Consider the following 72,089-nt stretch of genomic DNA (forward strand, 5'->3'; position numbering starts at 1 on the left):
GAAAGTAAACGGAAATAGTGTCTCTGCAAACACAACATAAGGTGGTTTGCATTTTAGTAGTTTCACAGCCTGCACTCAGCCTCAGACTCCCACTTTAATGTGCTTTGCCAAGGGTTTGTCTTCGCTGTTCCTGTAACCCTGGTTAGCACAGTGTAACTTGAGAGTGCACCTTTTCTACCGTGGAGATGCAGCCTAACTTGATGAGGATGAATGGAAATAAAAGATGACAGCAAGTAGTTTCTGATTTGGGCTTGAAGGAAGGAAATGTCTCAGTCCTTTGTGGCATTGCTGGCTCAGGAGTCACCCAGAAAAGAAAACGCAATATTGCTTTTAGTGATTCATTCATATTCTTTCCATTTTAACATTCTCCCAAATCTAAGTGTTTATTCCACATGCACAACAAGAGAATATTCTTTCTGTGATTTACATGGGACTGAGACATCTGCACTCTGGAAAGCTTGAATTGGTACCAGCTTTGCTTCGGCAAAGCAAGATATTTATCTTGTAAGTTCCCACCTCCCTGTCTACCCTTCTGTCCATCCCAAGGCATCAAGATTTACAAAAGTAAAGTTGCTCATCTATTGCAAATGCCTCCTTGGGTTCACAGACTTTATGTATGAAATAGGTAGAAAAGGCTTCGCATGGTGAAAGGGGACATTTTAAGTATATTCCCCTTTCCACATCTCAGCATAGAAAGCAGAGAACGCATGGTGTACAGCCACACCAACAGGAATGGTGTTCACCTTCCTCTCAAACACCAGGAACAAGCCACAAGGAACAAATAATTGAGTTGTGGAACCTCCTGCCACAGAAATTTGCAAATGCCAAATGTATTAAGGGAAGTGAAAAGCAATTTGGTACATTAATGGAAGTCAAACTTGTCGAGATCACTAAACACATTGCTGTGGGTGCAGTCTCTGGGACTGGAAGCACCTACCTGCAAGTTGAAATTCCCTAGGAAGGTACTGAGGGAATGAATTAGTGCTGTACTCATGTGTCTTTTAAGTGTTCCTTAAGCAGATGCCCCTGGATCCTACCAGCAAGTGAATGGTCTGGGACTGTGTGGCTGTTCTGTCTCTGCACTCATGCCCAGCAGGTAGAGCTGTGGTCTGAAATAAGCAAGTGAACCCAGGATTGATTTTTTTTTAAGCCACATCTAAATACTTCATAATTTAAGTCACCCATTCTATAATTCTCTTTTTGACAATTTCCACCTCTACGGTCTGGTGATGGAGACTTGCATTCTTCAGCAGGTTCACTGTTTATTTCTGACTTTTCTGATGCCCCTAGATGTTCTGTCCAGCTTCAGACTAAGTTCAGTGTTTCTCAGTTCTGACTGGGAAACTGGACCAAGAATGAAATTATACCTGCATCTCCCTCCCACCCTGAAACCAGGATCTGGACCCAGGTTTCATGAGTGGCCTTTATCCTTGTCAGGAGTTTAAGTCTCAAGATCAAATGTGCTGCTGTCATCAACCTCTGAAATGTGATTCTGAACCTTTTAGCTAAGGTAATTTTTAAGCTAAGGCACAGAAAAGGCAAATGGATGCAAATAAAGCTGTCTTGACTCACCTTTTGCTCCCTTCCTGGTACTGTGGCTTTAGGGCTTTCTCCACTTGGGTATGTGCCCAGCCAGCCAGTATATGAAGAGACAAGTTTGAGAGCGATGGGCCAGTCTGAGCCCAGATCTCATCAGTCCATGGCCATCTCAATCATTTGTCCCAGAAATATTCTCTCTTACAATTAAACCTGTTTCTTCCTGGCTTCCCATTCCATTGAGGGAAAAGTGTAACTCTTGTAAAGGCTGAAAATGCAAGTTATAGAAGTTCTGTTGGGAGTATGATAGCCAGTAGCTGTTTCTTGGTTTGATTGCATTTTGTTGTTGTTGTTGTTTTAATAAACCCAACCACATTAACTGCAACAGCAGAAAAAAACCCTCATGTTACAAAAAACCGAATTAACCTCCTGAGACACTGGCAGAAGGAGCTGCCTTTGCCCTCCCTTAAATTATATGTTGTGCTCCCCTGCTGCTACAATAAAATAAAATGAAAAAGAATCTTCTCAATTTTTCTTTCACCAGTGTGTTAAGATATTGCCAGGTCAGCCCTGGTGGTGGGGTAGCAGATGACTAAAAGCTGTGGGTTTTAATTAAATGTTATCAGAAGAGGATGATAGATTAGCACCACTACCCCCTGCATTTCCCAGAACATTTCAAAATTACTTTTTGAAAAATGAACTCAGAAAGAAGAAAGAGGGAAGGTGGGGGGGAAGCATGAAACAATGATGGGAATTCCTTGTCCTTCTTGCTGGACAAGAACAAAAGCTTTCTGTCTGTCAGAGAAGGAAAAGGTTATTTATTCATTACAATTCAGGGCCAACTTGTACCTGGTTGGGATTTCTGCAGCAGAGTTAGATCTCACCTTCATAGATCTCTGTTACTGAAGCATTTCTACTGTAAGGAGAGCTTTTCTTCTGTAAACTATTTCCCTGCAGCAAACACTGGTGTAAACTACTTCTGTTGGTGCAAATGGCTGTGGGCTCCCCTGGCCGAGAAAAGGGAAGGAGCTGGGCCAGACGTTTCATTCTGCCCTGCTTTGGGAGAGAACAGACATGTTAACTCAGGATGTCCAACAAAGGGTAGTGGAGTTGCACATTGCTTTCTGCTGCAGGTGAACACTGAGTGTTTCAAAGGCATGGTGGACAGGATTCATCCCAATAACCCTCATGTCTGCAATGCTGAATCCACACCTGGACCAATTGTCCAGACTATGAGCAATGGGGAGAAAAAGTTCATTCAGGAGCAGAAGAGCAACAAACAGAACACACCAGCTCCTCTTCCTGGCATTATTATGTAAATTTTTGTATCACTAGGAATAAGCACTTTGCCTGAGATGTTATCTGCATTGTAAGCTTCTCAACTTACAATCTAAAAAAAAAAAAAAAGAAAGAAAAAGGCTCTGTAGACATTCTATCTAAGCAGGAGATGTAGGCATTTGAGATGTTTAGAGCTCTAACACCTGAAAATGATAAAGCATGGAATACTGAGTGAGCCACACATTTATACAGCCTAGAGGTTTATTGAGAGTGGGTGGGGGAACATCTGAGCCTATGGAAAGGGAAAAAATACCCTTTTTATCCAGAAGTAGTTCATAATTGAAGGGTACAATTCTGCCCCTAAGTGAAATAGGAGTTCGGAGTCTGAAGTTGTTTTTCAGGCAGGCACTGAAATCAAAGTATCTCAGTGCAGCTGATCCCTATTTTCTGTGGAGAGACCTCTGGTCCTTTCTCCTATGCTCACCTTTTTAGTATGACTATTGATTAGAGCACTCAGGCAGTGAAGACAGAAGAACATAATCTCTAGATGCCCCTTCCCCTTGAACAAACAGCTTGAGAATATTTTCATCAGAAAATAAAGACTGTTAAAGTAACTAAAGCCTTTCAGAGGGTTGGTTTTGGATTGTTCTCCTCAAAATAGGAGCTTAAACTCTTCCTTAGCTTCATTTCAGGTCTCCGAGCACAATTCTGGATGCTGCCCAGAATGAACAAGTGGTGGGGAATAAGGATGCAATCTACAAATAAAATGAGCGCACCATTAACATTTTATAATCATTGTTATTTTTATTAGTCAAGGTTTTGGCCCCCAGAAGCCTGGGTATTTGTAATGAAAAAGACACAAATAGCTTGTAAGCCAAGCTATAAATATGAGGGACTGGAAAACTGGGCTAGTGCCCAGATAGATGATTTTTTTTTTAAAGAAATTTATTTATATTTCTCCCTTTCAACCAAAAAGGTGTGTCAGTGCTTAGAGACAGAAAACCCATCTTTATCTTTGTCTTTTTTTTCTGCTGCACATATATTTTTCCTGAGTTTCCTCCATCTTTGGATGTGGCATGTACATCCCATATAACACAGATACTATTTCAAAGCAATAACAACAGCTATTACTTCAAAGCAATAGCAATGGCTATTAATGTTAAAATGCTGACTTCCCAGATGCCTTGTTGCAACAAAGCATGAGCTGCAGCACACAGGCCAATAAAATCCTGCCTACATACAGTAGTGGGTGAAAATATGATAGAGGTTTCTTTCTTTGCCAGATATATAATCTCTGTCCAAGGAAACTCAAGTGAGGTGCAGTTCTCCTGTGGATGCTGATTAATTCCTAGGGCCATTTAGAGTGTGCTATTGCATGAAAACAGAAGAAACTGTGGGAGTTGGTATTTCCTTTAATTTTTTTTCTGCTGGCCCTGCACTGAACACATATTGAGTGCATCAAAATGCCACTTCAGGAGTGAAATAAAAGGAAAAAGCTGCTACATTGCTGGAAGAGAACCTGCGTCAGAGTTTACCTACTTTGCATTAAGGATGGTGACACAAACAGAGGGGCCTTGTACTCCTGTCAGGGTACCCTATGGCCAGTGACAGAAACACAGGCAGTTCTAAATTAAAAGAACATTTCTGTATTAATTTATCACTCTGGTGTACACAGGGCTAACTATTTTCCAGAAGCCGGCTACTGAGCCTCATAGAGCTGATGGAGCTTAAACCGTTATGAAAGAAATACAGTTGCTTTCCTGATGTGATGTATTTGGCCTCATGAAAGGGCATTTTGTTTAGGTAGTGCACAGAAATCTTAGAAAGTGCCTACAGACACAGATATGATCCCTGGGGGGAAGGCAGCAAACCTGAGTGGAGAAAGCATCATAAATCACAGGGCTTAAGGTGCAGCTCATAAATCCAGTGTTTGTAGGGAGCTCTGATAAGGCAGGATGATGTCTGAGCACTTTTACTTCACATAACATAGTATGTGGCATTTGCATCCATGCAGCAGTGAAATGAGCTGAGATTTGCATCTCATTTTTCACTCCTCCATGCTATGGGTAGGTCAGATTCTCATCGTGACTACAGGAGTGTAAATAAGAGAAGAGCCCTTGGTTTCACAAGAATGACACCAAATGAAAACTCCCATATTTGGGATGGGGATTAGACTCTGTTCCTATTCTGAATTACACTCATTTGACATGAGATAATAATATCAACCCATGAATTTGTAAGTCAAACATCTGTGCTTGTTGCCCACAGTAATTTGTATGTATACATATGAATACTTATTTCATATTTGCATATCAATTATTCACATATTTTGAAGGCAGAATGTGAGATACACCAATAAGATTTCATGTGCCTTAGTCTGTCTGAGCTGTTACTAAATGATGCCCGAACGCTGCTTAGTTAACAAGTCTGATAGCCAAATAAACCCAGGTTTTCCCAAGCAGTTTGTACATAACTCCTTGGGATTTAGGTGCCCTTCCAAATGGTAACATTTACAACACTTTCAGGTTTTAGGTCTTTCAGATGAAGTGAACATTCTGCTCTAATTTTTTGAATAAACCTTCCTAGATATCTTCTTTCCCTTAAAATTTTAACACCTGGAGAAAGGAAATGAAGGCAGAGACCATTATTATCCTATTTTGTGTGATTTAAGGAAAAATTTATTGAGAAATCTATCTGTTCTATCTGTTCAATTTAAGGTGCATCCACTTGAAGTGGATCCAATTTCAGAATGCACTGAAAGGAAAGGAAGTTGCTATATGCTCTCCCTAAGTGGCAAACCCCCATTTTTTTCTTGACTCCCAGCATTTCTGATGGTGACTCAGAGTGCTCTTTGGTGTCTATCATCCCTGTAGATGCCACAGGATCACAGCATGGTTTGGGTTGGAAGGGACCTTAAAGACCATCTAGTTCCAGTCCTCCTGCCATGGGCAGGGATGCCACCCACTAGATCAGGTTGATCAGAGCCCCATCCAACCTGACCTTGAATGCTTTCAGGAATGGGACATCACAAATTAGGAGAAAGTCCATGTACGTCTCAGACTTATTCTTACCTTGCATCAATGTATGTCAATAGGTTTTGTCCCCAGGGATGGACCTGGTAAAAATATTCTAGATGGCATGATGCAGGATAGACAAGTAATCAAATATCCTACCTTCTTCATTATTTCTTCCTGCTCAGACATTGGCAGAATTATTAAATAATCCCTCTAAATTAAATTTCTCTTTCATTTTGTGAACACAATATGGATATCTATGCTTTCAGAACACTGAAAGAGAGGCTACAAAGCTGATTCATTTTCCTTATCCATTTTAACTTGATAACCATGGAAAGCAGTAGATGCTTTCTCTTTTTCCAGTACAATTAGCAGTAGCATATGTTTGCTGCACAATAATTTATTCTAACAGAGGAAGACGATGTTTCCCTAATGATGCATGCTTCTGAGAAAAGATGAAGCGTGTCTCCCTTAACAAGCACAGACTTTTGGATGAGAAATCATTGCTTTCTTTAATCTGTCTCAGATGGATCCAACAAAGTTACTATAAAGGTTCCAACTCTCTGTGTTGTCAATAAGCATAGCAACGACCTCTTCTTCTTGTAGCATCCAACATTTCACTTGTACTTTTTTATTTATCTCCTGCAGCAAGCTGTTGTGTAAAGTTTTTTGATTTGGGTCTTAATCTACAGAGTTAGCTGTCTTTAAACAGAACTCAGTCCAAAATGTGGCTCTTGCTTCCACACTGTACTCCATAAATAAGTGGAAGCTTCTTTCCTAATTTTCAAAGTTTTGGTTGTTTGGGTTTTTTTAAGAAGAAAAAAATCTCTGATGCCCTGGGGCTCTCACTTGGCCCTGGTGGCTGAAAGGTCATGATGAAGTCATTGGAGGACCAATATACTGAAAAACGCTGTTATAGTCCTCATCAAAAAAGGAGAAATACTTGTTAGTATTTCTGAGTGGTAAAATTCTGATCAAATTCCTGGAGCTTTGTAGCTAATAATCTATGCTAGTAGAAAGCCACTACTTCATAAACACTCAGTGCCAGTTTGCAGCGAGTGGCAACATGTGGGATGTCAGCTGTCCTCTGGTGAGCTGAGCTTCATGAAATCGGAGACATTACAAATGAAAAAAAAAAAAAACTGAAAAGAGCCAAAAATTGAGGCCATTCTGCACCCCTAATGTAGGGAGAGGCCTCTTCGCTTTGAGAGGATTGACATCTCTGTGTCACGATTTTCATCCTGAGAAGAAGAGGCACCAGAGGAAGGACAGAAAGGGTCGTAAAGAGGAACTGGGAAACTACAGGCCCATCAGCCTGGCCTCAGTGCCTGGCAAGGCTATGGAGCAGATCATCCTCAGTGCAATCACACAGCACCTACAGGATGGATGGACAAGGGATCAGACCCAGCCAGCATGGCTTTAGGAAGGGCAGGTCCTGTCTGACCAACCTGGTCTCCTTTTATGACCAGGTGACCCGCCTGGTGGATAAGGGGAAGGCTGTGGATGTGTCTACCTGGACTTCAGCAAGGCCTTTGACACCATCTCCCACAGCATACTCCTGAAAAAGCTGCAGCCCACGGCTTGGACAGGGACACTCTGTGCTGGGTTAGGAACTGGCTGGAGGGCCGGGTCCAGAAAGTGGTGGTGAACAGGGCTGCATGCAGTTGGGATCTGGTCACTAGTGTCCCCCAGGGATCAGTGTTGGGCCCAGTTCTATTTAATATCTTTATCAATGATTTAGATGAGGGGATTGAGGCCACCATCAGCAAATTTGCAGATGACACTAAGTTGGGGGGGAGTGTCGATCAGCTGGAAGGCAGGAGGGCTCTGCAGAGGGACCTGGACAGGCTGGAGAGTTGGGCTGATTCCAATGGAATGAGGTTCAACAAGGCCAAGTGCCAGGTCCTGCACTTTGGCCACAACAACCCCCTGCAGAACTACAGTCTGGGGACAGAGTGGCTGGAGAGCAGCCAGGCAGAAAGGACCTGGGTGTTTGGATTGACAGGGAGCTGAACAGGAGACAGCAGTGTGCCCAGGTGGCCAAGAAGGCCAATGGTATCCTGGCCTGGATCAGGAACAGTGTGGTCAGCAGGACCAGGGAAGTGATTCTTCCATACTCAGAGCTGGTGAGGCCACACCTCGAGTGCTGTGTCCAGTTCTGGGACCCTCGGTTCAGGAAGGACATTGAGGGGCTGGAGCAGGTCCAGAGAAGAGCAACAAGGCTGGCGAAGGGACTCGAGCGCAAGTCCTATGAGGAGAGGCTGAGGGAGCTGAGGTTGTTCAGCCTGGAGAAGACAAGGCTCAGGGGAGACCTCATCACTCTCTACAACTCCCTGACAGGAGGTTGTAGCCAGGTGGGGGTCTCTGTTCCCAGGCAACTATCAGCAAGACAAGAGGGCATGGTCTTAAGCTGTGCCAGGGGATGTTTAGGTTGGATATTAGGAAGAAATTCTTTATAGAGAGGGTAATCAGGCATTGGAATGGGCTGCCCAGGGAAGTAGTGGATTCTCCATCCCTGGGGGTTTTTAAGATGAGACTGGATGCGGCACTTAGCGCCATGGTCTAGCAACCACAGCGGTAGTGGATCAAGGGTTGGACTCGATGATCTCAGAGGTCCCTTCCAACCTGTCTGATTCTATGATTCTATGACATGGACACAGCCTTGAGGCTGCAGGTACAGAGAGCCAGTCTGGGCCTCATGTCATTGTTTTTTATGGTGTTAGATCCTCAGCTGAGGGTACTGTATCTGCTGTCTGCTTTGCTCACTTCCTGCTTTTCCCACTTCCCTTTTCTCCCCATGTTGTTCCCAAGGCTGGGAGCAATGCCTTAACTTAGGCATAGTTTTTGGCCCAAGTTCTTTACACTGTTGCAGTCATAAACTTTAATCTCTCTGTGCTATGCTGTCTTTTTTTTTTTCTTCTGTTAGGAGAAATGCTTCTCCAACACAGTAAAACAACATCTGTAAAATAGAATTCGGTCTTCTCCAGGGTCTCTTTCATTTCTTTCCTCTTTTCTCCATTATGGTGTTCTTCCTTTTGGACTCCCCTTCTCCTGGGAATTATTTAGAGATACAGAGCCATCTCCTTTCTCTAACATGAGTTCGTAGAAGTTTAAATGATCGTTTGTTGCTGGGAAACAAGAAATGTTTTCTTTATCCAGTGATGGGCCAGAATCAACTCATGTTCAGGTTGTTGACATCTCAGAGTCTTAAAAATCATTGTGAAAGCCTTTTTGGCAGTGCCACATACAGAATGCACGTGATGGGGGCAAGGCTGGGTCCAACGGTGCCCTCAGCTCAAGGTGGTGGATCAAGCAATGCATCACACAGGCCAGAGCTATCCTTAAGTTTAAAATAAATCAGGGAAATGCCAAGAAATGCAACAGGAAGGAGAATGCCCCAGTGGAGAGCTCATGGTGGTTAGCTGAAAGAGCACAGAGGGAGGATGTCTTGCGTGGAATCTGTGTGACTCTTTTGAGGACTGGTGGCACTGAGTGACAACTCCTGGTCCACACAGCCCTTTCCAGTGGAAATGTCTATGATGGGGCCTGGATCCCTCTGAAGTTCTGAGCAGCTGTATTTTGAGTATCAGGCTTCATTTAGTTTTGGGTTTTTCTTCTCTTTCTCTCCCCTTGCTTGCAGAGGTGCTAAGTATTAAAATAACAGTGAGGAAGGGGAGAAATCCCATCTTGGCATTTCTCAGTGAAAGCCTGCCAGACATTTAATAAAGTGTTTTATGTTGAAAACATTTGAAGAATGACTCTGCAAACACTGATAATACTTGCTCGTTAAGCTTTCAAACGGCCTGGCCTGACAGCCTTAACCTTTGCACTGTGCAAGTGAAAACATAAGGCATAAGTAAACCCCCTTCCTGCATAACTCCAGTGGGTTGCATAGTGGATTACACCAGGTATGAATTTACCCCCTGGCATTTGGTTCATTTCTAACAGCAAGTCATCATGGCTTGGTTTGAACCCCAATGCCTGATATAAGACTCCCAATAGAGTTAATTACTCAGCTCTTTATAATAATCCATTGCCCAGTCAACCCACAAAACATTTTGTCACAGTAGCAGCCTGAATGTTCACTTAGGGGACCAATTAATCAAGATGGCATTAAAAAAATATAAAACTACATTTTATAGTAGCGTAAAACATCAATGCATTTATTATAGTTGCATTTGGCATATACAGACATGCACACACAATATCACTACAGCTTGATTTATTACCCTACAGCTTGATTTAAAACTGAATGGCTTTGGAAATCAATTTTATTAGAATTCATTATTTTAAAACATAAAATAAATTGAAAGCATTATTTAATAATGGCTTTTAAATTCTAGATAAAGATACCCAAAGGAAAAATACAGAAACCCTGATATGTTGTATAATGTTCGCCTTTTTTTTTACATGGACTAGCTCAGTGATTTGGAAAAAGAAATTATGTAAATTAATGACTGTACAAGGAGATGATGTTGTAGGTATTGCCACTTGTCCAGTGTATGTGGGAATGAATGGAAGTGATTCAATTGTCCCCAGCAAGCTTGGATCAGAAAACATAAATAGGTGTCATCTGTCTCACTTAACGACAGCACTAGCAATTAAAAGAGAAACTGCATGAGGAGTTGTCTTTTAAGAGACAAGAGCAAATCCCTTCTTTATTTGCAGCTGTTTCCCTACCCAGAGTTATACTGGGGAGGGGCAAGGGGGGAAAGGGTAGATTAGAAATTAATAGAAGAGAGACAAAGGTGTTGCACCACTGAGAAACTCAGCCACAAGCCGTTCCCAGAGGCATGTAACGGGATCCCTCTCCACCTGTGTAACCGGGAGGCCAAAAGATCGAGGTTTGTAGCAGGGAGTTGGGCAACACTTTCCTTCTGAGCAGCTGATAGGCAGGAGCAGCAACCAGTGGAGGTCACCGTGTCTGGACCAGCGTGTGACATTCACGGGCAAGGCTTGCCCAGACACTGAGCAAGGCTTGGGGATTGAGGTGCCAAGGTGATGTTAGCTTTAGACTGCAGCTCCTGCCTTTGATCCTTTGCTTTGTCATCTGCCTGCATTGGCTTCCCCTGATGGAAGGTGAGGAATCTGCTGTGGATGGGAACTGCTCATCAGTAGAGATGTTGTTCTGAGGAAGGACTTTCTCCAGAAAGGTTAATTGCTTTTTTCTGGGGTATTGATTAGAAACAAAAAGATGTAAAGCATTGTCAACATTTAAAAGTTTTGAATATACACACAGACATATACATGTGTGTATGTATAAATATATATTTGCCTAGCAAAACATCGTTATATAGAATGAAATAAAGTTTTATATGACCATTCTTCACCTCCAAACAAGACAAATGCTTCCACAGGAAAATTTTATCCACTTACAGGTGTTTTTAACCGCTTACACTTGGTTTTGAGTTGTGCAGCAGATAACTTACAACCAACACGGGGTGAATTATCTCAGGAGCAAAGTCAGAGGGAGGGAAGGACAGTTTGAGACAGTTTGGTACTGACAGAGACATTGCAGGCAGAGGCAGGTATACAGCCACAGAAAGATGAAAAATCAAAGGGTGATTATGGATTTGCTGGTGAAATTCGCATTACCAGCATCAATCTATCCTGGTAAGAAATCACTGCATATGAAGGATCTTGAAAGGCAGAAATGGGGAGTACTCTGAACCTTTTTTTTAAAAGCAGCGTTTGGAGAGGTTCGCCTGCTTTTGCCTCAGCGGGCTCCAAGTGCTGAGCTCTGCAGGAGAATCTGGACTTTTGGTCAACAACAATTCCTGCTTTATCATGTCTGTTGAGTCCTGTTGGCATTACTAGTGATTGCACCAAGGAACATGGTAGGGCTGTGGGTGCTGGCAAACCAGGACCTCAGTGAAACCCAAACTCTGCCTTTCTCCCAGTGTGTGTGAGGCAGATTCTCTGTGTGCCACCAACACTGTGTGATTTAACCCTGAGAAAGCTCTCTGTCTGCTTCCTTGATTTCCACTAAAATTTCTTCCTTTTGCCTCAGGTTCAGCTTCTCAAAATGTGGACTCTTTTTTTTCCCTGGGGTTTCTCTCTCTCATAGAAGACTCCTTCTTTGATTTTTTTTGTTTGTTTGTTTTGAGAGTTTTTTTGAGAAGGCCTAATCTCAGAATCTCCTCTGAATTCTCTTTTGCTAAGACATTAATCTGCATTGCATAATGTTTTGGAACAAACACTGCTGGGGTGAAAGCAAGATCTCCTCATCTGTATTTTACTCCCTTGGCTCCTCTCAGCAAACAGATGAAATTTTGTGCACAATAGGCAAACACAAGAAGTAGAGGGGTTCATTCTGGGAGGGTTTTTGTGTTTGCAAAGTTCTTCTACTGTTTTATAAAATGAAGACAAGTCCAGCTGCGCTTCAAATACCAAATAGCTCGTTAGTTAAGGGGCAGCATCAGTTCCTCTGGGATTGCGTGAGAGGATGGAGACAAAACGATTTAGGGAAAACTGGAGCAAATAAATTTTCCAGCTAGGATTTATTAAAATTATTCCTCAATGACATTAATCCTGGTGGTTTACTTTTATCCTAGCTCTCTTCCCAGTGTTTGTAGCTGCTACCTACTATGATGACTGGTGCTGCTTAAACTGCAGTGACAGCTGGCCAAAGTCATCTGATATTACAAATTATCTGATATTCATGGGCTCATAGTCCTGGGAACTGCCTTGCCAGGCCACTCCAGGTGTGGCTCTGGGTCACCTTACCCTAAGGAGGCACTCTTTCCCAGCTATGGTGACTCTTTTCCAAGAAAAAGGCTCATGGCATTCCGCAGCTAAGAAAGGGCCTCTTGGCACCGAGAGCAGCACAGGGCCATGAGGAGTCACAAAGCTGGCTGGGAAGAGAAGGGAAAGGGCAAGTCTGACGTCTGTGGGACAGTCACTCCTCCCAGATAGCATCCCTCCTGTGAAAGCAGGAGCATTGGGCTCAGCTCTGCAAGTCTCTTATTCCACTTTCATCCTTTTCTCTTTCTCACCTCCTTGTGAGAGGTTCACAAGAGAGTCTTGGCATCCATGATTTGACAACATTCGGCTTTGCATATACAGCTGAGAAATCTTCAGAATGTCCTGTTGAGCACAGGATCTTGGACCTGGCTTGGGCTTGTTGGGAGTGGCTCTGGGATTTGGACCCCTCACTTGTTGTTTAGCTTTGACTTGTCTTTGACTTGCAAAGCACCTGCTTTGCAAGCACAGCCATGCATTGTTCCTGCCCTCAAAGCTCCCATGAACAATTCCCTACGTAAATATGGAAAAAATGGAAAGCAATTCTGAAAAAAACTCAGTGTCTTTTGATTTGGATGTATGTGCCACGAGGATCTTAATCCAAACAAAATTTCCTATCCCACATTATTTAAAAACCCATTCCTCCTCTGAAAGACAGAATGATGGCAGAAGGAGAATCCATTTCTACTGTCTAAGGGGGTCAGAGCACACATGTGCCAAACATACCCAACCCAGGTCTACTTGAAACACTCCTATGGCCAGACATCAAACAGAAGGTACCATGTTCACAGCTGCTCTAGACACCATATTTTCAGAGTGAGGGTATGCTTATATTGCCAAAAAAAAAAAGAAAAAAAAAAAGAGGTGTGGATAACATAGCTTTTTGCCTTGTCTCTCCTCTGAACTCTAAGTGGTCCCATGCCATTGAGCTCCTTTCTCTGTGTTCCCAGCTCACAGTCTCCAAATAAATATGAGGGCTGAGCCAAGGCCACAACAGTAATATTTTTTACAGTGTAATACTGAGATACAGAGGTCCGAGCTCTGGAGTGTGACATGAGGGTGTATCTGAGAGTACAAAGCATCCTTGGAGGACTATGCCAGGATGTGGAGTCCAAACCTGGTGCTTCCAGACACCCGTACAGTGCTGTCTTCCCAGCATGGTCCAGGGAGGAAAGTGTCCTCAGAAGCAGGTTACTCTCGGTCCACACTGAGCTGGGGAGCCTGCTAACCATGAAGCCAAGTGGCTGCTCAGTTGTCCAACATGCAGTACCCAAGTTTGTCCCACAACACTGTGTGTATAGCCCTTGACCAATATGAGTTCATGTAGGAAACCCAGGACATAAGCCCAGCTCTCTGGAGCCATAAGAGAGTACACAAGTCCCTTCATCTTGTTTTATTTGCTCAATCACTGGCTTTTCAGTAACATGGAGACACATTTCTGTGGTCCTGGGATGGAAATAGTAATTGTCCCACTGTTGGGAGGAGGTACCAAAAACACAGTAGTGACCCAATACCTCCTGACAACTTGGGACTGTTCCAGAAGTGTATTCCTGGGAGGTGGAAAGTGGAGATCAGGCTGGTATGGGCCATGTTTGGCTGCTCTCTAGCCTGCATCCTGCCAAAGCTAGCCTTTGATAATGTTTTGGCAGCACAGCCCATGGAAAGGTTGTTCAGGTGATGGTCATGCGTGGCTGGGTGCAAGTAGAAGAGGGTGTTCATGGGATTGCAGGTGGCTCTGCATAAACTGTTGGCCACCGGCTCCCTTGGAAAAAAATCCTTGTCCTCTTTGAGAGCTCCCCTCTGCCTGCATAACCCCGAAAACTGAAATTCACTCCTCCTGAATCCTGCAAAAGCCCAAGCCCATGCGATGAGTTAAAATTAGGCCCTGGCTGAAAAACACAGCCCCAGACATGAATTCTCTCAAAGTTTGGTGTATTCAATGCTGGGAATTTGCTTCGACTCATGCCAGAGGTAAAAGGATTAGCTGTGAAGCCCTGATCCCTCTCCCTACTCTTCCCAGATCTCAGGGTAGCCTGGGCTCCTGGTCTGAGGTTCAGGCCTCAGCCTGCAGCTGAAAGTGTTTAAATAGGAATGTCCATCACTCTGTGTGAATAAAAGTGAAAGTGGCTCTTTTAAAAGAGAGCGATGACTTGATCAAAATGCTGCTTTGTCATATCTGTTTCATAAAAATTTGCCCCCTCCAGGCCAATCCGGCTTGATGTCAATGGTGAACGCCAACCACAGCCTTGTCTCGGTGAGCACTGCACAAAGCCTTAATTTCACAGCCTTCAAACAACAGTGAAAAATCACCAGGAACTTTCTCCTCGGATCTGGGATCTCCCTAGCAACCGCAGGCCAAGCATACTGTAATTCAATTTATGCCTTGAACTCCTTCAGGAGTCTCTTCTTTAAAATCTGTCACAGTCAACGTGCCTTGGGAAACTATTATAAGCGCCTGAACCTTTGACCAGCAGAGAAAGTAAGCGTTGGTATAAATCTCGTAAGCATGTTTGGTCTGTTTTTATGTTGGGTGTATGGTACATTTAACATTCATCCCGCAGCCTCCTTCTCTTTTCTGCTTGGGAAATGCACCCCGCATCTGTCATACTGTCTGCGCTGAAACCGGGCGACCATCCCTGAAAAGAGGAGCGGGGGAAATGCCTCCGCTCAGCCAGAAGAATTGCTTTATGTGGAAATGCACTGACATGGCCCTCGGCTCGTTGGGAGGGGGGGGGGTGTCATGGGAAAGATAAGCAGGAGTGACCTGGCAGGTTTGTGAATGTCTCAATCCGGACTGAAGTGGGTTTAACAAAAGAGTGAAAGCTTAGCAGGAAAACACAAATGATAATGAACTGCTCGCTGTGTTTAAATAACCATCCCCAAATAGTTCTGCAGTGAACATTGTCAAGTTACTTGAGTCAAAGAGAGGTTTATAGGCCTGTAATTTTCGGGGCTATTTGCTCAGGAGCCCTGCGTGAGCATCTTGAAAAAATTACTGCTTTTGCTGACAAATGCCATTTTCAAATTAACTATATGATACAATGTGTTATAAATAGGATCCTTCTCTGTCTGTTAGCTCTGTGTCTCGAGTGTTGTCAGAAAGAGAAGGGATGAGCCTTTAATGAGTAATGCTTGGTGGGAAACATGCTGGCATTGAAATCTAGGGGCATACTGGGGCTAGCATCAGTCTGGTGGGGTTACACCCAGGGAAAAGGAGGGAATCTGCTCCCCTGGAGGTGCTGAGAGCCTCCATGTAAAGCACCTCTCAGGAACTGAGCACTAAAGACAATTTTCATGCAATTACTAACTGGCCATATTCCAACTCAATCCGAATATTTTTTCCTGAGAGCCTCACCCAATTCCACTGTGTCAGTCTGTGCATTGAGAGGGGGTTTTCGATCTGGATCAAAATTAGACAGCACTTTTCTACCCTCCTCTCTTGCTTGGCTGTGCAACAGCACCCTAAATAAAGTGATGCAGCATGGTAACTCCAGGATGTACCTATGCAGTACTTACTACAGATGGCTGGTACAAGTTGAAATGGATTTCAGAGCATCATGGAACAACTGCAAAGGAAGATGCTGATCTCGGCCCATACAGCCTCTGCTCGCAGGGTGGCTTCAGCTCCAGCAGTGTTGGAGACATGGAGCAGCAGCTGGTAGCAAGCAAAGTACCTGTGTGAAATCCCATGGCCCCTGAACAGGGAGGGCTTCGTGCTCACCACAGGACTAGATTTGATCTCAGCAGTCTTTCCTCACTTTGCTTAATATGACCATATTTATATTTTCAGTCCCGCTGTTTACTTTGATCTCAGGGAAGCTTTGTAATGCAGGCTAGGGACAGTATTTGGCTGGCCCATATCGCTGTCTACCCTCACAGAAGAACAGCCTGAAGATTTTTCCAACACTTGTAGAAGTACTGAGACGGGACAGTTTAAAATCAGTAAGGGTCTGAATTCTTGTCTGTAGCTGAGCAGAGACTTGGCATCATTTTGTGCTGGAAGAACCTGCTTTGACTTTAGTGAGGCTTACAGGGATTTGGCATAGCAAAGTGGCTGCTGAAAGGCAGACTGGGCCATGAAGAAATGAGCAGGCAGCATGCAAAGCCATGGAGCTGGGAACTGCACTGGTGCAACTTGGTGCAGCAATGCTGAAGCAAATGCCAGCAAATCTGATCTGAGTTTTACCTCTTCCCTGGCATTTCTGCTTTTCCCACACAGTTCTGCTCACTGACCGTGCAGGTCTGAGTCATGGCCCTTGTGCTGTGTTCCTGTGTGCAGTGGCTGGTACAGGGAGGACTTAGGTGTAATAACACCCTGTCACTATTCATTACAAACATAGAATGGCAGCTGGAATACCCACGGGTTCCCACGGAAGCAGGGGTGTCTTTAATCTCGTTGTCGTCGATTTAAATAATTCCTCACTGTTCAGGCAAACTGAACAAACAGGTGAGGGAAAAAACACACATATTACTAATTAACTAGAGGTCATTGTTGTACACCAAACAATAATATCAAAACTCATCCATTTCAGTGGAGGGGGACTGTTTATAGAGGGATCAGTGGGTGAAACATTAGCAACGTCCCTTTAACTGTTTTATGTCCCTAGGAGAAGTATAGTGGTTATACAAAAGATAGGGATAGATTTCATTCCCAGAGTGGTGTAGGAGTGGGTTACTACATCACAGTTAAAGTTGGGGTCCCATTTATTTAAGATAAGTCATGCATGAGCAGCTGATGGCACTGGGTAGCTTCGTAGCTTCGAGAGCAGCCTGTAGTGAAGACAGCCCAGGTCTGCCAGGATGGTCGTCCTGATCCCTCAGGCTGCTCTCGGAGGCTGTATGGTAGCCAGCTGGGGCACTAGGGATGCCTGGATGACTCAGAAACATTTGCAAGGGCAGGGAAGAAGATTATAATATCTGCTTTGCACCAGGGGCATGTTGTTGGCTCTACATCAAGAGAAAAAAAAATTAAATATCATTTATCTTTCTCTGGAGAGTTTACCGGCCAAGTTTTGAGGGAATTATCTTTTTTTGCATCGACTATTCGCTTGACTGTATAAATACAATACCTGCTTGAGAAAGGAACAACAGTGCTCCTTTCAGCCTTGCAGGATTTCAATTCACAGTAAGTTTATCTGACATCTCTCATGATTAGCTGTGAATTTATCTCAAGCAAGAGAGAGGGGTGGGGAGAGGGCAAGAGAAGCAGATAAGCACCAAACAAAAGATGTTTGTCTCTCTCTGGGTGCTGCCTTAAACGAGCCCAGTCTGTCAAGTACTGAAATACGAAGTAGCACCTGAATTTTGCAGCAGAGAGCAGGAGGAAAGCATGGAATATAAACCCATTTTAGACACCAAATATATCTTACTATTATTTATCTTCCTTGACAAATTTTACTACTAATTCCATGAACTTAGTGGGAAAAGTGCTGTTAGTAGGTAAGAGCTTGCTTTGAAGCACAGTAAAAGATTCCCAGTGGTTAAAAGTAAGACTGGGTCAGAGAAGAACTGATTTCATCTCCAGCTGAGTCCTGAAGCTTGAAGACATGAGGATGCAAGGTGGAGGTTTTCCTCTAGGGCCTGTGATCAGCTTTAGAGCACAATCCAATTCCCAGTGAACATAAAGAGAAAGGTCTTGTCTACCTGAGTGGTTTGAGGGGAGAACTGGGCGTTTTTACTTGATATCCACCACCTACAAACCAGTGGACATCAACTGAAGTGATAACACAAACCTGGTTCTCACCACCACAAGATGTTATGACAAAAGTATAAACTTATCTAAAAGTGTTTAGACAGAGCTCCAAAGGACCATTCGTTCAAGAGCTAGTAAACATAAAGATGCAAAAAAGCTGTCTTCAGGAGAGCAGGACATCCCTGAGCTATGGCCAGCAGGATCTTCAGGCAAGTGCCACAGGAGGTGTCATGCTTGTCTGCCTAAGGTTCCTTCTTTCAGTGTCTGCTCCTGACCACCTCAGAAGCAGGACACCAGGTGAGCTGTGCATTTGTTCTATCTCCTTTCTTACGGAATCCAAGATAGAAGCAGAAAATCTCTTGCAAAATTGCCCATGATTTTTCAATCAAAAAGAAGAATAGCTTTATTTTCAATTAAATGGAGAACAATGTCCACTACTGGCTGGATGCCTGCAAGATAGCTGTTTTCTGGATGCTCTGTGCAGTGGTGTCTTACATTATTCAGGGGCTTCCCCCTGCTGTAGACAAGAAGCTGTTCCAGAATAACCCTGAAGCAGTAATTGTTCCTGAAATAACTATCCCTGAGTAACTCCATGTGTGGAGATTTTTATTTCCAATTGCCAGAATCTTCTGCCTATGGATTAGTCTAAAATCTTTTTTACCAAATAAGAGTCTTCATCTATGGGTTATTCAATAGCTATTGATCTCTGAATTCACCTCATCTTTAACTTGACAGACCTGTCAAGTATAAAGCAGCCCAAGGACACAAGTTTATGTGGTAACAGCTGGCACATGCTGATTATTCATCATTTCACAATATTAATAATGTTTTGCTCACAAATGGCCCTTGCTGGAGTCACTAAAAGTACTTTGAGAAATCACAGTGGAGTAAGCAGGCTTATTTGAATTGCACAATCAGGAAAAACTGAGGAATAAGCACAATAAGGCATGATATTCTAAAATTATTGATAATCTGAGATGTTCCATCTTGGTGCAAACCTAAGTGAAGAGCAAGAAGAGACTGAATTTAAGATAATGGTGAGCATCTACACTTTGAAAAGCAGACCCTCTGAAGGGTCCACTGTTGATACCCAAGACAGGAGGTAACAAATCTTTCTTGTTGGTTCTGAAGATGCTGGCTTATAAACTGGCCATGCAACCATTATTATTGGCATCACTGTTGTGGTTACAAGCAAATATAGATTTGGGGGTTCTCATTGCTCTACTCCCTTGTCAAACATATGGCAGAGGGGTCCCTGACCCCAAAAGTTTGTTCTTCAAACATAAACACGTAATCAGAAGCTGAGGCAAAGAAAAATTGGGTTTGTCTGTCTCTGAGATCCTCAGGGAAGCAGTAGCATGCTACCTGCTCAGCTGCTGTTGGGCTGGATTTTCTCTTCTGCTTTAGAGAAGAGGAGGGAGCTGGCAGGAAACAGAGAGCATATTTTGCAGTCATTTGGTGGGAACTCTTCCTTTTTCCCCATTTCACAGGAAAACTCTCTGAAAAGCACTTTTTGGAAAGTGTGGGGCTTGCCTCATCTCCCCCATGTGCCTAGCAACTTCAGAGAAGGATTTGGAAGCTACACTAAGCCATTTTATTTCTCCCTCAGCCATTTCCCCTTCTCCTGGGCCACAGTCAGCATTGAAGTTTGTCTCCTTCCCACTTTCTTTCTTCTGTTGTAACCCCAGTGGTGTCTCCTGGCACTTTCTGAGGTGAAGTCAGATTTTGGCACCATCCCTTTAGCTGTGATGAAAGTTACAACAGGGAGGGTAAGTGGAATTTGATAACAAAAAACCTCTTGAGGCCTTTTCATCTTTGAACCACTGTCAGTCCCAATGAAGTCCTGTTTGTGTCTCAACATCAATGTTCACAATTCTGCAAAATAATAAAATAGAGGATAAAATAAATAAGAATAACTGCAGCAGATCTGTTAAAAGATTTTCCTTTTACTAGATTCCAACAAATTGCCTAAAACACATCTTAAACTGCCTTTATTTTCAGGAATGTAAATACCCTGAAGGACAGATTATACAGTCACAGCTCTCAGGGATGGCATGTCAAGAATAGCAAAGGCAGACTCACAATCCTCCCCCTCATTCTTCCTGACTAAATATTCTTATGTGGTCAGAGTGACCTACTGTGCAGTCATGTCAATTTCTAAGTGGTTTAAGATAAGTGTCCCTTGATCACAATGGAAGGTTTGTGGATATTTTCTGAGAAATAAGCATTTTGAAAAACCATCAATGGCTGGCAATGAAGAAAACACACTCTTCTCCCCTGCCCATGCTGAAATTCTATGCTCAAATGTAAATATAATTTGAGCATAAAGCAGTAAATTTTTAAAGCACCAATCTAAACAGTGGCTAGGGAAGAGAAAAAAATCAGACTGAACTCTGTTGACCTCTGTGTATGCGTATTTGACAATATAGCATCTCTAGCCAAGGTTTAAAAATGGTGCACTCTTGCATCAGAGGGTAGACTGGACCTTATTTCTAAACTGTGCTGCAGTGTTAGACATACTCATTTATCTTCTGTTTCTTCAGTTGGATTTCACAGAAATAAAGAGGACGCCCTTGCCAAAGCACATTTTTCAGAGTGAATAATGATGAAAAAAATGTGGTTTTCTGTTTGCCAAAGTGCAGTATTTTGCACTAATGCACAGAGGACTCCTGCAGTGGGAATGTCCAAACCAGGAGGACCTCCTGGGTCAGGCTGTTTAGAGGAATTCAAAGGCTTCAACATCAGCCTGGAGAGAAGAGGCACTGGGCTGGCAGCAGCCCTCATTTTGATCCTCAGATGAGGTCCCTTTGCCTCTGCCCCATGCTACATTAGTATTAGGGCACACAGCCCACACTCTCACAGTCTGCAAGGACTCAGGTACAGTTGAGATTACTGAGACAGCTTTCCTCAGGAAAGTAATTAGAAATGCAGCTTTGCTGGATTGGGACATAAATGTGTTTGGTTTGCTGCGTTTTGGTTTTATTCCATATCCTTCTTAGCATCATAGAATCACAGCGTGGGTTGGGTTGGAAGGGACCTTAAAGACCATCTAGTTCCAGTCATACTGCCATGAGCAGGGACACCTTCCACTAGACCAGGTTGCTCAGGGCCCCATCCAACCTGGCCTCGAATACCTCCAGGGGTGGGGTATCCTGTGGGCATCCTCTGGGCAACATATGCCAGGGCCTCACCACCCTCTGAAAGAAGAAGGTTCTTCCTAACTTCTAATATTCATCTAATTCTTCAACAATGCTGTTCTGACTACCTGGGAAAGACCAGAAGTTTCTCTACACTGAGTTTTCCACACTCCCCTGCAAGCTTCCATCTGTATCCAGAATGAAAAGCCAATGGCTCAGATAATTCCTCAGCATGAACATTGCCATGCCCTCTGGGTGATGCCCAAAGCATTTGCCACGAACTGCTAGAACAGTCACTGAACACTGGGAGCAGAAGAGGCTTAGCCAGCCTGACCTGTATATCTTGCTAAGTCCCAATGGCTCTGGCTATGTCAGCCTGAACCAAACTTGTGAGCAGTAACTTCTTTCTCATCCACTTCTGGTGATATATCATCCATTGGCCTTTTGAGAGTGGGCATCTCCAGGAAAACAGGAGCTTTGCAGGACCACATCCTTGCCTCCTCTATGGTGTGTTTACCTCCTCCCACCTCAAAAAGAGGGAAGAAATCTTTGTTAAATTACTTCAGAGTTTTTATGCACAGCTGTTTTGTCACTAAAGGGTTAGTCATATCTCATCATTATTCCACAGACAACTAAATTCTGGTAAATGTTAATAAGAATATACTGCAAGAGAATCCCATTTGGACTGGAATATACAAAGTTGCTCTACTGCAAAAGATTGCTGATTTTTTTTTTAAACTAATATAAGAATCCAAGAGGGAGGAGAAATTTTCCACTGAGTATTGATTTCATTGTGGTAGTGATAGTGATAATGGTCTCTCCATTTGTTAGCACTCTCTAGCAAAAGGACAGATTCAGTGGCTGGAATATTTTGCCCTGCAGTTTTCTTGGGCATCAAGTTTCTTTGCAGAAGCCTCTGACATGAGTAATACACACACAACACAGTGACATCAACCCCAGTTTGAGGGGGCAAAATGCTCTCAGGCCTTCCTTGTTTATAAGACAGGCGATAAGCCAGCTCTCACCCTGGTCTACATCAAATTCAAGGTTAGGTGATGTAATGTAGGTCAGGATTCAGCTGTGTAAAATCTGAGAGAGGACAGAAAAGACTGTACTGGCTTCCAAATGCCTTAATAAGGGCATCTTCTTTTAAAGAGAGGGTTAGTGTGAAGTAACTTCTCTTATGCTAACAGTTATGACTAGGCAACTGTAAGCGTTTAAATCAAGTGGGATTTTCTATTCAACACTGCTAAAGTCCACAGTTTTCAACTGCCTAATCTAGTAGCCCATGCCTGTTCAGGAGCTTCATTTGTTAGGGGGGGGAAGATTTAAAGAGGAGAAATGTATATAAATGGCTTTAATCACAAAAACCAGCCCAGATAGTTCATGACTATCTTAACGTGAAACTACAAATTACTAAACCAAAAGCTATGCTGTATGGGGGAAAAAAAATTAAAAGCTTTAATTCAGCAAGGCCTGCAAAGCTTCATACTTTCTGCAATTATCTGAGGAGCTGCAGAAAGAAGACTTAGTGCACACAGTGCACACACACTCGAACACGCACATGGAATGTATCTCCAGTTAAGGGTGTTTCAAACTGCTGTCATGCCACCAAAACCCACAGAGCCCTTCACAGAAGGGGGCTTGAAATGCTTATTCTGCATTGCTCCTGCTGGTTTGCAGCTGCACATTCAGGCTTTATAATCATAAATCCATAGAATCGTCAAGGTCAGAAAAGACTTTTATATCATCAAGTCCAACTGTTAACCCAGCACTGCCGAGTCCACCACTAAATCGTGTCCCTAGGTGCCACATCTACACATTTTTTGAACATTTCCAGGGATGGTGTCTCCATTATTTCCTAGGCAGGCTGTTCCAATGCCTAACCACTCTTTCAGTGAAAAAATTTTTTCTAATATCTAATCTAAACCTCCCCTGGCTCTGGCAGTGCCAGTCTGATGAGACTTGAAAGGCTGGGGTTAGTCTTGGTGAGGGTTGGCCAAACTAAGTACTTTTACAAAAATATCTGTTTGTACTGCAGCTTTTCTCTGTGGCTGCCAACAGAAGGTAGAATACATGAAATAAAGCAATAAAGCAAAATAATCCAGGGAAAGATGCTGGTTGGTATAGCTGGCACTCGCCATCCGTTTTCCCCTGAGGCAGATGTAGGAGTATTGGTAAATGCGTATTTCAATTAACACAAAATATGCACAGCCTGCATCTGATCTGTTACACCACAGCCTGCCCACAAAAGGAGCATTGATTTAGGGGGCTCGTTTCACAGTCCTGCTGCAGGACAATATTAATGGGTTTGAGGAGAGATTTGCCCTGACACCTTTTGTCCACAGCTTGCAGACACCATTGTCTGCAGCGCATAATCTGATTTAGCCTAATCCAGCCCTAATGGGAACTCCCACCTAGGAGCTGGGGGAACAGGAGATATTGCAAGATTTCCAACAGGTCATGGTGGTCTGTTTTGTTTTCATTGTTTGCTACTTAAAAAGAAGAAAGAAACCCAACCTGAGCTCCCTTTGGAGCGGATGGAGAGAGGAAGGCATCTCCAGAAGGTGGTGAACTGATCTCCCATATAAAACAGGTCTGAGAATTTAACCTGGTGACTCCTTGTGGTTTTGTGTGTGCATGTTTGTGTGCTATTCTTTTTGGACCACAGAAACGAGCACTATGAAAATCTGAACTAAAGGATCTTAGTGAAGACCATCCAACCTCCATGGAAAATCCATTCGTCAGGACAATGAGGTTTATGCCAGACTTGAAATACAGAAATTGTTCGTAAAAATTCAGCACATACTGCAATACTTTGTTGAACTGGGACCTTCCAGAGTACAGAGATGATGCATTTCTTTGCAGTCTTAATTGTTTGCCTCAATCCTATTCAGACTCTCTCCTTGTTTTGTCCTTGATAGAATAAAGTAATCCCTAAAGCTCCCTTTTATCTCCTCACTCTGTAAATAGGTTTGGCCTAAGAGAGGCCTCCTCTTTAAATTAAAAAAAAAAAAAAAAAGATAACATTTAGTGTTGTTTACTATATAATGCTGATTCTGAGAAAAATATAGATTAAGAAACTTGTGGAAATCGAAACCCTGGATAACATTGGAGATCTTTATCACCAGACTGCTTACTGTTGTAATGCTAAATAAAGAAGTGAACACATGTTACATTAAAAATAATTCCAGAAGCAAAAGTGAATCTTCTCTCTGTGTAAACAGTTTTTCTTAGATATTATGTTTATGTGCCCAAATGTTAACAATTTTTTCTCTGTTTTCATTCCCCCACCTCTGTTAATGTGTCAGGTTTCCTTATCAGTCATGTTTGTGTGCCACTCAGCAACAGTCATAGACCCCTGAGGATGGTCCCAGATGAGGCTGAGACAGAAGATTGATAAAGAAATTGAGTAAAATGCCACTTTTTCTTCTGAAAGTGCATTCCCTGAGAGAGAGCGAGAGAAGAAGCTTTTTCCCTGAGAGCATCTCAGATTTGCAGCTGTCTGTTCCCACTGCCAGGGCTTTTATCCAGCAAAACCCATAAGTATCCACTCACCTCTGGGTGCACGATTAAGTGCAATGAACTTTCCAGGGTCTCATCACTTACTTATAATGTGGCACATGCCAAGATGCTCAGCTGAACTGGAATCTAGAGCCTGGATCCAACCTGGCTCCTTGGGAACTGAAAACGGGTCTCCCTATACAGTCAAAGAAGGAAAGAAAGTGCTTCTCCAAAAGCTTTTAGAGAATAGTTCAGCCTGTCACCTGAATCAGATGTATTGCAGTGGAACCTGATTTTTTACACTTGCTCCTGTTTTGGAGATGTTGGCAGTCAAATAGTACTGAGAATACACACCTAAAAACTTGTCCCTAAGTACTTTATCCTGCAGCAAAGGTGTGTGGGAGAGGACTGCCCAGCTACAGAAGGCCAGGATGGTGTCAACCTGCAAGAGGATGATCACTTTTCCACTCATTCCTGCCCCAGCATTCCCTCTTCTCCTGCGCTTCCCATGGCTCCCCTGGGAACCTGCCACTCCTGCAGCAAAGAACCTATGGACAAGGAGGGGGTAACAGAGAGGAAGAGAGGTCACCAACCCCATCCCTGAAGTTGCTGTCTCTCTCATCCATCATTTGGAAACAGGGGAAGAGGAACATCATCTGTGAGCCCTGTGGTCCCTGTGAAATGGATGCAGAAGGGGGCAAGGAGCCACTATGACCCCAGGAGGCAACTGCCTGCTCCCAGTGAGTTTAGTGATCTCCCCAATCTCCACTCCCTCAGCTTCACTCGCCTCCTGCTCAGTTTGCACCAAAGCAGAAGTGGAGGAAGGTATCTGGCATTCTCACTTCCCCCCAGGAGCCCCTCTGTTTGGCTCTGTGTCCTTTTGCTCAACACTTAGCAGAAAGTGATAACAACAACAAAATAAATTTTCAGCAGTTCCAATTAAAAGAAAAAAGAGTGCAGTGTTTCCTCTCAGAAGCACAGAGAGCTAGAATGTCAGCCAGCTATCAGCGATACCTGGAAAACACTGGGTCCTGTGCCAGCAAAGTTGATGAGGGTTTTTATTTTAATGGCTGTGCTCTGAAAGATCTGGTTGTTAGGTACATTGTACACCATGGGAATGAGGTGTGGGGTAGTTTTGCCCTGGCACTCTGTTGTGGTTTTTTTTACCCCGCGTATCTCCAAGGGCGGAATGAGGCAGTCAGTGCTCTGAAGGGTTATGTCTGCTGTTCCCACCACACCTGTGTTACACACATCTGTGTTTCACAGTGTGATTAAATCAAGTGTTTTGTGCCAGCACAATAGCTACAGTAGAAAGAGGTGCTGAGATTAACACACCACAGTACCCACAGTAAAATGCAACCAGTACAGGGCAGCATTGTCTCCTGTGTCCCCACGGAGTGGGATTTTGGGTTAGATAAAGTGTCTTAGACTTTTAGAGGGGGGGGACAGTATAGCACTGCTTGGAATAAATAGCTATTCTAGAAAATCCAGTCTCTCACTGTAAACCTGCTCCACACCGAAGGGCTGGAAGCTGTACGGTGCATCTGCTTACAGGACAGCAGGGTCCAAATTTTGATAGTTACTGGAAAAGGTTTTATTTTCTTTCCAGCCTGAAACATGAAAAATGAAAAAGTAAAAGCTGCACCAGACTGGGTAAGTCAGTGAGCTTTGTTCAGCACCTGGGAGTAAGATGTTCCTTCATTAGATGAAAACTTTTCCCAGCAGTAGTTTCTTCCCCTAGAACAATCTGCACACAACTTGCTGGCTGTGCAGACCCAAGCCCTTCGTGCCATAATTATCTGTTGTACTCACTTGCTAAGTCCTGAGTCACAGAGTTGGTAGAAACAGGGACAAATCAACATCGATTCTCAAATGCAGTGGAACCCCTACATTAAGAATGAGGCACAGTCAGGCTTTCATGTGTCCCTGGAGGGAAATGTTTGCCATCTTCACTGCCTCTTCCTCAGAGGCAATGGGGAAATGTGGGCTATTGAAACAGGGCTGATCCTGCCAGTGCTCGATCCAGTGCAGACCCATAAATGCAGCTCTCTAGGAAAAGCATCTCCATCCACACCTATTTCCTTTCCCCCTCCTGAAACACAAGCAGATGTTGATACTTTAGCTTACTTTTCATGTGCTAGGGCTTCTCTTGACCAAGTAAACTGGTGATTTATGGTCAGATACAGCCTTTAGCTTTCAAGCACCCATATAAGGCACTGCGATTAGTTCTGCTTTTGTGCTTTGGTTCCCAGGTGAACCCTGAGGTCTCCTGTGTAGAGAGATCACCAGTACAGGTGAAGTACAGGGTGAAGGATCCCACAGAAATCTCTGGACAGCTGCAGGCAAAAGGTGATGGCATTAACTACCCTTAGTTATATGTTTCAGGGCAGCATGAGGTGAGTCAAACCCTTTCAGATCTCTGCACTGAAATGGGCTCTGCTGGTGAATGCGTAGCAGAGTAACGCACGTGGGTAAGGGCCGAGTTAAGCCTTAAATAATTAGAAAAATTCCAAACAAATCCCTCCTTCAGGTTTCTTGGTCACATTCTGCCTTTTCAAGGCCTGGCATGCAGGGTGCAAATCCTGGGAGATAATGCTGTCTCTGTTACAGCATCCTGGTCAGGACTGAGCAACATTTAATTACATATGAGACATCTCTCGCTGTAACAGCTCCCATAGTACAGCCCCATCACACTAAAATTTATTTTATTTTATCAGATTATTCATAGCGTGCGCTATTATTTGCAACCTGTAGTCTAACACATATCTATATTTAATAGTCCTGCAGTTTCAGAGACATGACCATTGATGGTCCCAAAGCATGAAGCATTATTTTATGAGGAATTGCTGCTCTCACACACGTTTAAACCTTTCTCCATTAGGCTGATGCTCTTGGCAGTGAACTTGCACAGTTCAAGGATTAGAAAAGTGCCTATTTCTTATGAGGTGTTTGTTTCTGCTAGCAGGACTTTGTGAGACAAAGCCACTGCTTGACAATAATTTGAAAATTTATTATTTCATCTTACTCAGAAAGAACCCCTTTTCTTTGACCCAATTTGACTTTCTTCAGAAGTTGCTTCTTCAGAAATTTTTCAGAAATGTTTTCTTTTCCCCCTTGGGTGTTTTAACAAAAAGGAAAGCAGTGCTGTTTTCATTAGTATTTCCCGCAGAAAAGTTTAAGCTTTTCTCAATAAAGGGCAAATTTTTCTGCTGTTGAAAGCTGGGGGGGTTTTATCTTTTTTTTTTCTCCTTTTCTTTTTAAGTTAGAAATGCTAATGTGCTGCCCTGCAGGAATTGCCATTTAAGTGCTTTATGCTTACATTTGCCTCAATTGACCACACTCGCTGAGATTCTCTTTCCTGTGATACACCACAGCCTTCTCTCAAGATGTGAAAAACCAGTTGTGTTCTGGGAGATAAAACTTGGCCAAGCCCATAAAAGAAAATGGGAATATAAAGGCAACTGAAACTCCCACTATTTGCTGTGGAAAGCAAGTTGAATCTAAGCATTTTATTTTCAAAGTTAGCATTTGAATTATGAAGGAACACTTGGCATTTTCCTCAAAAAGCAGAACTTTCACAAATAAATTAATTCTGAAAAAGAAAAAAAAGTGACCTCTCACCCCAAAATTCCTGACAGCTAATTTTCCACTGGAAAACATCTTTTATGGAAAGTTTCAATGCTCTCCATATTTGTTTGCCTAAACTTACATATGTGCTAATGTGGCTTTGCTGATCAGAACCTCAAAATTTTGCATGATGCAGAATTTATACATTTGTTCTTAGCCAAACCATACCATATAAAAGCTGGCTTATTACTAGTAATATTGAGAAAACTGGCTAACAAGACATCCTGGATCCTGCACACATACTGATGCTCTTTATAGAATAAATGCTCTGTGCTCTGATGTGGCAAATGAGGTCATTTAAGTGCACTAACTCTGGTCTTCCTCTCCCTGTTCTGCTTGAAAGAGATTTGAATGTGAAAAGGTTTTGGCACTCAGGGCTCCATGGTTTGGAACCGCTTTCAAAATTGGAGACTTAAAGGTCACTTTTCTCTGAAGAAGTAAGGGACCCAACCCCAATATCAGCCATCAAAGAAACTCTAAAATAAAAAGTTGTTTTCAAAATCACATTGAGTAGGCCAGGGATGTAGCTGTTCCCCATAAATATGCGAGACCTCTGCGTTGAACATATATTGTTTTATCCCTGCGGCATGACCCCATCTGTCAGATAAGGAGAAGCAGTAAAACAAGGGAGGATGTGGTTGCTGTCTTGGAAGTTGGAAAGCAAATTCAAGCTTAGGAGGGTTGTTTTTTCTCCCCTAAAATTAAAACCAGTGCTCCTGTTAGCTTCCTAAACTCCATCCAAATTTAGCTGATGCTCTGACAGGGAAAAACAGGGTTTCAAAAGCTGTTTCCCATTTACCAGCGGTGACAACTGACTGGGAGATGGGGGCAAAGGCATAGGTGAATAAAGTAGGCTCATACCACCTTCCCCACTGCCCACAATGAACCAATGGATATGTCTGCCCCTCGAAAAACCATAAGGCTCTGAAAGCCACGGGCACCTTGAAACAAGGGCCATGGTGTAATTCTGCTGGGCAGGGAGATGCCTGGGCCAACCGAAATAGGTGCTGGTGGTCGCGGTGTGATGCCACCACTGTCCTACTCAGGGAGCCAAAGTGCTTAACTCTGGGCTGGAGGGAGATACCTGACAGGGGCTGAAATCCACAGCAGTAGATCATTTGGGATGAGGGCCTGAGTATAACCCTTCTCACCTCAGCAGAAGCAGGAGGATGTGCTCCCCACCAGGTGATCTCACCCTTCTCTTTACACCTGGTGCTTCCCACAGTTTTGGATTCGGATTCAAATCCCTCTTCTGGCAGATGCAGAGCAGGATTTGTGCTGTGCTTTCCCACTTGTCTGTGACCAAGCAAGCTGAGGGCATTCTTGCCTCTCTTCTCTAGATGTACTCCATCAGGTCTAGCAAGACTCATCCTAAAAATAATTCCCAGGTTAGGAGAAGCCTTTGTTTATCAGGAAGGCTGGGCTTAACTCTCCAAGAGTCCCTCACTGATGTCCATGTCTAATGCATACTAGAAGTGCCTTTGAAGACTCAGCTCCTATAAATCCTTCTCCATCTGCCACAACTCAGCTCTGTGACTCTACCCTATGCCCCCAACTCTATGGCTTGTTGAGGCCAATTCTCTAAGAGCAACATGTAGGGCCTGAGTAGAGAGGCCTGATGAACAGATTAGATGACTTAAGTTGTTTAAAATACCAACATATTTGGTATATATTGTAAATGTTGCAGTTTTCCTATTCAAGCAATCATAGCTGATAATTCTCTCACCATAATGCTGAGTTTTACTTGCACTTTTTGAGCCTGTAGTAGTTTCTCAGTCAAGTTTTTGAGCATACTGAGTTTTTTGACAGGCTTTCATGCACAGTCAGGGAGAGGCGTTGTCGATGGCTCTCTGCTCTTCGAGAAGGAATCACCCCTATAGTGAGGAAAATATTTCTGAAGTCCCCAAACTGCCTTTTCCATCACTTACCAGCCTGCACCCCAGTTGGGTGGGCTAATAGCAAATCACTGCATTCAGGCTGACAGCACATTGAGTTAGTTTTGAATTTCCTGTTCTCTAAACCATGCTGTAAACTGAATCAAAACACTTTCATTAGAGGGATGAAAATAAATCCCACTGAAGCTGGATTTCATCATGTGGAATTATCAGAGAGGAGCAGACTGGGTTATGTGGGGTTCAAGGATGTGGCCGCAGAGCCAAAGGGGAAGCTGTGCAGAATCTCTGCTGTATGCCCAGATATTAGACTCAGCAACCAGTGCCACCACCTAGGAGGAATAAACTGGCACCCTGTCACTCCTCCATTTGGTTTTTGGGAAGCCTTGATTTCCATCAATGGAAATGGGGCTGGCAGTATCATAAAACTAGCTTTGAATTATGCTGAATTTTCAGAACTAAAGCAACACTTTGAGGGCATTTTTACTTGTGATTACCAATCAAACACAAATGTAATCCTTGCAGTGCATGTTTGAGGAGGCGAGTAGGTTCTTTCAGGAGTGTTTTCACATCAGGACTAGCACAAGCCCCAGCTCAGGAGCTGCTCCCCAACTTTTCCTTGCCCCTGCTGAGAATGCTATCCCAGTCAGCTGGTGCTGCCAGCTGGGACAAGCTGACCCAGCAGGATGCAATGCCTAGAGCGTGTCTTTTGCTTTCGCTTAGCAATCTGCAGTCACTTCTGGGAAGATTTGAATTACATTTCTCATCTAATAACTCTTCCATGTCTTCCCCAGACTCCATCCTAGACCCATGAACATAGTCCTGGTTCTCTGTAACTAGCTCCCCCAGAGCAGTGAGGGACATACAGCATGAAGGCAGAGCTGCAGAGGAAACAACCACTTAATTTTGAGTTTGTAGCCCCTGGGCTAACCCAGGGCCTGATCTGACCAACATCTGAGGTGGACGTGTTCCTATCTGGAGACAGTTTTTTCTGGAAGGAAGTTGAAGATTCTTTAGCAGAGCACAGCTTTCTTGACCATGCAAGCACTGGCTGTTTGCAAGAACAGTTTCAAGATGCAGTGTAATCTACGTAAGTCACTGACTGTACTGTTAGCTACAACAGCAAAAATGCATGAGCATGTAGGCACAAATGTACACAAATGCATATTATTATGATTTGCAGCTGTCAGAGCAGTTCCTGTCACTGAAAAAACTAAACTTAATTACCAATCTGGAACAAATCATGATCTCAAAATAAAAGAAGAGCAAGCTGTCTAAGTGTGTGCACGTTCTTTCATTGTAAATAACTTCCCAAGAATAGAGGGCCAAATCCTCAGTTGGTGTAGGCTGGTGTCACAGCTAACTTCAGAGAAACTGGCTTTTCTGATAGGTGTTAGCTGCAGATCTGATTTTGTACATTTTCTAAACTTTTCATCAGAAGACCATTCAAATCCTACAAGAATATCATCAGGGTGTTGTTTATCAGTGGTCAGCTGCATCCTCCAGAACTATTTGCCTTGGCATCTAGATGGGACTGAGGAGGTCTGAGTTTTATTCCTGTCGAGCCTCTAATTCAGTGTGACCCTGAGCGTGTCCTTCGTCACCTTTGTCACTGGTGGTCATGACATTCAGACCAGAGAAATCAAACTTCAGATCACTAGATGGAGCAGAAAATGCCCTAGATCAAGACAAACCACCTCACAAACACAAGACTGTCTAATCTGCCTCCAACTGCAGACTCCTGGGCAATGCCCTCAAGTGTTCCCCCGGGTACATTCCCTCTCACTGGCACCCTCATTTGTCATTGTTGTAGCGATTTTTCGGCTGCACAAGGGATTATCTCCTCCAGACTGCAGAGAGATGATCCCATGTACCTCCTGCAGATGGTCTGCATGCCACTAGCCATTCATGAGAGGCACTTTGCAGCCCCCTTTTTACAGACTGTGAGCCCTTGGTCAGGGCTGTCCCCACAGTCCTGTGTTTGTGTAAGACTTCATGCACTGAGGCTCTGCCTCAGCTGGGGCCTCAAAAACACAGCTATAAAACCAGCAATAAATAACAGCAGCACAGGACAGGGTGTTAAACTCGCTGATGGCATCTGAGTCATCACTTCGGCCTCTCGATGGCATGACCTTGGAGGTAGGCTGTTAAGTCTGTAAAAAACGTTTAGAAAAATAATAAAAAAAGGTCTCTCAAGTCCAGTGTCTTGCTCCAGTGATAGCAAAAAGGGTAACAGGAGACTGTTGTTCTAACTCTGTGCCGCCTTTTCAGACCTTGTTTTTGTTTTCCTGCAAGGAGCAGGACTTTATTGGCTTGTTTCTGGGTGCACACATGAAACCTTTCATCAGTGTGTGTTTCAGTAACGGGCCCCTGGATATCAGTAACATTGACACATTCATACAATATCCCACTCCGTGATTTGCAGCGCTCCTACGGCTCAGTACTATTAATGAATGAGTGACTCTTTTCATTACCTTGCCATAGATCAAGTGCTGGCCTCTGATTTTGACAGATGATTCAAATACATCTGGTTTTCCTAACCTGAGACCGCTCAGCTCCTCCAGCTACAGCTAAATGATGTTGTTTGCTAGGGAAGAATAAGCTATTTTGGAGGGACGTACAAAAGGCACTTTGACTGCTGGACTGCAGTCCGGGCTGGGAGCAAACATGGCTGTGCCTGAAAGGTTGGTCTCAATGGGGAGAAAATCTACTTTTTTTCTAGGACTGTTGAGATTTTTTTGGGGGAGCAGGCAACCTTCACATGAGGAAAGTCAACAATGGTCCCTTTTATAACCTGTGAGGACCATGAAAGTTTCATTTTCTGCTCAAAGTGAAAGATCCCTCTATCTATAGGGGGATCCTCTTGACACTATGTGACAAACGCGCCCCCTTGCAATGCCAGCAGCTGCATTTTTCTTCGGTTTCTGACATACCACATCCTAAATTTAATTGCTTTAATTTGTTAACATTATTTTACACTTGACAAATATTCTTTCTAAGGTGCTCACTGAGCCATGGCAGCTCACTCACCACCTTAGTACCGCTGAGAAACTAAGAGACCCCTGTTTTGTCTGCTCTGGTCCCAGAGACTGCCGTACCTCCTTGAACTAGTGTATGTATTTGCTTAAAATAGGAATAGGATGGAAGTCAGGAACAAACTCAAAGAGGAAAAAACACCCTTTGCTTCCTCTAGAAGAGCCCAGGCTGTTGCCATGCTATGTCTGACTCACTATTGCAATGCAGCTTGAATGCTTTGCCCAGACTGGAGCAGTTGTATTCAGCAGAGTTGAAACAGGCCCTTGTAACCCTGACGTGGCCTGGGGGAGGCAGGCACTGCCCTCAGAGATGGAAAAAGGAACATTTGCACTCTCTAAGTCAAAGGAGTGTGTATGACTCAACTCCTGAGAAAGAGTTCAGATGATATACGAAGGATGGGCAGAAAGGGGGAAGGGTGGCCATCCAAAGGAAGTGCTCTCAGCTGTGTTTTCGGGGTCCGGTTTTAATGGCCATGAGGAGGATGAGATTCTGCTCACCAGGAGGCACAGCTCCATCTGCCTGGGGAGGCTCAAGCCAAGAACCCTTGGCTGAGCTAGTCTGGCACCCATGACCAGCTCCAGAGTGGGTACAGAACAGAGAAGGGTATTGAAGGTTACCGAAAAGTGGCAAATCTTAAAGCTGTGCTCTGAACATACATTATCTTCTGCTTCAACCTCTCCTTCCTCCATCAGCACTTCCAGCACACTGTTACAAACACCTCTGGGCCCTGCCACAGCTTTCCCAGTGGCTCATCTATCTGGATGCCTCCAGTTATTTCTTTGCTTCAAGGACTGTGTATTGTGTATCATGGACAAGTAGAGCCAAGGAAGCTTTCAAATTTGTTTTCTCCTGGAATAGGGTATCCACCATGAGGAAGGTGTGCAACTGTCTGAGAAACCAAGGTAGCCCAAGCTAGAACAGACCTGGGCATCTTTGTGCGGGCCTCAGCCCCTGTAGTGTCCAAATCAGTGGCCCTTCACAGCATCCCCTCTGCAGGATAAGAGGGCAAAACTGTGGTGTTGCTCATTACCAGCTTCCTACTGGAGAAGAACAGTCACAGAGCCATGAAGGCACCCTGATAGTCATGGCTCTTCTAGGAAGGTTTTAGGCTGAGGAAGCAGCACCTAAGATAAATGTGTCTCACAGTAAAGGATATCTTGCTCAGCCAAAAATAAAATCTGCAGGAATTCAAAGGACTAGAAAAAGCTGGACTTTGCAACCCTAGAAATGTCATGTGATGAAATCCTTATCCTATCCAGCTCTTACCATTGGCCTGAGAGAGATAGTGCTTCCCCCTGGGACCCTGGCAAGGCTCTTACCTAACACTGAAAAAGCTATAAAGGGTCATAAACTACCATAAGATTTTTCAGGAAAGCATCCAAAGCATTTGGATCTGCAGAGATGCAGGGGGGAAATCTTAGGTACTTATGTAGTTACATGCCTGAGTACCTCTAAAAATCTACTATTTAGTCTTCAGTTACTATAGAGCAGACCAGGCCTCTGCAAGCACAGCATTGCCACCTGGATACTGGCCACTGGGTGATCTCTTGAGGGTACACCTCAAATCCTATGTTCAGCTTTGGGCCCTACATGACAAGAAGGACATTGAGGTGCTGGAGCATGTCCAGAGAAGGACAACAAAGCTGGGGAAGTTCTGGTGCACAAGTCTGGTGAGGAGCAGCTGAGGGAGCTGGGGGTGCTTAGCCTGGAAAAAAGGAGGTTCAAGGGGGACCTTATAACTCTCTACAACCACCTGAAAGAAGGTTGTAATGAGGTGAGGGTCAGTTTCTTCTCCCACATAACAAGTGACAGGAAAATAGGAAATGCCTCAAGTTGCACCAGGGCAGATTTAGATTGGATATTAGGAAAAATTTCTTCACTGAAAGAGTGGAACAGGCTTCCCAGGGAAGTGTTCAGAAGGTGTGTGGATGGGACATTTGGGGGGCACAGTTTAGTGGGGAATGTGGTGATGCTCAGTGAAAGGTTGGACTCGATGATGAGTTCCTTTCCAACCTAAATGATTCTATGATTCTTGGCCTTCACTACTTAAGGCACAGCCTCCAACCCTGGTGAGATAAGTATCTGTGCCCAGCTCAGGGTATTGGCTTAAGTCGTGGCTGAAAGAAAGAAAAAAAAAACACACAAAAAGGATTTAAATGGCTCCCTAGAGAAGAATGATCTTTGCAAGATCAAACTGGCGTAAAATACAAAAAGCAATAAAAATAGTCACACTTTGAAGCCCAAACCCATTCCCCGTAAGTGTCCACTAGAGGGTTTCTTGTACTTTCCACTGAAACGTCAGCACTGCCGGCTCTTAAAGGCAGACTGGGGGACCCCAGAGGCAGGATGGCAAGGATGGGTGCAGGGACAGCCCACACACCAAGCTCCACCAGTGTCTGTGCCCACACTGGCATCCCGAGGCAGGACTGGTGTGTGCAGGTGCACATCCACACAGGCTTCCCTCGCAGCTCTGGCATTGGCAGGAGCAACTGCAGTCCCACGTCTGGGGTGCTTATTCTAGGAGTCCTTTATTAAAACTCACAAATGAAAAGTGGCTTTTCCAGAGAAAGTGCGTGTGCCCAGATATCAGCTGCATTTGCCACCACATTCAATGGTCGTTTCTCACACTGAGTCCTTGCAAAACTCACCACCCCTTCCTGGCACTGCTTTCGCCCCTGTCTTATGGCACAGTGATGAGCCAAGCCTTCTGCCCCCCTTCTCTTGTTCTCCCTAAAACCTGGTCACACTCATACCAGGAAGGAGGATGAAACCCAACTCCAGATTTGCCATGGGGCCCTGGTACAGGAGGGAGGGACAGAGAGAAGGGATAGCAAAATGGAGATTTTTGACCCTGATGCTTAGAACAGCATTTGTGAGATGTCATTATTCAGATTAATTTCCTGATGCCACTGTACTTACAGGCACCAATCATGCACATTTTGATTATTTCCTCATGGTCATGAAAGCTTGGCAGGTAGATAGATTGGTATGAGAAAGACTGCTCTAAAAACATCAGTGGACATTTTCCCAAGTGTTGCAGGTACAGGGTGGCAGGGTGCAGTACTGAAAGCTTTATTAGCTCCTGTGTACAAACCCACAGACTCCCTCCCTCTGTCAGGAGTGTGAGCATTTTAATCTCCAAGCACTTACCAAGCCCGTCAGCATCACTTTCCCCTTTAACAATCAACAGATCAGAGCTGGAAACAGGCAAAGTGTTTTCCTTCAGGCTATCCAGAGGGCTGATGATGAAGGTGGAGCAGTCACTGGCAAACACAAAACAAAAATTCTTTAAGTTCAATGGCATAGTTTGAGTATGGTTTTTAAAAATGATAATATGAAACTGAAAAAAACCCTCCAAGATGGCAGAAGAATCAGGAAAAAAAAATTCCTTAAAAAGTTAAGTAGAATGTTTCGATTTTTTTAAAAAAAATTAGCAGCTAAAGTGAATGCCCAGTTTTCTCCCAGCACAATCCTGAGGTTTTCACTGCTGAGCATTTTTGGTGGCAAATTGACGTAGATCTGATGGTCAGCTGGGGATCCTTGGCTGGCTGCTCCCTGGGGCTGTGCCCGCACTGCTGAGCCCTGCTAACACACACACTGGCTGGTGGCACGGAGAGGTGTGATCCTGCACCAGGATCCCTGCCTTGGCAGAGCTCCAAGCCTGGGCTGTGTCTGCGCCATGAGAGCTTTGCCTGTGTGACTGTGCATTATCATCAGGCTTGTTTGTGAAATGTCTCGCCGACTCTGAACACGAGGGTCAGATTTTCAAAGCACGTAGTGCTCATAATTGGAGCCAGATTTCTGGAGGAGCTCTGCTCCCATTTAAACACCTAAAGAAAGTGACTGGATTGTCTACCCCAGCTGTTCCTGTGGCGGGAAATAAGAGCTGCTACAGGCTGACTCCAGCCCTAGATAAATAATAATGAATGAAAGTCATTATAGGGGAAGAATTTGCAAATATTTAAAGTTTCAAAGCATGAATTTCGTTAATTAAATAATGCTAATAATGCAACATCAGTCTGACCTAAAGGTTAATGTAAAATTGCTGTCTTTGGTGAGAATCTCTCTCTTCACAAATTCCCTGAGGTAAATGAAACTTTTTCTGGCTTTGAAAGCTGAACTGATTGAACCAAAACTTTTCTATAGAGGTCATTCATCCTTTCTGTATGCTTTCAGACAAGCCCATGGCCATCAAGAAATAATACAACCTGCACAGATTATGGATTAAAAAGTCTTCCTTTCTTAATAACTTTGTTCAATTTTTTTTTTTGCTTGTTTTACATAGGGCAGTATTGTTAAAGACAGCTATGATGATTTATAGGGAATCCAAGTTTTAGAGAACCCTGTTACTTCTGTGGAAAAAAAAAGAAATAAGTGGAGCAGTCTCTTATTATATAATGTAATTGAGTTTAAACACTATAAAAATAATTCTGTGGGTCTTGTTTAATTTGTCTGGTTTTCACTGTATTCTCTTTTTCCCTCTCCAGACCTTTCCATATACAATGAGAGACACATATCTCAGTGACGTGTGCTAAGGAAACTTTAGCTATAATATTAGAAAACTCCATTTAATTTGATTATGGGTGTCATTGAGTTCAGAAATATTTATATGATTTTGTAGGTGTTTGTAGGTCTAGGACTGTAATTTCCCTTTACAGCTTCAAAGGACCTAAATTTAAATGATGAAAAAGCCTTTAAAAGGCAGGAGTAGTGCTGTGTCTTTAGAGAGGCGTTTGGGAGCAAAAATCCTTGCTCTGTCATGGTCTTCTTGTGTCATTTTAGAGGGACTGGATTTTTAAGATGGAAACAAGGTGTCTATCCACTCATAATCTTTTCAAAACCTGACCTGAGGCTTTGTGCTTCGATTTCTCACCTCTAATCCTATATCAGAGAGCTGATGTGATGATAAACACATCAAAACCTGGGAAATGATTAGACAACACAGTACTGGGAGAGATGTGCTTGCCCCCTGCCCACAAGGCACAAGATAACTCCCAGCACAAACATCAGAGATCTTCAGTCAGTGGGACAGTATGTGCCTTGAGATGTCCCTGTTTTGCTGAAGAAGGTTGATGATTTCTAAATGTGAGCTCCCAGTCACTTCTCCAGGCTGTGAAACATTTGCTGTGGGATGTGTATCATCCCACACGTGGGGTGAGCACGTGTTTTGAGTGACCTCCCTTTTGCTTGTCGAGAATGAAAGAATCGCAGAATGAAACACAAAAATCAAATCTCAAATGCACAAGAGTAACGAGAAAATGAGCAGATACTTAAACCTGTGATTAAAATTTTTGGAGGAAATCCTGGCTCCATCTCTAGTCTTTCTACACTATTTGGTCAGGTTGGAGGGTTTTGAACTCCCCCAATTTCTGCCTGAGGAGGGTTGCTGACCACTGGGCTAACACACATGCACAGTTTATGAGGCTCAAGCTGGTGCCTCTAGACTGAGCCTCCTTGCTTTCAGCAAAGTACAGTCTTCAGTTTCAGACTTCTCTCTCTGGTCTTCTTGTGCTTTTATGAGCAGAATTGGGTTCTCCTGTCCACTAGGAGCTTAAAGTCAGTGAAACCCCTCATTGCTCTCAAACCCCCTTGAAGATACTCCAGATAAGAAGCAGCTTTTGATAGCCTGCAACCACACAGCCCTTTTAGCACTCCCCTCTAAACAGCAGTCAGATTTTCTGCACTGTTTAGGTCTGGCAAAGCCCATATCTGGAGCTAGTATTGTAGGTCATGCTGAAAGCTTGATATCGCAGGTCTGCAGTGGAATTGAAGACCGCACTGTCTAATTGCAACCTTGTCCAACCACTAACTAGTGTTCTGTGGAGCAAAAGCCTATCTTTAGTCCTTCCCAAAAAACACTGGGACTTTGCCAGGAGGGAAAAATGCTGGGAACATAAACAAAACTGAAGAACAAAAAATGGCAGGACTGAGAGGAGATATTTTCCAATAGACAGCCTGTAATTTACCATGGATGTGGTAATTTAGCCAAAATAATTGAATTCTATGAGTTTCCAAAGGGTTTCTGCTAATGTTGTAAGTGCACTTGGGTTGGGAGGTTGGTAACATGATATGAAATCTTTCATCTTGGGTTTGCTGCTCTGAGAACTACCCCAATCATCATTGATCATAAACATCACCCAATCACAGACATCATAATTGTTCCCCTCGGGTGGCTTTTTTGGTGGGATATGTGAAATACATGAACGTTCCTCATTCCCCAAGTGGAGGAGCATGCTCCCCACATGCAAGAAGGCCATTATTGGTTGGTAATTTCATCGGACTTAGAGTTACCCATCTCCTCTTTGAGAGTCTTAGTCAAAATGGATGGCAGCCAGCTCATGTGTTCAAGGGTTTTGAATGGTGAGGTTTCTGCTGAGTGGACAGAGAGCTTCCCAACTGCCTCTTGAAGGAAAATAAGAAAGACATCACAGTTGTCTGAAAATATTTTGTAGGTGGAAAAATGTAAAACAAGGCTGCAAGAGAGCTTTAGAAGACATTTCATCTTTCCCCACCCCAAGGCAAGATCAGTTAGACCTGGCCAACCTTTTACAGAGATTTCTCTAATGTCTTTTTGAAAATCTCCTGTGACAGGCACTGCGTGACTAGCCCAAACTCAGCCACTGGCCTTTCTCCTAATATCTAACCGGAATCTTTCTTCCTGCAGGGTCAGCCCTCCTCTTCCTGTCCCTGGGGAGATGTGGAGAATGGTTTACTGCCTTCCTCAAGTAATGTTTTTCAGTTGGAGGTCAACCGAATGATGGGAAATGATTTGCCACACTCTCCCTATATGTGTAACACCTTCCTAGACAACAGTAGGGTTGTGATACTGCTGTGAGCAAATGTAATCAATATGGGAGTTCATTTATGTAAACTACATTAACTGCTCCACTGAATACTGAAAATCACAGATTCCACAGCGGTGGAGACTTCACTTTTCCCTACAATCCTTCTCCAGATTATTCTCTTGGTTTCACAGGTGATCTTGTTGATCTCACAAGGACTTGTGGACTTTCTGCCTCACTGGCTAAAGACCACACTATCTAACCACCCTTTTTTTTCTCAGATCCTTTCCTTGTTGAGTATAATTAAGCTAAACTGGATGGAAGAATACAGAAACTGCTCCCAGTCTCTGCTTAGTTTTGGAGTGTGCTGTTCAGTCTCCTGAAGACCTGAAAAATATTGCTGTGTCCACCAGTGTACCTGCTTTTTCCAAGGTCTTAAAAGAGTAGTCAATGGAAAAACTGACCCTCTTCCAAACCCTCATTCCTCATAGAGGAGGTCTAAAGTCCATGGAACACATGTCTGGTGCTGATGCCAAAGGGGTGCCAGGAATCAAAGCCCAAGCTCAGGGGTACTGCAGGGCACACTTACCTTTGGTTTGGGCAGAGGAACTGATGCTGGTATCTGCTTCAAGAAGGCAGAGAAGAGTGTGGGCAGAAACTGTGGGCTGCCCAGAGGGCTGCCAGAGGGAAATGTGAGACGGAAGGCTGGAGACGGAGATGCAGAGAAAGGAAAGGTGGGATTGATGAAAAAATAAGAGCATAGCAAAAAAAAAAAAATCTATTCAAAATAGAATAGTCCCTTCCTTTCCTAGGAATATCTCTTCTTGTCCATCTACTTCTGTGCCCTGTTTTTTCCCCCTGTACAGCCAAGGGCTAGGTCCCCATTACAGTTTGAGTTGCTTCACTGCCCTTTCCAATTCCCGTGCCGTGTCTCCCTCCCAACCCAGCATGGCTATGGATCTTGGCCTGAGAACCTCACAGGTGTTTAAATGAAAAATAAGAACTACCCTGAGGCTGGAAAAGCCCAGACTTGCCTTGCTGTTTTCCAGCTTTGCTGTGGAGTACTGCTACTCACCTTAAGTGACTTTCTCTGCTGTGGGCAAAAGGAGAGTCAAGGCCAATCTCTAAGCCTGGTGCCTCTCTCAGAGATGTTATCTGCCTTTATTGGCTTGACCAAATGAAATTCCCTGCATGTGTACAGCAACGTTGTAGGAGTAGACTCCATTGTTCTCTGGGCTGAAACCTGCTGGCTATTTAAATAAAACAACTCATTATCTGCCACTACCCACTCTGTAACACACTGGCAATTTTGAATTGCTGTCAGAACATACTGTCCCCACAATCACTTCCCTCCTGCTGGGACATCTTTTCCTGTGTTTACTCATGTCCTTTAAGTAATGCTTAGAGCCAAGTGTCCATGCTGTGAAAGAAACACATATTTTAATGGTTTAGCTTCTGTAAAGTTAAAAGCATACAGCAGAAAGGAGAGGGATCATTAAACCACAGTGATATGCCTATAGATCCTGCTTTGAATCTATAAGGATGTGATTTTCATAGGGAAACTCTCCAGTTGAGTAGTTTTCCTTCCTTCTGAAGGAATAGTTGCAAGAGGTAGGGAGTGGGACAGTGGATTGCAGAGTATCTGTGCAGCATTGTCTGGTATGCAATGAGGTTGTGAAATGCCTGAAAAGACCCTAATGTGACATAGCCACAGATCTAACTATAGATTTGGATAGCAGTTCTGGATATTCAGGGATGGTGGAGTCCTGGGATAGGTTCTGATATTGGTGGAGTCATTACCTTCATTTCTGCAACACCAAATATCTCCCTAATCACCTCTATCACATTTTACAATCTTGGTGAAGAAAGATCATCTTTGTTGCTTTCTGACAGGACCCAGTAGTATCAATCTGTTTAGCATATCACAAAAACCTTCTTTTCTCAAAATCCTGCTAATTGTCTGCAAGTAGATACAGGTAAATAAGCTGTGAAAAACCTGGACCATTATGGCACATATATGGGGACTTTTCCTAAACGCTTTGCATGTGCTCCATCTCTTTTGCTATGCACAGAACAACCTACAGGTAACAGCCTCTGCCCTTGGAAATTCCCTCCATGGGTGAGCAGGACCAGGTGGTTTTGCACAGACACTGGATTTATGCAAATGCACTTTGATCCTCGGGTGAACATAAACGAAAGAGTGGCCAAACACACTGTTTTTGTTTCTCCCTAGTTAGAAAGGTGCGGGGGAATGCAACAAAACCCTGTTCTTTCAGTGTTGGAAGCTGAAACTGCTCACACTGCACTGTGTATTGCAGTCACAGATCTGTGCAAACATGGGCAGTGGCCAGAGCAGTTCCTTGCTTCCCTTAGACTGAACCTATGAAATTGTACTTCAAAGCCAGTGGTAACGTAATACTCAATGAAAGTTATGCCAGAGACAAAGCTTTATATGACATGGATCATACAGTAAAACAGCAGTGTCTGGAGTGCAAGTGGCTCTTTATGAAATGACAATACATAAAATTAAAGCTGAAACATAATTTATCACTTTACAGGAAAAGTAAGGAGCTGCTGATTGTACAATGACAAAAACTAAACTGCATTGGCCCACGACTACATCAAGTCATCAAGTGCTGTTATAGAATTTTTGTTAATGATGGGTTATGACTGGAACCATATGACAGTTGCTACTGTATTAACAGTTTGTTGAGGCAAATGCACACTTCACTGTGATGCCTGATAACCATCATGCTGTAATTCCAAATGGGTCTTGCTTTTGTCCTCACGCTTTACTCATTTCCAGGGGACTATTTATGTTTCACTTCCCAATTACAGCAACTCCATTCTGATCTTGGCTTTCCATCAGCCGTGCTGAGGGCTACGGGCTCGAGGAATTGTGAAGTAATTCTATATTCTCTGAGGCTTCAGGGAGGAAATAGTCACAGATTTATTGGGCTTTAAGGCAGTTTCAGGAGGAAACCAGATGAAGGCATCCTGCATCCTGGCTTAGATTCATAAGGAAGTCAATATGTATTATTACACACATTAAATATGTCACTTAGAAAAATTATTTGGGAATAAAAGTAGGATGGGGACTTGGAAAAAAGGCAATAAAAATGCACTTTTGTGTATACAATTCAGCATACAACATATCTAAGGGTGAAGAGCTTTCAGTCTCTTTTTTCATGTCCTGATCACATGTACTTTAATTATGAAACTGCAATTGCTATTTGAAGTTATTTATCAAGTCATTCAGGCCAAATTTATATCCAGGCTCCAGTAAAGAAGAGATGATCTTTAAATCAAGCAGTATTTCGGAAGGACATCATTGTTCCTATATTACATTTCAGTGAAAAAAAATTGACTTACCCTGTGATTTGGGTTAGCACAGCACTGCTTATTCATGTCTGAATCAAGGTAACACAACTTCCCTGCTGTGTAAGTGTCCAGCACGAGGTCAGGCACGCAGAAGGCAGCAATCCAGCATGCTTGCAGGGAGAGCAATTCCCCCTCATTTGTCTTATGCATTGATGGCCCTGGTTTGTTGTGCTTCATCTGGTTTTCAATAGTTTTCCCCAGGTGTCATCAATGAACTCATCAATGGCTGTTTAGGAAGAGTGTAAGAAGGTTTCAAGAGCAGATCTTCAGACCTTCCATCATGTCATTGCCCATTAAAATGACCTTCATTGCTTCTCTTTTCTCTCATGGTTCAATAATACAGTGAGCTTCAGGGTTTGATCCACATTTTCCCCTCAAGGAGAGCAAAAGCAAAACTATGCGCATGTAGGAAGAGCTAACCTCTTCTATAAAGAGCATTAACCATGTTTCTTTGGGGTGTTTTACCTGCCTTCACAACTCCTGCTTGCCTAGACCTATCTCACTAACTTAGCTCTCGAGAGGCAATTGCAGAATTCATTAGGGATTCAAATGAGAAGTGGAGAAACCAGTACAATGTTTTTTTGAAAGCTGTGTATGAGATTATTCCTGGCTTAACCAGGATAAGCACCAACACAAACTCTTGTTTTTAGCAGAAAAAAGAGAAGGGAATGGGAGAAAGAAGGAATACTCTGGGGTGAAGAGCACAGCTGCAAAATGTGAGAGGATACACAAGATATCAAACCACTCATCTGTGCTTACAAGTGTGTCTACCAGTATAGTCACATGTCTAGTCAGCAAAAATGAGATGCTCTTTAAAGGAATAAGACTGAAATTTAATAAGCAAAGTCAGTCATGCTACTTCTTGAATAAACTGAATTTCATCTAACTCTACGTGTAGACTACATGATGAGTTGCCCTTGGCTCCTCTCATGGAAATAAAAAGACTTTTTTAGGACAAGATTCATTTTGCTAGAAAGCACCAGTTGAATTTAATGACCTGAAGTGTAGAAGCTCCTATTTTCTCCATGGAGCATTAACGAGCTGAGGGAGACTAGCAATACTGGATTGAAGTCAGAAGGATTTGTTCAATCCGGATTTCAGAGATGATTCCTGGGACAGGAATACCAATAAAATTTACAGCTTTAAAGGTTCATAAATTTCTACTAAACTTTGAAAAACTCAGAGTTGGGCATCAAAGATTATGAAGTTGCCTTAAAGAAATTAAAGAACAATTGAACCTGAAGGGCTTTCCTTACTCTGCAAATGTGAGAGTTAAGAAAGATTAGTCTCATTACACATTTCCAAGAGCTGTGACTCTGAGTTCTCCTGTCCTCTCAAACACTATGAGTCATGATAGCACCCTCAGAGGCAGTTATGTTTTGCTGGACTTGTCTAAGCCCATCTGAAGTAACAGAGCTGCAAAAATGTCAGCAAGAACTGAGTCTGGACATCAAGAAGTTGCACATAATGAAGAGTGTTTGGCCTCCACCACTGGTGGTGAAGAGGCAAAAGAGGAAAAGAACACAGCAGGGAGTTGGCAGGGCTGCCAGGAGAGGGAAAAATGTGTAAACATGAAGTATTTGCTACAAAATGTAAAGAGAGACTACGAACATGGAGTCCCAGGAGAAGTGTTTTGACAGTTGCTGTTTAGGGGAGAGGTGGATTTTGAGTTAATAGATCTTCCTTCTATGCCTCTCAGCACGCTTTGCTTTATTTGACAAAATGGATGAAGACTGATGTACAAGCAATAGTCTTGCCCAGACGTGACAATGTCTCTCCGTGTTTTGGAAAGCACCCTGTCATGCCACAAAAACTGTGGCAATGCTTACAATGGAGCAGAGCCTTTCCTGCAGTGTCTTCCAAGATCATCTCATGGTTTCCTGACCATCTATACCCATGTTGGTTCTTGTCCTGCTTATATTATACATTTTTTAATGGTGGGGACATTCTTTTAGCTATATGTGTGCAGAGTGTTGTGCACTTCAGGACTTTCAAAGGGTCACTGCAACAGTAATATTATGTTCTCTTAACGTGGGACAGCCTACTGCATTCCTGGTTACAATCTGATGAGCTGGGAGAATGAATGGCAGTCATTCTGCAGAAAATGTATAATTTTACAGTGCCAGGATCCTGCAGGTCCCAGCATGATTTTTCTACACCATTTGGAAATTGGTAAGCTGAAGCTGTGCCTGTACCAGTGAAGGAAGTCACCCGGGGAATATCCCTGGCCCCAGGAGCAGCTGCCTGTTGGGAATAGCTCCTGGAATGTGCTACCTCCCCAGCCTTACTGGGAGGAGTTTTAGTTGGCACAGGGTGAAAGTTTGCAAAGGGCCATTTGGATGACCTTATGGGGTGGGTGATTATGTTTCATCTAAACCACCAGTATAGGCACAGCCACGGGTCAGAGTGAAGTGTCCCATCTGCAAGGCGACATGAGGAGAAAGGCACAGGAGCCCACTTGCCACCATTGTTATACCTGTACCAACAGGCAGCTGGATCATGCTGGGCACTTCAGGCTTCTTGAGTGGTGAGGAACATATTTATCTGCAGATGAACTCAATTGCTTTCGGGTACCTCATTGACAGAACAAGCAAGACAATTACCTGATCAACTGCCTCCTGCAAACCTTGTGTCATGTTTAACCACTGACTTCATTGCTTTCCCAAATGTGCATGAATGACCTTCCGAGTAATGGCCATATGAAGTCAATATAGTGTGGTATGAACCAATTTACCAGCTACTGTTGGACATAAACAACTCTTTATGTGTTAAAATTGTCCTCACAGTCTTAAATTCAAGTGACCACCTATTTTGGCAAGGAATTGTTTTTGCAAAACTGCTATAAATTCACGTAAAATTAAGATTAGAAGACTAAAGAGAAACTTTTATAAAAATTCATTCACATGAAGTTTTTGAAAGTTTCCTTTTTTTCATGAAAAAGACAGTCTACTTACAAGCCAGTAACTGAAAATCCAGATCAGCTTCTAGAGGTTCATGATCATTGGCTATCTCTTGAATTCTGTTCCCTGAGGATTTGTGGTTATGCCTAAACTTTTTTCAGTCCTGAAATAATATGCAGTGCATGAGGGAAGTACAACATTGGATGTAATTACTTTATTATGCCCACAGAGAATTTTGTGAATGAATTGGCTTTATTCGGCAACAAAAGCAAAAAAAGGAGAAAGTATATCCCAGTTTCCATCCATGAGAAAGAATTTTGGAGGAGACTAATGACTCAAATTACTGACGTCTTATGGGAAGGGATTTGTGATGACCTGATATTCTGAAGCAATCCTTTGACTGGGTGTACTTTTCTGTTTGTTCTGAGCATCTCTCGGTGACCAACAGCCATTTACTTGGAAGGTATCTTCAAAAAAGTCCTCTGGGATGTGCAGTCACAAAGTTATTTCTAGACATTTTTTCCCAGAGAGCATCACTGCAGCTGGCACTGGCTGAATTCTCATGGTATGTGGGGAAACTGAGGGAGCAGGAATCAAAATACCAGTGAAGGCACTATGGTCTGATTCATCTGAGAAATCAATTTTATTAGACATTGCTTTGAGTCTGTTCAAGCTAAGATTTCTCACTTCATACTTGCAAGAATAAGACAATTTGAAAGACACTAGTTCCAGAAGACATTTAATTTGGGGGACTGTGCCTTTCAGTCTTTTGAATCGATTTCATCTTAATTCTCTATTTTGAGACGTATTTAGACTTCAGAAGTGTCAGCTTGGCTAAAAGCTAAATAGAAACTTGTTTTCACTGGCATCAAAGTTTTCTTTCTCCCAAAGATCAGAATTGGAGGTGGAAGGTATTTTTCACTTGATTTATATATTTTTAGCCTAAAAAATGCAGGTCTGGATCGAGCAAAATAATTTATATCTTATATATTGGCAAAAAAGCCCAAACCAAAACATAACTTCTGAGTTTACCTGGCACAAAATTTTCCATTCAGGATCTTTAATTTGGTCAGCAAACTTGGACTACATCATAATTATTATCTTTCTACTGAGCTGAACAGATGTGGCTTCAACCTGTGTCCTATCTGGCTATCTGTGTCCTATCTGTGTCCTATCTGTCAGTGAAAAAGGCTGTGCTCCAACTTCCATGTTCTCTTGTGTGCTTCCATGCCTTCTGTTTCATTCCATAATGTACCTGTCACCAGCCCCATGACTTAGCTGAAAAAATAAATATTTCTCAAAAAAATCTGTCAGCGCTGCTAAAAGAGCAGCTTGTCACAGCAGCACTGTGCTGAGCTGCCAAGCTGAAACTGTCCTCTGGAAAAATTAGTTTCCCATGGAAAATAAGCATCAGCTTCCCATTAAATATACAGTCTTGGGACAAAACACTTCTTGGTTCAGACTTGTTTAGCCTGAAGTTATGGCAGCGTGTAAGTTTTACAGAGAAACTTCCAATGACCTGTCTTTATTGTGTATATCATGGTTGGGTTTAGTTAAATAGATTATTTACTGGGTAGGCATTTTTCCTCTATGCTTAGGTAGCTGAGATAGCAAATTCAGGTACTGCCATTATCTGAATAACTGAAAAAGCAGTGAAAAACACTCAGAGCATGTTCAATAGCCCTTTTCTATACAATATTTGTCAGCATCTAACAGAAATAGTTGTTTCCCACAGCTGGATCAACCTCCTTTGGGTTTCGTGAGGAAAACTCGTGGCCTTCCCTTGCCATAACACAGGAGTATTGCTGAGTCTGGCAATCTGAAGGATATTCCCCAGCATCCATGACACAAGTCACAGTTTCCCAGGAGCTCCCTCTGCCTCCAAATTACAAATTACTGTGGCCACAGCTCATCATCAGGGCTTTCAAGAAACAAAAGAAGCAAAACAACAGAACTGTGACAAAAGCAAAAAAAGCAATTACTGCACCAGAGTGCAAAAGGCTGCCTCAGCCTTTGCATATCACAGCAGCCCTGATATAGTCCTGGCCACGAGCCCCTTTCCACCTAAATGCAGGGCATGTTGTGGGTCAGGACTGCACCTCATGTGCTCCAGCAGCCAAGGAAAGCTTTGTCCTCAGACATGGACTGCAGCTACTCCAGAGTAAAACCTCCTCAAACATGGAGCATTGTTTGGTCCTTGGCACCAAATGGTCGCATCCACTCCTTGTTGGGGCAAAGCAATTCCTAGTGTAAGCCTTAAAAGATACAGACATTTCTTCCAGCTGTTATTGTTGGGCAGTCTGGGACATGTCACATCTTCCTCCTCTGGCTCAGTTTCTCTGTCTTACAAGCATGGGTAATGGTGGTACCAGTCTTCTTTAAAGTAGCTTGGGATTTTCTGATGATAGTAGCAATTGTTACAATGATGCCATTGTTGTGATATGATGATCATTGTGCCCACATGGCCAGGAGATTGAAAATATTTTGTCGATTTTTTTTAATTTTATTTTTTTATTTCTTGTTATTCTCAGTCTATAGTAGGTAGAAAAGGCAATAAGATGCTTTCTTCAAAACACAACTCTACATTTAAAAGAGGAATAAAACACAACAAACCAGAATCCAGCAACAACAGTCCACATCTTGCAAAAGTACAGTTTAAATAAAAATATTTGCAGACAGAAAAATTAAATATTAAAAATTTGATCACTGACAATAAACTTACGCTTCAAGGTTTTTAGAAGTGCTTACTGAACAGCTTCAAATCTCTTTCTGTATAAAGCGATGGTTGAAGTTTTTCATGGGAATGTACAAACACCTACAAAGATGCAGGTTTTGGTCAGAAGGGAAATGGTGAGACTTATCTGTCCCAGAATAGCATGAGAGACATACTTACCCCTCACAGAGTAGCCTAGTGGTTAAGCATCCATGTGAGATGTAGCAACATGCATTCAAGTCTGCTTTGCCTAATTTAGACCAGGGCCCTGATCCTGACCTCCCATCCTCTGTTGGTTGCTCTCTTTCAGGGCATTGGAAGCAGTTTTGCTCTTGCCCAGTGAACATCTGGTCACTTATGTGACAAACAGAATAGCTTCTCCACTGTAGACTACCAGAGACCAGGCATTTATGGAGATAACAAGAAACGTGTGGGATTAGCTTATACACCTTTGGTGTGTTGTGGAAGTGGTAGAATTTATGTGCTGGGATCCCACATCCAGTAACAGTACTCCAATGCCAGACTAAGGTTTATTCTGCAGATAAATTGCTGCTTGTAGCTGCTCTGAATAATCTCTTGTTCATGCTGATATGGAGCATCTTCTGTTAAATGGCAAAATCTTGCTGGGATGCAAAAATCTCCCTTGGTCAATGATCCTTTGTAAGATATAGAACCGTAGAATCAGAATATCTTGAGTTGGAAGGTCCCATAAAGATCATTGAGTCTGTCTCTCTCTCTCAGTGTACATACAAGATTGTCTTCAAACACCAGAACTACGTTGGCATAGACTCAGAAGAAACTATGAATGGTGTGTTGATGTGATTTTGCACATTCTCCCCTGAATCAGCCCAGCAGAACCCATATAACACAAACTTCACTCCAGAAAATGGGTCCTGGCCCTCATACTCACATGCCATGCTAAAGGAGAGAGCACATACTGAACAGTATCAATTTGTTCTTTCCTAAAGCCCTAAAATATCTTCTATAAACCATGGCACAGGTAGTTATGGACAAACGACAAAACAGGTTAAAATAAAGTACAGGTGAGATTTTAACATTGAAACAAATACATGTTAAGTCAAAAAAAATGTTAACTGGTGTCTAATTTCTCATGGTAACTATATGCTGGATGAAATGTCTGGAAGCTGGAAATAAGAAAAGAAACTTGCTTTACACCATTTCAAGGTGTCTTTGAAATGAATGGGTTGCACACTCCAACCTGGATAAATGGGAGATGGTGAAATGGCTTCACTCAGAGAAGACAGGGATGGTTGGAGAATACACCAGACAGCCAAGTCTGTATCTGCAGACAAGGATATGTTTGGCTTAGCTGGAGGAGTCTGATGAGAGGGTGTGAATGCCTGGGCTGTCGTTGCAGAAGAGATAAATTCACTCTTGATCCACAGCTTGTAGGATCACCGCCACCAACAAAGACCAGGATGGTGAGAAGGCCTTACAGGCCCTCTGTGCTAATGGTCTGTGACAGAGACTTGAGCCTTCTCTACTTGGGACAAACAGCTACTTCCATCTTCTTCCATCCTTGTCTGGTGCAAAAGGACAAAGAAGAAGGAGAAGCGTTACTGCACCAGCTGGATACTCCTGTAGGAAACAGCATGGACAAAAGTCTATGGCATTTCCAGGTAGCAAACTTATTAAAAAAAAAAAATCAACAAAATCAACTTTACAAACTGAAGTTAAAGCTCCCTGGTGAGATCTAAAGGCTTCCTCCTAAATTCTGGGAAAGTTCACTCTGAGTTCCAAGCATGGTGACTCAGATTCACCCCTAGCAGTAAGACGAACTGTACTGCAATATTCTCCAACACATACACTCTCAACACTGCTGCATAAATAAATCATCTTGATCCACCTCTAATTGAATGTATATTTTTCACGTTTTTGAAATGGTTCTAGTTTCATTCCATACATTTTTTACTTTATGAACTCAGGCCAGTTGTGTATATTAAACTTTATATAAAATACTGGGTTGAACTTTTCTTTGGGCTCACAAAGCAAACCCCAACATTGTGAGTAGGAGGAAATGGGTTTATTTCTTACTACCCCATAAAGGCTTTAGGTTGCCATGATGGGAAAAACAGATAAAATTGCTTATCAATAGCCAAAGGATTATGTTTGTGGATATTGTGATACAAAATAAGGAGGAAACCCAAAGGCTAAGAAGCAGAATGGGCCTTGTGATAGCCTAGTCTCCAGCCTTGCTTCACCACCCATTTCCCATAGGACAAATCCTCACCTCTCATTATTGCTGTGCTCTTGGTGATAAGCAAGGACGGCTGTTCTGGAGACCTGTGAAATGGCTTGAGGGACTCACATGGAATATAGTGAAAAATGCCACCCTTACTGCTCTCATGCTGCATTTTTGTGCTGACTGTGGTACTGCTTTTTCCAGCTGGAGGAAGAAACTCCAATATGATAACCCAGTTTTAAGTCAAAATAGTAATGGATCTTTCAGTTTGTGAGAACCCAAAGTGCTGCATAGACGATAAGGGAGAAATCCTGTGTCCTGTGAAGTGCGTGGCAGTTTGCCAGAGTCACTACTTTTCAAAAGCAATGAAAAGAAGCATTTTAAATTTCATTTTATAAAAGCATCCTGAGGAATTTCGAATAGACAGACCTATGCCAAAATGAGAGGCTCTGTTGAAAATGTTCCTATGGCCCAAATCTTGATCTGATGTATATATATATTTATGTTTGGGTACAATACTACTGATAATATGAAGAACCATAATACAAAAAGATGCCAGCTGTTACCAATACCATTATTCCATCCTATGAGCAAACATACACTTTGACTGCCTTTTACCACACAAGTCTACCTTGTGAGAGGAAAAACGAAAACCTCAGAATAAAAACCAGAAACAGACAGTATAATTGTGCAGTTGCATCTATTAAAGCCCTTTTCAAGGTTCCTCACCACCATCAGGGTTTTTTTTTCATTACTTGTTTCCTTTAAAGTAATTGTTTTGAACAATGACAAAGGAAATATTGAAATATTGACATATTTGGACCTGCAGGCTCAGAAAGAGAAAGAAAGCTGTGTCAAACTGGTAGAAACTGCTTCAAACTACCCAGTAATTACATCAGCTATCCCTCACCCTACCCAGTGAAGTCAGAGTTTATCTCTCCTCAAGGGCCATTTTCCCAGTATTGTTTTTTTCTCTATTTGTTTTTCCTAGAATTTGCAATCACACTCAGGGGGTTTTGATAAGTTTCTCTGAAGTGCTTTAGCAACATCACACAGGTTATAGGATATCTCCAGAACAACAACAGAAAAGAAGGGAGTGAGGTTAACTGTGCTGAGAACAGAGCACGAGAAGGGACTGCAGGAGATGTAAGGATTTTTTAAAAATACCTAACATTTTCTTCACTCTGAAGTCAAAGAAATCAAAGAGGAGCATGTGAAGCACTGGGATTTGTGAGCATTTATATTTTCATGAGAATTAGGTATTTTTTATTTTATGGGATTTACTCTCCTAAACTATCCATACCCTATCACCAGCTTTTACCAGCAAGCAATTCCAGCCTTTCTCCTGACCATGGTACCAGGTGCTATAGACTGTTGAAATGAATTAACCTGCTTTTGGAGACTCAGATCCAAGTGTAACTGCCAGTGTCTGTCTAGTCCAGTAGCCCTTTCCTGGAGAGGGCTATGCCAGTGGTTCCAGGTTTCCCTGAGGATTACTGCTGCCCTCTTCACTGTTGCTGTGAGGACAAATACCATCACCCCAACATCATACACGGCAAGCACTGGGTAACTGAAATGCCAGGTGGGATCCATTGGACTTCTGGGTGAGATTTGTTGCACAGCTCTGAGCTGTAAGATTAAGTGTCAAAGCATGTACCAGAGGTACAAATCACAGGAGTATGGTTCCATCTCTTGCTGTCTCATGTGATGACTTTCAGAGCATGGGTCTCTATGGCCTGTGTTGTACCTGCCAGCCCTGGCCAGATGTCTGATGCTCCATGGCATCTGGCAGGTTAAAACACCTGTGCTAATGCAGGTGAATCATGTCGTGCATCTCAGGGGCCTCTGGTGGTCTAGTGGTTAGGGTGCAGGACTCTCACCGCTGCGACCCGGGTTCGATTCCCAGCCCCCCGGGCAGATGGAGCTCGTCAGCCTTGTAAGGCTTCTAAGAGAAGGTCACTCTAAACAAACCTACGTCCTGGGGACCTCACTGCCACTGTCCAAGTTTGCTTGGCCCCGGCAGATGAACCTCAGGATTAAAGGGTGGGCTCAGTTCAGCGCACGCTGTGTCTCACCTAAAAAATCCACTGCGCAGGCTCGAAGGGTTAATGACCTTTCCCAAATCTTCGCTTGCGAAGACTGACCATTTAAAATAAATTAATGTCGTGCATCTTTACTAATTACAATGGGATATTAGAAAGAGATGCTGTGTATATCTCCAAATATGGGTACATAATTTTTTTCTTAATTTTCAAGATGAGTCCCTCTCCTAATGAAAAAGATCCACATGTACAACTTACTGCCAAGCAAAATTGTCTTCTACCAAGGCAGATAAGCCTGACCATGGCACAGGAGTTGGAACTACATGATGTTTAAGGTCTCTTCCAACACAACTCATTCTATGATTCTATAAGGAAAATCTGCAGAGATGGAGATCCTTGTATCCCTGGCAGTTGAAATCTGCTAGAGTGCTCACCCATGGAGGACAGAAAGATCAAGTAAACTAAACTGCAAATCTGTGCATTTTGGTAGCCTGAGGAACTGGCAGTGCTCTGCACTGACTGCTTGCTCTCACACTTGGTGATTAGATGTGTCTAATTAGATGTTTCAGACCCTACGACCACCAAGTATAGAACAACCCAAGTCTCATCTCTCCTGGCCTCCAGGACAGAGAAGCCACCTGGAAGCCACCTCTGACTGGCACACCTGGGTTCTCCAGTGGAAGTGCATCTGCATCCCACAGGAACAAGGCTGGTTCAAGTCAGCCTCAAGCCCACAATGTAATGAGTTTATCTTTGTCCAGTGCCTTGGGAGCCTACAGCTCTGAATCACAGCATCAAAGACTTGCTCTGAGGGCAACAGGTTCAGTAGGAGCACGTCATCTCTTCTGTGGAGCAGAAGCAGCAGGGGATGTGCCATGTACTGCCAAGTGAGCTAAACACTCTCATACAGCACTCCTCAGAAGACAAGGGGATCTTATTTTGCCAAACCACCAAAAAAATCCTTGGAGATTTGCTTCATCTGTAGTGGCAGGATCTCAGCAGTTCAACTTGAGCGAGAAACATAACCCAAATTTTTTTGTGAGCTTTCCTGGTTTTTGTCTCTGTTCCATGTGACTTGAGAAGTATGTCACAGCATTCTCTCTACCATGTTGGCACATAGGGAGCAAGGGAACAGGGGGGCAAGAGTCAGAAAGGTAAACCTGAATCAGATTTTTTCCTCAGAAAATCATGTCGTGTTTGTGGTAAGAGCTCCGTTCTTGATTCCCTTGGACTTTTACTGACCCAGTTTAGATCTGGGATAACAACCAAACAGGCATGACAGAGGGGATGGTAACTTGTAGTAAGAGGAGAAACAGAGCACAGGTGGCTGTGGATGGGAGTGGGAAGGCACTTCTGGTACTGATTCTGCTGCTCAGCATGTGCAGCTTCACCCCAAGGAATTAAGCAGCCACCTGGGACTGTGATGGAGCTGGATCCAACCCCACTGCGGTGCAGGGACCATCCAGCCATGTCAGCACTGTGTGCTCTGCTCCACGTGCAGGACTCTTGACAACTAGCAGAAACACATTGACCTCTGATATCCCTTCCTTTGCAATTAAATTATTTTTTACTGTGTTATCTGCTACCTGGAACGTTTCTCATTCATTTATTTGCCTTCAAGTGACTGTCTCCAGCACTCTGTCTGCTCCGCCTGACATATCCCTAATCTTTTTTCCAAGGAGTGGAACTTCCTGGCTTGCTTTAAAAACTAGATATGTGTCTATATGCATAAATCTCTAAGCCTCAATAATTTGACTGCTTGGTTATCTCTAGGATTGCCATTTTCATTTTGCTTGGCCCAAGAAAAACAGAGCAGAGTTACTAAAGCAGACAAGCTTTAGCTCTTGAATCTGGCAACGGTTTTTAGTTTCTGATCAATTGCAGAAAAATGGATCAATTGCAGAAGTCTTTTAGCCTTTTTTTTTTTACTGAGTACACACCTTTCTAGCCCCAGCTGTACCTCTGGAAGTGGTTCCAATCCCCAGCTGATCATTAACCTATCTCTGCACTTTTACCATGCCCTAGTGTCTTCCAGCAAACAGGAACACAGGAATATGGTCACTTGAACATGATCAGCCACATCAGCTGAGCCCAATAACTGAAAAGGCTGGATCAGCTACCTGGGCTAATTTTCCAAGAGGTGGTCAACAGACGATTCATGTGAACTGCTCTGCAAATGGGTCTGGGAGGTTACCCCTGGCAGCAGGCTGGCAGAACCTGCTATGAGAAGACATTGTCTAGTGGCACAGCTCAATCTGTTGTGCTTGTCAATAAAAAGCAAAACAAAAACCCCTTTGTTCTTGGTGGAATATTGTGTTCTGGTATTTTGTATTGGGTAAAGGGAGAAAAGTACCATCAACCCTGCTAAGACAGATAGGAATTACTATGTATTGGAAAATGTCTTTCCTTCCATCGATTATAGGGACTTTGTTAGACCAAAGATCAAGCCTTTTTGATGACCAAAGCCAGACAAGTTGTCTCCCACTCATTCTGTCACTATATGAATTGGCATTGTGAGACCTCAGATGTGTAAAGCAGTACACTTGCGACCAGCATGAAGGCAGACTGGTCTACTGGTATACCAGTATGGATCCCTTGGGGGCCTACAGCTCTGAATCACAGCATCAAAGACTTGCTTGAGGGCAACAGGTTCAGTGGGAACATGTCATCTCTTCTGTGGAGCAAAAGCAGCAGGGGACAGTAACTGCTGTGGGACATGGAAGGAATAGGCGAGTGTTGCTACTTTTTCTTGCATGAACACACTCACTATCAACTTATACAATAGTTGTTATTTATCCCCTTTCTTTAACAGCATCCTGGGTGATCAGTAGACGAGCTGAAGAGAGGTGGAAGGTGCTGCTACTGTTTTCCATACAGGTGTAATGGGATGAGCTTGTGACCCCATACACACAATGACCAGTAGAGCTGAGATAGTGAACCTGGAGAGTTTATCCAGTTGTTAATCCCTGGATTGAGAACTAGGGGAGAAAAAAATAGAAAGGAAAGGGAAGGTTTGGGAAGGTTTGGGAAGGAAAGGTTTGGGAAAGTTTGGGAAGGGAAGGTTTGGGAAGGTTTGGGAAGGTTTGGGAAGGGAAAAGGGAGAAAAAATGAGTAGTCTGCCTCTTTCTGCCCCAGCTCTTCTCCAGGTGGTTTGGCTTATACTGCCGCTCCCTCCTGGCCCACAAGTCTCAGGCTTGGACTGTGCGTGGGCACAAAGTAATATTCTGTTCAAACAAACAAATGTACCATTTGAGATGTCTGTGGCCTTGCTGTGTCCCAGCTAGATATATTAATAGGTCACAAGTTAAGCCAGGGTGTCTGCTTGCTCACTTTTTGAAAATAGAAGCCTATGTGCCAGGTGTTGTCAATAAGGTCACTTGCACAAGGCATCTATTTAGTCTCAAAGTCGGCAAAGCCAGATCAGTGGTCTGGGGAGAAGAAACAGCTACTTGAACTTTATAGGTTAAGAAAATCCCCAGCTAAAGTGGATCATCGTTAGTAAGTTTCCAGTTACATTCCAAAGAAATGTCAACACTGATATTTTGCGATCAGGATGGTGACTAATTTTACCTACGTGCATTTTTCTAGGCTTTGGTTTTACAAGGTGTTCCCAGATTGAAGCTGTATTGTTTCTTCTCAGGTCCAGTCTGCAGATTCCAAGTGTAAAGCAGGATTTCTCCCTTCCACTAATTTCTTTTTATATCTAATCTATGCTTAAAGAGGAGTCTCAAAGTCTCCCTTTTTTCTAAGCAGCAAGTTGTTGCTGACGACTGGGAACTGTAAACATGAACTTTTGGGCTTAGCTGACCTGTTTTTAAAGGACTCAACTGAACTGTGTATTCACATTAGAAATGTGTAAAAAATCAACCAGTGATTCAGTAATTTTCTAATCTAGAGCTTTCGTGTGCAATAAATAATAAGATGGTCTATATCTACAGCCATAGAAACACTTGTGTTTCTTTGTCATGGTTTTACGGAAATTAATTAATTATGGCTTCCAGATGAATGATATTATGACAGACAGAATCAAAATCCTCACTGAGGACTGGCCAAAAAAATAACAGAAAATGAACAGGGCAGTATTGAACAATGTAAACTAGCGAGAGCCCATGCATTGGTGGATTAATCTGGGATACCTACCACATGGTATGGCTACTTGTCCTTATTCCTTAGCTTATTATGTCCATATATCTGTATGATACTCCATAAAAGAAATCAGCATTGCATGAAGGGATATAGACATTAGACACACTAAGATGATGATTTCTTTTTGTGGATTAATATAGACATTTAGGTCAAAGACAAAAATGTTTATTCACACCAATGAGCCAGTCTCAGCTTCCTGATAGACTCATCAAAGGGCAATAATTACTTTCCCTGAGTCCTTTCAGTCTGCTCCATTCTTACAGCTGGCGGAGGAAATTGGTTTCCCACCCTGGGAAAATTTAGAAGGTTTTGATTGCTTCCTCCTATTCAGAGGGATCCTTGGGATATATCATATTACCAGCTTCCAGTACCCGCCACGAGGACTTGCACAGAGCAGAGAGTGCTGTCCAGAATTTGGCCCAGGTATGGAGTCAGTCCTTCAACCAGGATCAGTCACAACAGACTTGGGTTGAATGCAGACATGGCCTTCTTCAAAATAGTGAAGAAAAAGATTGTTAAGTACTGTGGGCCTACATTGGAGGGGTTTTTTTCCCATCTCTGAGATGGGAAAAGCCTTTCATCTGCTCCAAAACAGAGAGTAAGTAGAAAGTGAAGAGAGCAGCAGTTTCCCATGCAGCCCCCAACTTGGGAAAGCAGGTGGAGTGGAGAAGAGAAACCACCTTTCAATTGTGTTTTAATGAACAAGTTGTTTGTTCTTCCATGTCCTTTGATGAATGGGTGTTTTCCTTCAAAAGCTGACGTTTGTCTTTCATTACGCCCAGCATATGCTCTACTAGGCAGGACCGTTTTTCTACTCTAGATAAATAAACATGAAAATGAATTTATCTCACAGAAGCATGTTCTCTTTCAAGTCTGGCACAAGCCTGCCCTCTCCTTCAATAAATCTTTGGATAAATGTGTACTCCTCAACAAACCACTCCCCCCCCCCCTTACATCAAATGGAGACACTTTGTAAGCTCCATCTCCGCACAGCTCAAGAAAGCTGCCACTGACTCCAGGCATTTAGAGGCAGTGATTTAACTACAACTCACAGCTGAATCTGGGAGCCCTTTATCATCAAAAAGAAACTTTTCTAAACCAGAAAGCATCCAAACCCTTTTCCCAGCTAGTGGTAGATAGCATTTTAACACTCAGATTATGGGGGTGATGTGAAACAACACTGCCTGCAGGTTCTGGCATGAGATCTATTGTTGGATGGAAGTTGGGTGGTGTATTATGATGCCAGTTAAAATTTCCCCTTTGAGAAACAGACTTTTCATTTGAGGTACAGGCCTGTGGATAAAGCTGGTTGAATTTTTAAAGGCATTTTGGTTTCCTTCCAAACTTAGTCCTATCTGTTGTTTGTATTTTATTGGTTCACAGCCTGATCTTGCGCATAGTTTCTTTGGGTTTAGACATGGCAAAACATGTCCAAGAAATGACAGTTCCTGAGCCTCTCTCTCATTGCATGCCTTAAACCCACTGAAATGTACACTGAATCCAAGGCACACTGGAGCACTTTGCAGTTCCTCACCTTCGGCACACAAGAGACGTGTCTCTTGAACCAGTTCAGACAAAGCGAGAAAGCTGGATGGCGGTCCTTCACATTTCTGGACAAACAATCACTCAGCCTTGTGCCAATGAAACTTTCACAATCCGACAGTATTTTCACAAATGCCACAAGTAGTTTGATGAAATAATGGCCCCGATTCATGAAGGTACTTAAGCATGTGCTTGACTGTAACTGCATGTTGGCGTCTCCTTGAAGTCAGTGATACTGAGGTGTATCTGTGATTACGTGCATGTTTAAGTGCCTTTGAGTGCTTAAACTGATGTCTTGAATAGGGCCAGTATTAGTCATTCAGTAACACCTGTCCTATTATAGGACAAATAATAAATCAACCTGGTCAAGCTGTCTCTGAGCTCATCTATGAAGCATGTTGTGATGGCAACCACTGAGAGTGCAGCTCCTCGAGCAGATCGTGACTATTACGGGCACATCCCAGATGTGCAGAAGGTGGAGAGCAATCCAGGACTTTCTGAGAAGTTTGACTTTGTAACAGAACATACAAACTTGAGATTATTTAATCTGTTTCCCTCACTCAAGATTTTGGATTCTGAGGCCAATAATCAGTTCAGCATAAAGGGGCATTGTGCTCCCTGAAGCTTTGAAGCTGCATTGCAAACACATTATAACTCTCTTGCAAGCCCCAGCTAAGTTTCAATCTCCTTGATTAAAGAATAGCATCACTGAAAACAACACTAATCACTGCAAAGGTTGATGTCATGGCTTGACCCGGACCATGCATCAGTCTTACCCTCAAATTTGCACCACCCACATATCGATAGCAATACCACTGCTCACAATTTATTTGTGCATCAAGGGAGGGAGAAAGCCACTTTACTTGGCTAAATTTGACTCCATCCTTCCCCCTTGGAGAAGAGTGACTTTGACTGGCTTGCTGATGATTTCTTTCCCAGTAATGTTTTTATTGAGTATATGAAAGCGTTAAGCTATGTCTCACTTAGGCTGCATTCTGCTCTTAACTGGATTACCATACAAAGAATGTTACAATGAGGCTCTGAGGTCTGCTGGGTCAGCTTGGTAAATGATAGCACCTCTTGAAGCTATAATGGATGAGAGTATCCTTGATAAGATTTGACACTTGTACTATATATGCTGTCACAGCAGACATTTTGCTTCATTCTTGATGTTTTTAAGGCCATAAATACTGGTCTCTAATGTTAAGTATGTGAACCTCACATTAATCACACTGCTAGGGAGAGCAAAGAGCTTTGCTCGTAAACTGAAATGGAGCACAGTTAATCTATCAATGTTCTGTAATGAGGACTATTATAACAAAGTATTTAGGTTGATTTACTGATGGGCTACACATCTCTGCTAATGATCACACATCAGTAAAAGAGCAAAGGGACCATCTGGATCACCAGCAGTTTGAGATTCATTGAATAATGTGCGGATCCTCCCTTATATCTACTGCAAAGTTCTTAAGCTCATTCTGTATGAGTTCACTTTCTCAAGATCAGCCTGTTCACTGGGGCATCACTGCTATCAGAGTGTTATGCCCAGTTTACATATCTGGTTAACCTGGACCCTTAATTTCAGTATTTTTAAATACTGCCTTCAGTTTCAGACAGGACAAGAGAAGGCAAAGGTACCTCACCGATCTTAGAACTACCTCAAAATAAAGTAAGCAACTAAAAAAGAGCTAAAATCAACCAGCCTGAACAATACTTTTATTTAGTCTTTATACTGTGTAATCTATGTCTAGTATCCTCCCACAGACATTTGATCCCTGTCAGGAGCTGATGTTAAATAGATACAGAACACGTCTACAATCCCTACCTTGGAAATTTTAAATCTGGATATTATCAGGTAGTTAATCAGAGTAACAGTCATGGGCTCAAGAGATGGAAATAATATCACTGTCCCTTAGACATCTGCATTAGGAAAACCTGCACTTAATGAGCTACTTACTCATCTTTGGCCTGATATATAGTTCCTGAACATCTCCGGAGCATCTTTAAAAACTGCCCACCTGACAGCAGGTGAACCATACTCAGTGAGGTATGCCATATCTTAAAATGACTTTATTTTTTCTCCTTATGAAAGATTTCTGCCTTAGGGTCACTATCCCTGTCCAAGAAGCACCAGACAGTACACTCACAAGTCTTGGAGCTGGACTTGGGGGACCTGTCTTGGGGCAACTGCCCTAGATGTACAGGGAGGGATGTCAGTGACAAGTGAAAACCCGGGTCTCCTAAACTCCAAACCAGTTTAATGTAAGGTGCTTTGCAACTGAGTCAATCTTCAGAGCACCCATAAGACTAGGAATGAAAGCTCCTCCTTTCAGCTCTGCTTTATCTATGAGAAAGATATCTATGTTTATTAACGTAAACACACCTGCTTTAGATGCTTCTTCTGGTGGGTGTGAAAATGAAAACAGGTTTATGCACAAGCTCCTCACCTTTCTTGGATGGGACCATCTGTGGATCACCCACACAAGTGCGAACATGGCAGTCCCTTCCTAGTATGAAAATCATGGCTGTGCTTAGAGGCATTTTGCTTGCTGCAGGTGAATTCAGTCTTGACTGGGTATCAGTAGGTCTGACTTTCAGAAACCAGCTGATAAAACTTTGAGATCATTGACTGCTCAAGTAGACTAAACAGTCTTTAAAAAAAAAAATTTTAAAAAAATCCCTTCCTCCGTTTACACAGGTAAGCAGTGGAAAGAGCATGGCCTCTCAGGAAAAGAAGGAAATTGATTCTCCAAATACCATATGAAACCATGGACTGCAAGACTTCTCTTGCCACTAGATGCAAAGCAATCACCCCTGGTGCGCACTCATCAAGGCAGGCCAAATTTGGTTGAAGAAATGGGACAGGAGATGCATTTCTTTTAAAAGGTCATCAGGAACACAAACACACTTCTTAAAAGTGTGTTAGTCCCTGTCTGGCTCCATTTCCATGGGAGAGATGATCATGTACACCTTTGCCTGTTCTGTGCTGAACACGTACCACCACTCACTGGTAATGAAAAGGTGTTGCCCGCTCCAAACTGGCCAAGGGATCAGAAAAGATGCCAGATCAGAAAATAAAAATGGCCATGGAGTGTCTGGGACAAGAGGTGCCACTGCATGTGAGTAAGCAAAGGTATGTGGTGTTCTCACTTGGTATATTCGTAGGTATCAGCCATGGATGAAGACCCAAATGGAGAAAATGATAGCAGGAACCCTGACTCAGTCCCTGGGGAGAGCAAGAACAGTTGGCAGGCATTGCTTGCCACACCTTACACTTAAAGACTAGAGGAAAGCTATATTTCTTCAGCAGATTGAGAGATAGCTAGTTTGAACAAATAACACAGGCAAAGGTGTCAGAAGAGAAATCCAAAAGAAACATTCAACCAAAGACTAATATATCATTACCATTTAATAAAGTGCTTTGCCTTTCCTTCTTTAGGACATAGTAAAGAGTTTTTCCCTACATTTTCTTCTTCACTCTATTTTCCTTCATTTTGCCTCTCTCTTTTTCTCTTGGATCTGAATAAACCTAGAGTTCTGGATCTGAACCTGAACTCAGATCCATATTTCACAATTTCCCGTTTTTTCTAACAGGGCACTCTGAATGAGAATATGCTCAGACTGTGGAAGAACACAGGCTAGATTTCATCCTGTGTGCTGGGGTTCAATGCCAAATCTGATTCTTCTATTTCTCTTCTGACCAGGGCTAGATAATATTAAAAATTACTTAATTTGAAATTTTTTGAAGGATAGGAAGGGTAGCTTGGTAAAGAACAGTCCAAGTCTAAATCCCCCAGCTCCTCCCAAGTGCATCCAGATCCCAGGTAGTTCAAGTCGGGATGTGCTTACACCACTCACTGCTGCAGCCCTTGCAAGCCCCAAATACACTTAAAATAGTTGCTATTAATATCTGTGTCAGAGTATCATCTAAGAAATCTGATTCTTGTGCCTACCTGAAGAAGATGGAGATAGCTAATTAGACAAAGAGGAGCAAGGTGATAGTAAGATAACTATTACTGATATGATTAGAAGTGGAACAGCTCTCTGATAGCTGCAGGGGTCATGACAAGGGTAATGGCAAGGGTGAGGTTTAGGGAAGGATTAGGAGGGGACACACAGAGTTTCTTCCTGGTGTGAACACATCATTAAAAAAGTCAAAGCCTGTTGACAAAAAAACTGAACATGTAGGTGAAAAACGAATGGTAGTTTAAGGATTTTTGCCTCCCATTGCTTGGAGGGTTTTGGAGGGTATGCTAAAAAAAGAAGCTCTAATCTCCTTCTAGAGATGTGTAAGTCCTGGACATCCTTTTGTGCAGGCAAGTGGGCAACACTATAGTTAGAGAAGTGTCAGCTGCAAGCCTCATCTATGAAAGCAAACTTAGGAGCTCTACATTGTTTAAACATGTTGCTGTTTGTTGGCCAGCGATCCTGACAGGAGATCTTTCTGACTCATTTTGGACAGATGAACAATAGCAACCCATCTCAAAGACACACTCTGTCCCCAGTGAACACCAGGAAACTGTAAAGCAAACATTTCTCTCTTGGTATAGAACACCTGTGATGCCTTTGCTTATCTCAAAGGTGCCAAGGAAGTTAAAAGTAATTTGTAAAAGTGCCTTGGCCTGATTAATGTATTGCAAGTGTTGTTATTTAAGCAAGGTACACAATCACTCAAGGTCTTCTTCTTAGACAACAGGAAGAATGAGGCACCACCAAAAGATGCAAGACAGACCAGCTCAGTCTGGGCAACCTCTGCAGATTACAGCAACAGCCTAAAATGAGTAAATTTAGCTTGAGTATTTCAGTGAAATATCTAAGCTTAGGAAGACATTAATCTGGGTTTATGAAAGTGCTGTATTCACTTTTTGGTAATGTCACTGCCAATACAAGTGCTTAAATGTGTCATCAGAATCTTCCCTCTACATTGACCTAGACTGGAAGTTAAACCTATGATGTGCTAGTGGTTATGATGATTAATATTTTGTAGTACCTTGCAGAAATTGCTAACTTGCAATAGTGATTGATGGGAATTAGGACAATGCTGGAAATATTTTACCTTGTGCAAGCTTCATGTAGAAAAGCCTTGAAGGGAAGGCAAGGCCTGTTACACTTTTGGCAGAAGAATTATCCTGGAAATAAATGCAATGATATTTAAAATAACCTTGCTTGAATTAGGTTTATTCAACAAGCCTGGGAGGTTGGGAATAGCCCAGAGAATATATGGCTAAGTATGGGCTGCCATATATTCTATACTTATTTCTCCTCTGCAGTCACAGCACATGTGCTCCCCAAAAATCCTGCTCTACCCTCAGCTGCTCTAAACCAAGCAAATGCCCTGGGGCTTGATTTGCTTGTGCATTCAGACAGTGAAAAGGGCACTGGTACAGAAGGCAGAATTGGGTCCCACATCTCATGAAAATCCCACCCATGCTTTCCTGCAGGTCTCTCCACTGAAGAGTCTGCCCAGCGCCCCTGCTTTGTATAAACAGGCTGGTGAAACCCCAAGAGCAGAGATATATATTTTGGGTCCAATTTTGGAGTTGAAATAGAGCAGAGCCATCAGAAAGAGTGTAAATCAGAGACGAAATCCCCACTTAACCCTGACAACGAGTTGTAATGAATGAGTGCCCAGCCCTGTCTTGACTTGCATGTGGTTCTCGCTGTTGAGCTCCATCAGGGCCCCTGGACCCTTGCCCTCTCAACTCCAGAGTGTCTTTTTTGAAAAGCAATGAAAACTGTGATTTCTACAGCTTAAAAAAAATAAATTAGTTGCAGAGTAAAAGCAGTTTAGGAAGAGTTGGTCTCCTTAAGGCAGCAGGAGACGAGGGCCAAGCACCTCCATTCTCTGACACCTCCTGGATCTCCAGCCGGGCCACTATACAAGTTGTCAAGTGAGAAGGTGTGGGAGAGGAGCGACACTGGCTATCGCTGTAAGGGTAGGGAAAGGAGACACGCCGAGCTGAGTGCCCCGACGAGCCGATAAGTGCCCGAGAGCAAACACGGCAGCGATGGCTTCATGTCAGCCAGCGGACGACCCTGTTTGCCAAGAGATGGGGTGGACGGGGATGTGAGCGCCAGCTCTGTTGTTATTGTCATGTCCTAAGGAGTAAGTGCACTGGATTCTACATGCCTGTGTGTTTGATCAGGAGAGCACCACTGACAGAGGATAAATAAACAGAGATAAAAACAAGATTAAGCAGGTCCTTCTTCTTATCGCTGCCTCTTTATCCCTATTGATCTCTGCCTGGTCCCTTTTCATCCAGCCTGGAATTCCTCACATGCTTGAACCATGAGCTGTCACATCTAATTAAAAATGTGATACGAGGATTTGCATGCAGCAGGGAGTGTTTTCCAGTACCCGACAGCTGTGTGTTCAGCCTCCTTCCTTTCTGCAAGAAACAAATTTTGTTTTTGTGAAATCCGACTGGGTTTGTAACCAAGGAGTGGCAGATGTGAACGAGAGAAAAACAACTTGCTTTTTGGTTCAATCTTCTTCAGGACACATCCAACCTCAAGGGTGAAAATGGTGGTCACTTTGTCCAAGCAAAACAAACTCCTTGCCCTGGAAGAGAGAAGCTGTCATTTCTACTTCTGTTTGTTTAGTAGGGACATTCCTCCCTTCTTGGGGGTACCAAGGTGTCTGTGGTAGATGGGCCACAGAGACACATAAACCCAACTCCTCTCCTTGCTTGCTAGCCAGCACTTTCCATCCGTTCAGATGTTTCCAAAGAAAAAGATCACTGGCTGACTTATTTCAACCCTATCCCTACTTCTGCATACCGTCAATTTTCCTCCTCAGCTCTCTGGGTTAACTGCTGCCTTCACGCTCACCAGATCACTCTGGACTCACTGAATGAGCATTTTTTGCTTAATTAAAAGATGACATGTGTCAATATCACGGAACAGTGTGTCTTTCTTCACAGACAGGATGTTTTGATACACTGAGCAAGATATTCAGAGGTGGGCCTGTAGATACCAGACATGTTTAAGGTCTGCATGGATGTCTAACAACACCTAGGAGATAGCTTTGGGTTGAAAATTAGGTCCCTCATGTTGTGCACTTCACACTGCTAAGACAAACGAGGCTAAATTAGGAGGTTACCAGTGTAAAGGTAAACAACATGGAAAAGGAAACATAAATAGCACTGTATTTTCTGCCTGACTTTTTGATGTCTGCATTCTACCATATTCTGTTTAATTTAGATAAAACATTCAACAAAAGATCGCTTGAACGTGACTTTCCCTCATGTTCCCATGATCTCTGAAAGCTGTTATAACTCTGGTTTTGGCTTTGGTTTTCGAAAGTGGCTGGTGCCTTTAGGTGAGGATGGGTTTGTAAAGGTGCAGGGCAATGCTGTTAGGGTAATTGGCAGGGCTAGGAGGAAAGCCAGGCATTATTATGGATAGTCTTATGACCACAAGTCTGATCCCCTGTAGGTGTGAAGTACTAGGCCCCCTCATTTTTCAGGGGTAAAACATGGTAGCAATTTGGAGACTGTGATGAGCTCTTCACCCTTCTGAAGTCAGATTTTACTGTGTCTCAGGCTGGGCATCCAAAATTACAGGCACTTTGAAGAAGATAGATCATGTCATGCTGTTGCTTTTGCAACAAACTTTTTTGCCTGTCCCTACAAATAAGGCACTTTACTTCAGATTTACTATGTGATCCAACAGGCAATCAGTGTAAGCAGGGCTTTTATTTTTTCTTTCCTATGCCATCATTCAAGACCCTACAGTGTATTGCCCACCACTAAAACACTATCATTAGATATGAAATATATCTTGTCAGGCTCTCCCTCATCTCAGCTCTCTCTAATTTTTTTTTATTTTTTTTTTTTTTTTTAGGAAAAAGAAAAGAAAACTTCTTTTCAGGATACATTGTAGGCAATTTATTTTCTCCTGGGTTTGACACTGCCAGGCCCTTAGTGCTTTTATTGACTCTGGCTAAACACAGCAACAATTATTTTTGTTGGTTTCAAATAGCCTTCTCCAGCAGAGTGTGAAGTCAGCAGGTTTTTTTTGTATGCTGAGCATGCCCTTTCAGACACCCTAAGAGGATCTGAGGGAAAGATGATGGCTTTTTTTTCATTTTTATCCAGTTGCACTTTGGCATTCCCTGAATGGACTTTTTGTTTCAAAGCGGGGAAAGCAAGGGAGAGGCTCACAGATGAGAAGTGGATGGATGGTCATGGAGGAAAACAGAGCTGGGACAGCCTTATCTGAAGGTTCCTACTTACAGCAACCTTCATCCTCCTCTCACCCAATAACATCCTCAGGAGCACACTGTCTCAGGAACACAGTGTTAGATCACCCTAACCCTCTGTTGGGCTGTGAGGGGCCAGGATGATGATGAGGAGAGGTTGTTTCTCAGAAAAACATTTTAAGCAACCCTTGGCAGAGGTCGTGATTCTGGAGCACTGGCTTGTGGGATGTGCATTAGCAAAAGTATTTCATTAAAGCATTTTGTGTTATCCCCTCCACCTCCACATGTCTATTCCTGGCAAGGCCCAGGAAAGGCAACCCCCCCACACACCAAATAATGGCACTGTAGATTCAGCCTTTGGAATGCCTCACAAATGGACCTGGGTATCAGTTACAGCAATTTTGAACATGATCTGTAGACCATATTCATAGAGGTTTACAGACCAGCAAAGCTGCTTGGGAAAGAAATAAAAATACAAGTCAACCTTTCCACCTACCACTAGGGTAATTGGTATGAGCTTCTTCACTGGTTTACAACAGTGAAATTTAGATTCCAAACATTAGAGATCAGTTTCCCTCTGCCTACCCACTCTGCAAAGAGGCTTTGACTATTCTCTGTTCTTTGACATGATACAAAAAGCCAATTGGTTTCTGACTTGGAAACGCTGTGGATTTAAGGTATGTCTTCTCTGGAAGAGATGCTGGGGAATGGTCCAAAAATGGTTCTCCATTTAAATTCTTTCTTCAAAGTTTTTTGCTGTTTTAGAAAAAATGTCCCCACAAAATTCTGAAAAATGTTAAAAATTAAACCTGCCCAAATTTACCTCCACAAGAAGCCACCATAGTGAACATTGCTGCTTACTTGGAAAGACAATCTTCCTGTCAGCTAAAAACATTTGTTAGAGATAACGTCCCACTTCTACAGCTCTGATTGCAAGTAAAGTCTGAAGTTCCTATTGACATCCAAGGACACTCTCCCATTACTATCACCTTGTCCCAAACTGTGAGAAAATGCAGATGTAAACAATCTTTTCCAGATGGTGTCACCTGTCGAGGTAATTGAACAGTCTCTATCAATAGACATCAATACCTCCCTTCAGACAAAATCCGTCAAATGAAGAAGGGTTTTATTTGCACTTTACACAGGAAGATGAAGAATCCCCTAAGCTAAAGAACAGCTAAAGGACAGTTCTAAAAAATCCTAGGTCTAGTGGAGAGGTTGGCTTGAGATGTCCCTGTTTTCCAGAAATCCCACTTGTTTCTGCCCGTGGGCTACCGCTAGATATTGCTTCTGGTGTGTTGGGACAGATGCTTCAGGTCATGCAGGACAGAGATCTGAGTAAAATTCCTTGACTCCCAGGTAAAGGAGCAAAGGACTTTGTGGTTTGGGACTGAAGACACCTTGATAATTTTGAAAGCAGGGTGGTTCATGTCTCCAAGATGGCCAGTTATTTCTGCAATGAAAAGGGAAATTCCTACTCACCTACAAGCACAATAAGCAAACATACATTTCTGGTTTTATTGCCTTTGCACAAAGACACAGCATAGACTGTGCAGAAGACATCCCTCCCCATAACCTTTGATGCACCTTTTGTGCCCCACCACCCTAAGAGGCTTTTCTCTTTGAATTTCCACCACAGATTGTTGGGTTGGTGCAGTTGATGGCTCAGCTCAGGGTCAGGCTCTGGGGCCCATCATTTGGATCTGTCCTCACACTGATGCCCTCCCATCTCCAGAGCAGCTCAAAGGAGATGTCTGTGGTTCTGATCCAGCTGCGATCTCCTGCAGGAGCTTCCCAAGGGGCTGATTCACATTGCTCCTCATTAGCTGTTGTTGGGCAGCTTTTAGGTTTGGATTGAAAACTGTTTCTAGTTGTTGGTGTTTCCCCATAAGGGACATATTATTACAAACAGGAGTTCAGTGCATTGGTGAGCTGCAGATGAAGGAAGGGAGGGAGTACCAGTTTTAAACTGAGGGTGCTCTACAGCAACAAGCCAGTGTCTCCAAGCTGTCTCTTCATGACTTTTGCTTTGGCAGGCCATTCCTTTCACCATGGAAGCACAACTGGCACCAACCACTGTCTGCCCCCAGCAAGCAGGGAGAGCCAGCCGGGCACCTCAAAGGGTCCCAATAGCAGCCGCTGGCAGGGCAGCCGACCCTGCCAGAGCTTCCAAAGCTTCTTGAACTGAGCATTAAGTCAATTTGAGAGGGATTACTGTGCCAAATGCAGTAATTAATTAGAGAGACATGCTTCAGCGCCGAGCTTTTCATTATCTAAAGCGTTTGACGTGCCTTTGTAGGGGCTGTACCAGCACTGTCAAGGCCCATCAAGCTCCAGTCCTTCCCACTGTGTGTGTTTTGCCAATTCATGTACCATTTTCTGCTGACTGATCTCTTTTCCCCTGCAGTGTCTATCTTCAGCATGGCTGATTGCATAGAATCTTAAAATGATTTGGGTTGGAAGGGACCTTGAAGATCAAATAATTCCAACCCCCCTGCCATGGGCAGGGATAGATCTTCTTTATCTTTCAAAGAACCTGGCTGGGTCTATATAGAGAATATTTTCCTGACCCACTTTGAACCAAAGCAACTGTGGCAGTGGGAGAGGTGGGACTCGTGCTGCTGTACTTTGATGGGAAGGGTGTTCTGAGAAAGATGAGGGCACTGCAGCCCAGCAGAGTTGTTCTGGCACTGGAGGATGCATCTTCCCTTTCTGTGTTTTCTAGTAGAAATGACAGCCTCGTATTTGGATCCCAGGCATGTCCCTACTCCTAATCTGAAGTCTCTGTGCAGCTCTTAGCAAGTGACTTGAGTTCCCTGAGTCTTGCTATATGATGTTGAGACCCAATTTTCATCCCCTCTTCTAACCAAAAGCATACAGATTTGGATACTTAAACTTGCCCAGCTCAGTCCTGGTTTTAGCATCTTGGTGTGCTGGTCTTCTGCAGCACTAATGAAAGGTCAACCTCCTTTCACTTGTTTTTAACTCAGTGACAGGTCTTCTTGTTATAAGTGTGACCAAGACAAGGTGCAGTGTCCTTGCTGCTGTGTGAACAGGTCCTGATGGAATGAGTGGACAGAACTTTTAACAACAGAAGTGTTGCTGTCATGGTCTTACGGATAAGGCACAAGGCAAAGAGAGCAAGTCCTTTGCCAAAATTCAAGAAGGAAATTGTCAACACAAGCAGTAAGAGAACTTAGCTCTTCCATGACTTCCCAAACTAAGCAAAATTATTGCACCATCTGGGATATTTCTCCCTAATCTGAGGCAAGCAAAGGCGAGAATATTTGGAATTAAATGCTATGTAGATCAGCAGAGCATGATCTTTTGAGTTTTTTAAAAAACAAGTATGTATTGGCAAGTAAGTACATAAATACTGAGAGTGTTTATTTTACCTAAACTCTTAGACATTTTAGTATTAATGTTTGGTATGAGCACTTCCAGCAACTGATCTTTGGGAAGTAAAATTCTCGGAACAATCCCATTCATTATTTCAGCCCACTTCACTTGAAGCTCCAATTTCCAAATGAAAATTGAAGGAGGGAAAACACACATAAAAAGAAAAAATAAATAGAAGGATTCCAACAACTGATTTTCATTTGAGCATCTTATGTTGATTTTCCTCCTTTATAATTATGCAAAATAGAGTGCATCTTTTCTTAATTCATAGAATCATTACAGTTGGAAAAGACCTTTAAGATCATCAATTTCAACTGTTTCTCCAACACTGCCAAGTTCACCATGAAACCATGTCCCCAAGTGCCACATCTACACATTTTTAAAATACCTCCAGGGATGGTGACTCAAACATTGCCCTGGGCACCGTGTTCAACAACCTTTTTCATGAAGAAATTTTTCCCAATATCCAATCCAAAACCCTCCCCTGGCACAGCTTGAGGTCATTTCCTCTGGTCCTGTCACTTTTTATTTGGGAGAAGAGGCTGACTCCAACTGCACTACAGCCTCCTTGTTGTTGAGGGTAATAGGGTCTCCCCTGAGCCTCCTTTTCTCCAGGCTGAACACCCCCAGCTCCCTCAGCTGCTCCTCATCAGAGCTGTGCTCCAGACCCTTCCCCAGCTTTGTTACCCTCCTCTGGACACATTCCAGTGCCTCAATGTCTTTCTTGTCGTGAGGTGCCCAAAACTGAACAGAGGATTTAAGGTGTGGCCTCACCAGTGTCAAGTACAGGGGGACAATCACTGCTCTGGTCCCGCTGGCCACACTATTGCTGACAAAAGCCAGGATGCCATTGGCCTTCTTGGCCACCTGGGTACACACACTGGCTCATGTTCAGCCACTGTCAACCAGCACCCCAAGAATCTTTTCCTCTGGGCAGCTCTCCAACCACTCTGCCCCCGGCCTGTAGCACTGCAGGGGGTTGTTGTGACCCAGGGGCAGGACCCGGCACTTGGCCTTGTTGAACCTCAGGTCATTGGTTTTGGCCCATCAATCCAGCCTGTTCAGATCCTTCTCCAGAGCCTTCCTGCCCTTAAGCAGATCAACACTCCTGCCCAACTCGGTGTCATCTGCAAGCTTGCTGAGCATGCCTGAGGGACACCACTGGTGACTGGCCACCACTGGTGGGAACTCCATTCCCCATCACTCTCTGGGCCTGGCAATCCAGCCACTTTTTTACCCAGTGAACAGTGCACCCATCCAAGCCATGAGCAGCCAGTTTCTCCAGGACAATGCTGTGGGAAATGGTGTCAAAGGCTTTACT

Source organism: Lepidothrix coronata, unplaced genomic scaffold (assembly GCF_001604755.1).
Source record: "Lepidothrix coronata isolate B3197 unplaced genomic scaffold, Lepidothrix_coronata-1.0 Scaffold85, whole genome shotgun sequence".
Lineage (NCBI taxonomy): Eukaryota > Metazoa > Chordata > Aves > Passeriformes > Pipridae > Lepidothrix > Lepidothrix coronata.